General features: G+C 37.1%; 1 protein-coding gene, 1 long non-coding RNA gene and 1 other non-coding gene across 4 annotated transcripts; 1 reads left to right on the top strand and 2 right to left on the bottom strand.

Annotated features, from left to right (window-relative positions):
• Positions 1-15394: 15394 nt before the first annotated feature.
• LOC127552712 (U1 spliceosomal RNA) lies at positions 15395-15558 on the bottom strand. The gene has a single exon (XR_007951563.1). It is a non-coding gene; the product is annotated as a U1 spliceosomal RNA (small nuclear RNA).
• A 20200-nt stretch (positions 15559-35758) lies between these two features.
• On the top strand, positions 35759-41987 carry LOC127552265 (uncharacterized). Of its 2 annotated transcripts, none has more exons than XR_007951319.1 (3): positions 35759-36544; positions 37765-37814; positions 41876-41987. It is a non-coding gene; the product is annotated as an uncharacterized LOC127552265 (long non-coding RNA). The 2 variants fall into 2 exon arrangements; XR_007951318.1 differs by lacking the exon at positions 41876-41987 and adding an exon at positions 38993-39227.
• A 3906-nt stretch (positions 41988-45893) lies between these two features.
• LOC127547047 (uncharacterized) lies at positions 45894-51287 on the bottom strand. The gene is made up of 4 exons (XM_051973901.1): positions 47473-51287; positions 47137-47304; positions 46174-46800; positions 45894-45924 (listed from the first exon to the last, which is right to left on the bottom strand). Exons 1-4 carry the CDS (start codon positions 47739-47741, stop codon positions 45894-45896), a joined length of 1095 nt encoding a protein of 364 aa, XP_051829861.1. The 5' UTR covers positions 47742-51287.
• Positions 51288-72089: the final 20802 nt, after the last annotated feature.

The raw sequence follows: 72089 nt of genomic DNA, 5'->3' as shown, positions 1-72089 counted from the left end.
CATACCGAGTCTGTGTTTGTCTTTGCCTATTTCTGTCTATTTCTGGGTCTGTCTGTTTCTGTCTCTCACTTCCTATTCCACACTTCTTTAATCTCTTCCTTTCTCTATTAAAAAGCTGTCAAAATAATACTAGTATTAGTATTAATTGTAATTACTAATTACAATTAGTATTGTTGTCTTTTACTCAAGTTTCCTCTGAAGGCAATTTTTCTGGCCTATGTATATAGAAGATTAAATACAGGACCTATTCCTATCAAGCAAGGAATGCATGATAGAATCGAGAAGTTTGACATTTCTCAAATCCTAAAATCACTCATTGGTTCAGTAACAGTTTGAGCCTGATGTCCACTAGCCATGATATTAGAGGAAGAGAGATGACATTAGGCTCAGGACAGAATGGAAACAAAGTCACTGATTCTTTCTCAACTATTTAGATGGAATCTTAGCACTCTTACAAGGCCAACCTTAGGACAAAGACAACTAAGAGCAGAAAACTAATAAATACAATTTCTACTTTATTAATATTTTATTTCATTATGTAGTTGTGTATAAATATATAAGATAAATATTGACCTTTTAAATAACATGTTTATATAAAATGATACCACAGTCCCCAGATCTTTCTCATTAAACTTGGAAGGAAGAAAGGATCTCTCCTAATAAAATTGAATTCTCACTTTGGAGAATTATTTTTCTTTTTTTCTTTCAAAAAGATATGGAATTTCCTTCAATGTAAGGGAAACATCAGTCATTTGTCAGAAACAGCAACTTTTCTACTGCTCTGGAGGTACAAATTAAGAATTTGGGAGCTAATGTAGGAATTAATTGAATTGCTAGGGGTGTTAAAAGTTTTTTTTTTTTAAGTTACTTTGCTTTAAGTTAACTTTAACTTAATTTTAAGGATTTTGGAGACTAGAACTTTTTTTTAGAAGCAATGGCTGAGGAAGCAGGAGTGCAGCTCCAGACTCTTATTTCCTCATATTTCCTTAGGTTCCTCCCCTGGAAAATAATAGCAGATCAAGCTGGAAGCAGGGTCAATGGTCTAAGTTCACTCTAACTCCCAGCATTTCAGGCCACACACCAACAGACCAGATGCCAGCAAACCGGGAACAATCACGAGGAAGTGACTGAATCAGTAGCCACAGCAGATGCTTTCAGAGCTCTCAGGATACATAGAGTAAAGGGGTTAAACGACTAGTCAGAAGGAGATCCTGGCACTGGATGCTGGAATTTGTTGCTTTCCCCACATTTGGATCTGGGTTACAGTCCTGGTGACCAGTTCCAGGATCTGGCACAGCAGAGGTTATGACCACAATGAAGCAAAGGACCTTCTTCATGGTTCAAGGACAGAAAAAGGTTCTTGTGGTCACTTAGAGAGCAGAACCATTCTTGAGAGCTATCTGGAACCATTTCTCAAGGGCTATAAAACTATGCATCCCCTTTGTCTAGCAATACCACTACTAGATCTGTATCCCAGAAGAATTTTTTAAAAAGAAGAGAAAAAAGGCATATGTACAAAAAATTTATAGCAGTTCTTCTGGTGTCAAAGAAAATTGAGGGGATGCCCATCATTTGAGGAATGCTCAACAAGTTGTAGTATATGATTTTGATGGGATATTATTGTGCTATAAGATGTTGTCAGAAAAACCTGGAAAGATTTACATGGACTGATTTAAAGAGAAATGCGTAGAACCAGGAAGACATTGCACACAGAAACAACAATAACAGTAACAAGATGAACAACTATGAATGACTTATCTATTCTTAGCAATACAATAAGCCAAGACAACTCTGAAACAGTTATGATGAAAAATGCTATTTAACTACGTCCAAAGGACAAATTGATGGCATCTAAATATAGATCAAAAGCATACTTTTAATTTTTTTTCTTTATTTTTAAATTTAGTCTCTTGTTTTCTTTTATAACATGACTGATAAGGAAATATATTTTGTATAACTTTATATATACATATATATAACATATTAAATTATTTGCCTTCTTAATGAGAGAGGTAGAAAGAAAAGGAAAGAATTTAGAATTCAATTTAAAAAAAGAATGTTGAAATTTGTTTTTACGTGTAATTGGAGAAAATAAAATGTTACTTTCATAATTTAAATGGGGGGGTATGACTATAGAAATTATACTGACTATATTGACATTTATCAACAACTCTATTATCAGTTGTATAGAAAAAGTTGGAGTCTTTGCTCTATTCTACTAAAATTCACATTGTATGTTCTAAAATCTAAACAAACATCACTAAGTAATACAATATCAATTAAGAATATATATTTCTTATTATTACAAAGACCTCTATTATTGTAATAAGGCATACATCATTTATTCAAACACTACAGTAAATGCTGGATATACAAAGATAAAGTGTATAGTCCCTAATCTAAATGAGCTTTAAATTTATGAGAAGACACAACATCAATATAAGTAATTAAAAACAAAATAAATATGGGGAATGTGGGAGGGGTGAAAACACTAGAAGTTGGGGAATCAGAAGAGTCCTTACACAGATGGTGAATCAAGAAAGCTTTCAAGGAAATCAGGGACTCCTTGAAATAGATGATGAAAAACTATATTACAGACTTGAGTGTGCAAAGGCAAAGAATCCACATGAGGAGCCCTACTTGAGTGTTTGCAGGCAGGAGAAGCCACAAAATAGAAAGGATTCAAAATTTAAAGGGGTTAAGAAAGATGTGACAAAAGACAATTCTTCCTATTTGCCAATAAGATAACTTAGAAAGAATAGCTTCTGTTGACTAATAAGATCAAAACCAGAGCTTAACTAAGAAGAAAGTGAGAGGAGAGGAAGCAATGGTCCCTATTATTGAAAGATTTCTTAAAGAGTTTAGACATAAAAAGAAGGAAATTTATACAATGGCAAGAAATATTCATAAGCCACTAATTGGTTGTGTGAACAAGTCATTTATTTTCTCTATCTGTTGCTTGTATAAGACTAAAATACTCCATCCCTTTAATACTGATAATTTATCAGGCAAGAACAGATTTTGAGCCATTAAGTGTGAATTCCCAAATAACATCTACTTCATCCTTTGGATGGAAAAGAAATTTGAAACCTTTGGAGTCTTAGGAAGATTTATGATATTCTCTCTTCCATCAGCATCTTAATAGTGTCCACCCAATAGCTGATATAATGTTATATTAGTAACCAAGAAGAGACTGGTCACAGATTTAAAGCTCTACAAACAGCCTGAGATAAAATCAAATTACCTTAAAAATAAAAACAGATACTTAATATTAAAAAAAATACTTAATGTAAAAACAACAACAACAACAACAACAACAACAACAACAACAACAAACTTTGCACCTTGAGGATGCAAACAAAAGAACATCCAGGGATGATAAGTTATCTCTTTACCACATACACACTCTATGGTTGAGGCCACAGTGCCCAGGAATCTGAATAAAGTAACAGGAAAGTACAACACAAACTTCTGGTTATAAACCATTATTGCACTGTGCCATCTTGGCATATACCCCTTTCTAAATATTAATGAAGTCCAGCAAATATCAACTGATAATCATGGTGGGCAAAGGGAGAAAGTGAGCATATTGATGAGGACTCATGAATCACAACATTAGAAAAACAACCTTTCTAGCAGCAGCAGCAGCAGGAGTGGGCAAAGCCAAAGCCAGGCCACAGAATAGGAGATCTGACTCTCCCAAAGACTCAGCAACTTTCCATTGCAGGGGATGAGGCAGAGGAGGAGTGTGCTAGATTTGTTGACAATGACTATCTCTTAGTTGTGAATCAGCTCTAGCTTTCTTGGTGACAGGCTTGGCTGATATCTAAATGGAAGAATCTCTTCTTCCTGGGCCTGAAGAGAAGCTCCAAAGCATGGAGCTAAGTGTGAAAGCAGATGGATACCAAAAAAAAAATGTTATCAAGACAATACAGAGAAAATTATAGCATCACCCACCAAAAGTCTATTTATCCATAGAAAGAAAAGTGTTCAGATGGTAATCTCATTAGAATGCAACTTCAATGCCTGCCTGAGCTCAAACCTTTAGCCCAGGAGCCCTGGGCTACTTCATTAAACCAAATTGCACATCTGAAGATATTTATAATCCTTTTGAATGAGCTCTAAATCTCAGAGAAAAACAGAGAGAGTGTGCAAAGTAGCATTTCCCAACACTTAAGGGCTAATTCCAGAACCCGGAGGAAATATAATGGCCAGGTCCTGGGACAGTTCTAGTCAGTGTGAGTGGTGATTAAAAGTTACCCTAAAGTATTTCTTTCATTTGAATGAAGGGGCCCCAGCTTGAGCCAATATAATAAGTACAAGTGAGACCCGGTGATTGTTAAGGTTTTGAGGTATATAATTTCACATATAATATCTTCATTGTAGTCATCTAGAGGGCATTCTTCTAGTAGAGGGATAAGAATATCTAAAGCTATGTGATGTGACAAAAAGGAGACTAGGAAGAAGAATTCTAGAATTAAAGAACAAGCTAAACTGTTTCATACTAGGGAGATTCTCTCCTCTAAATATTATATCATCTACAAAAAGAGAGCAAGGAACATGGAATTAAATAAGTTGATGTATACAAAATATTTTGTAAACACAAAGGGCCATATGAACATAAGTGACTATGAAGCAGATAAAAAGGATCATGAATGGTTACTATTTTTAAAAGTTGGTCATCCTTACAATTTTGTTGTAATTATAGAAATTGTTCTCTTAGTTCTGCTCCTTTCATTCTTCATCTGTTAGGAAAAGTCTTCAAATATTTTGTAATATGAAAGTTATAGTATAACTTGTTCTAGTTCTTCATTGTTTCACTGTGTATTAGTTTGTATAAATTTTTTAACATTTTGAAATCATTTCTTAAAGCACCAATATAATATTATAACATAATATTAATAACACTATAGTAATAGCTCAAATCTCACTTCAAACACTTAATTTCTCTTTGATTTTGGAACAAACTCTCTAAACTCCTATTTTCTCCTCCATAATAAGAATATATCCAGCATCAGTTGTGTTTTCAGTATGATTAATTCCCTGTGTCAAGACAAATTGGAGCACTTAATAACTAAGTGCTAGAAGATTTCCCAAGTTACATAAAAACTCACTTCTATGACTTGGCCTGAATTACAAACTTAGTATGGGAATCTTTTTTATTCCTTCTCAGATAGACTTCTTGATTCATTATGATATAGTATCTTTATTTACTTATAAAATGAGTAAAATAATACCAATGCTCCATACCCTTATGGGGCCATGATGAGGAAAGGACTTTGTTAACTTTAAAATATCTTATAAATGTGAATTATTAGTACAATAGTTAACATGGATAGTGATATAAGATTTACACAATACTTCACACATATTATCTCATTTGATAGAAAGGACAAGGACTACATATGTGATCCCATTGGTAAAGAAAATTGACAGATAAAGGAACTCCCTCTACCAGTGCTCTCTATACCGTATAGTAATAGAAAGTTGTCTAGAACATTGAAATGTTGCCCTTAGTTAGCAGTGTTAGCTTATTTTTTCACACAAATTATTGCTCCAGAAAAAGAATTCAACTAATTAAATAAGGAAAAGGAAAAAGAGGAAGAAGGGAAAGGAAAAAAATGACAAATCAGAATTGGAATTGATCATCTTATTTAATCCGTTCATTTTGCAGATGAGACAACTGCAACTCAGAACATTTAAGGTACTTATATCATATAGGAAGTTAAGCAGCAGCATCTGTAATGAAAGATTCCTCAAACCTAATTATAATATTTTTACTAAATCAAATCATAAAATACTAACAGGAGATCCCTTATAAATATTTGATGTGAGTAATTTGTTATCTAAACCTAGGAAGAGAATTTTATTAATCTCTATGTAGTTCATTGCAAAAATTATCTTATATATAAAATCACCAGGCTATTTTGTCCTTACCAAGTGTCTTTCAGAGGACTCACTGACTGAAATTAGGTCATCTCCAACTCGTACTCTTTCTCCCTCTGAACACTGTTTGGAAGCAGGGTGGATGGTCCACCAACATGCTTCATCTACAATAATATTCCAATCAACTAAAAACATTTAGTGAAATAGACCTTGCCTATAAGAAAACAATAAGCTAATTGAGGATGACATATACTTGTGTAGATATTTTGCATCAGGTCCAAAATAGATACTGGATTATTTGTAGGAAAAAAAAGAGAAAAAAATCACTACCAGCTGCTGAAATCAGAAAAGTTCCATTTAGAATTTAGCAATTAAGATTAAACTAAAGAACTCTTAGAATTCTAAGAGGTAGAGAAGAGGAAAAATGAATTCTGATTATGAGCAACATCTAGGGTGATGTGGAGGAGAAAGGAAATGGGCTGCTATATATTTGGAATAGCAAAGAAGAACTATTTCCTATGTTCATAACAGAGTCATTAAAGTTCATAAATGGGAATAAAGCTACTGTAGCTTACTAATTATAGGGGAATGACACTGTCAGATCTTTTAAGGAAAATCAATGGTTGAAGGTGGGTGGGATAAGAGAGGAACTGAAGCAAGCAAAAAAAAAAAAAGAAGAAGACTATCATAGTAGTCTAGGTAAGGAGTGACAAAGGTCTGAAGTAAGGAGGGAGTCATTTGAGCCTAAAGAAAGGGATGATGTAAAAGATGTTGAAGAGATAAAAATGGTAAGATTTTGTAAATGCGTGGATATGTGGGATAAGGGTAAATGAAATGTCTTAGATGATATTAATATCACAAATCTGGGCAATCACAAGACTGGTGATACTACTCTTAAGAGAAATAGAAAAGGTCTAAAGAGAAACACTGAGAATTATCTCTTTTTAAGTCTTTGCAGATTTCATTAATATAAGACGTAAAATTTATTTATTTATTGTTTGCTGAGGCAACTGGGGTTAAGTGACTTGCCCAGGTTCTCATAGCTAGGAAATGCTAAATGTCTGAGGTCAAATTTGAACTGAGATCCTCTTGATTTCTGGGCTGGTGCTCTATCCACTGCACCATCTAGCTACCCCATATATAAATTTTCAAGATCAATCTGATAATGCTTTCTCACTAACATATATAAGAAAGTACAAAGTAACATTTCATGTAATAATAACATTTCGTTTAATCATCATAATTAAAATAATTTTGGCAAATGAGTTGTGGATTGGATGAAATGCTATTTTTCCCTTAAACTTTTTTTTATACAAGGTACAATATCCATTAAGTTTTACCTATTAAAATTCTCAGTCATTGACCCAAATGGCAATGAAATTTAAAAGTACAAGAAATATTGTTTTTGTTAGGATCAATTTTTGTTATATACATAGAGATAAATATAGTTCTTTATACTTCTTTAAGCAATTTGAGTTGGATAGCTGAAAATTTCTTTGTTTTAAATAATCTATGCAAGTCTCTCATCAGCTTTTATACTAATACATATAGTAAAGTGAAATAAGAATTTGGGGGAGGAAGGAAAGATAGAGATAAACCTGGGATTCAATAAAATAAATGAGAACTCTCATATTTTTTCCTTAAATCATCATAAATATTTGGATATTCTGGATACCTCAAAACTGAAGAATTTCAATATCTAGTTCTTTACATTATTTAATTAAATGAAATGATACAGCTTTCTCATTTTTCCAAAATATTTTTACATTAACTATTTAATCTATGTTCACATTTTATAATCTGTGGAAAATAAGCCAGAAATAAAACACAGGAATTTTCATTTTACAATCTTCATGCTTTTCTTTACCCAAGAGCCTGCTAAATTATGCAATTCAGAGAACTCTCCTATCAGAGATTAGTGTAGACCAGGATCACTAACTGTGAAGCCAACATTTATTTTTTAAAGAGTAATTTTAAAAAATATTATTAAAGACTGAACAGATAAAATATGATTGTTTTTACTCTTTGAACATTTACTATGTTGAAGATTTTCAGAGACCAAAAAGCAGGATGAATATTTTTTGTTTTGTTTTGGTCCAAACCTATAATTTCACTGGTGTAGGAATTTCAGATAAGCTTAGCAGTTGCCCTCAACTTATTATATTGGAGAATTTATTTTATGTGCTTTACTACATAAAGCATTCCATGCAAAGATTTGGCGTTATTTTCTAATCTGTAGAATTTAGAATTTGGCAAATTCTACTTCTTGAAAAAAATAAAGTGGCTTCTTAGTTAATAAACAACTCAGAGTCTATTAGGCACTTATTGAATGATCGTTGACTTGACTAGATTATTATTTTTTTTTAAGTATTCAACTCTTTAGAACAAATGCTTCCTCTTCCTCTTTAAAAAAAAAGTCTCCTATGTATCAAGAGCACTTAAGATTATTGTGCCACATTCTCTTTAATTGTCCTGCCTCAGTTTCCCTAATTGGTTCTGCCTCAGTTTCCCTAAACCGTTCTGCCTGTTTCCTTAACTGTTCTGCCTTAATCCCCTTAGTTGCAACCTCCCCCCTCCTCTGGTTCATTAGGAATAAGGGCCACTTGCTTTAAGGTTATAAATTATTAATGTAAGACTCAAGATAAGGGGGAGTTCAGACTTCCTGCCTCCTAACTCCTTCTGTCCTCAAGAATTTATGGCATCTAGAAAAAATAACAACAAAATTCATATGGAACAATAAAAAGTCGAGAATCTCAAGGGAATTAATGAAAAAAAAATCAAATGAAGGTGGCCTAGCTGTACCTGATCTAAAATTATATTATAAAGCAGCAGTCACCAAAACCATTTGGTATTGGCTAAGAAATAGATTAGTGGATCAATGGAAAAGGTTAGGTTCACAAGACAGAATAGTCAACTATAGCAATCTAGTGTTTGACAAACCCAAAGACCCTAACTTCTGGGATAAGAATTCATTATTTGATAAAAACTGCTGGGATAATTGGAAATTAGTATGGCAGAAATTAGGCATGGACCCACACTTAACACCATATACCAAGATAAGATCAAAACGGGTCCATGAGCTAGGCATAAAGAACGAGATTATAAATAAATTAGAGGAACATAGGATAGTTTATCTCTCAGACATGTGGAGGAGAAAGAAATTTGTGACCAAAGATGAACTAGAGGCCATTACTGATCACAAAATAGAAAATTTTGATTACATCAAATTAAAAAGCCTTTGTACAAATAAAACTAGTGCAAACAAGATTAGAAGGGAAGCAACAAACTGGGAAAACATCTTCACAGTTAAAGGTTCTGATAAAGGCCTCATTTCCAAAATATATAGAGAACTGACTCAAATTTATAAGAAATCAAGCCATTCTCCAATTGATAAATGGTCAAAGGATATGAACAGACAATTTTCAGAGGATGAAATTGAAACTATTACCATTCATATGAAAGAGTGTTCCAAATCATTATTGATCAGAGAAATGCAAATTAAGACAACTCTGAGATACCACTATACACCTGTCAGATTGGCTAAGATGACAGGAAAAAATAATGATGAATGTTGGAGGGGATGTGGGAAAACTGGGACACTGATACATTGTTGGAGGAGTTGTGAATGAATCTAACCATTCTGGAGAGCAATCTGGAATTATGCCCCAAAAGTTATCAAATTGTGCCTACCCTTTGATCCAGCAGTGTTACTACTGGGCTTATATCCCAAAGAAATACTAAAGAAGGGAAAGGGACCTGTATGTGCCAAAATGTTTGTAGCAGCCCTGTTTGTAGGCTAGAAACTGGAAAATGAATGGATGCCCATCAATTGGAGAATGGCTGGGTAAATTGTGGTATATGAATGTTATGGAATATTATTGTTCTGTAAGAAATGACCAGCAGGATGAATACAGAGAGGACTGGCGAGACTTACATGAACTGATGCTAAGTGAAATGAGCAGAACCAGGAGATCATTATACACTTCAACAACGATATTGTATGAGGACATATTCTGACAGAAGTGGATTTCTTTGACAAAGAGACCTATCTGAGTTTCAATTGGCAAATGACGGACAGAAGCAGCTACACCCAAAGAAAGAACACTGGGAAACGAATGTGAACTATCTGCATTTTTGTTTTTCTTCCCGGGTAATTTATATCTTCTGAATCCAATTCTCCCTGTGCAACAAGAGAACTGTTCGGTTCTGCAAACATATATTGTATCTAGGATATACTGCAACATATCCAACATATATAGGACTGCTTGCCATCCAGGGGAGGGGGTAGAGGGAGGGAGAGGAAAAATCGGAACAGAAACGAGTGCAAGGGATAATGTTGTAAAAAAATTATCCTGGCATGGATTCTGTCAATATAAAGTAATTATTAAATAAAAATTAAAAAAAAAAGAATTTATGGCACTACCCCCCTCTAAATATTCTAAAAGATAAGATTATCTGCGATATGTCATTGACATCTTTACTTCTGTTTATTCAGACATCCTGACTCTGGCTTCCCAGTTTCCCCCCCTTGTCAGAACCAGATTGATAGTCTGTTTCCACTCTCAGTGTTCTGACTCTGCCCCCTGCCTTGGTCTATCCCTGTAGCTAAGCTATGTGGGTATATATGTCATTGAGAACTCACATTCACCACTGGATACTTTGAGACGAGAGTCCTGTCCAATCAATCAAACTCTCCAATTAATAAAATATTAAAAACTCTCTAATCTCTATCTTGCCTCAGTTTCTCTGGCATTACAAGATTTCTTGAAAATGTTAACAACAAGAAATTACTCTCTTCAATGACACTCTGACAATTAACACCAGGCAAGCCATAATACAGCAAGATTTTTGTACTCGATAAAAATGCTCACTATTGTGACAAAGGAGATCCAGTACCTAGATCTAGATTGATAGTTCTAATAGATAGCAAGGTTTCCCCAGATGCTCCACTTTGCAGAGAATTGTGTTGATTTTTACTAAGCCTCCAAACTCTGAAAAGTCTGGAAAATTTCTGAAACCATTCAAAGAAGTTTGCTTTGTTCAAAATATTTTTGAACAAATGGATGAACAAATGAACAAATTTAAGAAAGACCAAATGGATGAAAAATGTCTATTTCCCAGATTTCTGCATGAAACTGAATGGATGCTCTATGGATTATGTCCAATAATCCATACAGTCAGAATAAATAATAGAAATGATAATACAAACAATACAATATGCTAGATCCAGAGTTTAAAAGGAGAATGGCTTGATTACTCTGGTGAAACTGTACATTACCTTTACTTAACCTAAGCATATCATAACTGCAAAAACACATCAGTTCAATATTTATTTATTGCTGCATGTTATTAAGACCTAGACCACTTTTGCCTCAACAAATTTAAAGATGAATATCACACAGATACTAGTGAAAAGATGAATTTAGAGTGTGAGTTCCTCCAACATATAACCAATGACAAACTCTAGAGATGAGTAAGATGTCATGAAATAATTTTATGGCAAGAGAAAAAAAAATGGGTTGATCATGTGTTAAGGTCAAGGGATGATAGGTGATGGCCAAAATGTTCCATCAGTACCTTTGTGACATGGAGAGAAATCAGGGAAGGCTGCCACATTGGTTGGACCCCCAGTGTGAGTCTTATGAGCGCTTAGACAAGAATCACATTCGATAGCACAGAGAAATTGCAATTTCTATTGCTGGAGAGAACTCTCAACTTGATATTTGAAATATTTTGATCTTACACAATATTTTATTTAGATATTTATTTGAGTGGAGAGGAAGCATAGTCTCATAGGGAGAAAGCTAGCTTCCATCTGCCAGATAGAGTCAAGAAGATGGAAATTTAAGTTATAAATGCTGGACATGATATCTAAGTTCTGTGATAGGGCCAACAAATTTTAACTACCGATAATGCATTCCATAAAGTTTGATTTCCATAAATTTTGTGACTATAGTTTTTCACTTTGTGTAGAAGGATATCATTTTGCTCTTAGATTTTTGTAACAGGGAATGTTACTCTCCCTCAACTAAGAGGAATGTACCTGAATTAATATTATATTATTTAGTAATACAGACAATTATATTATTTATCATAAAATATATGTATGTATAAGCACATTTATACAATTATAATGTAAGACTTTTATTCCTTTGTTAGGATTTTTGTATATCAGAAGGTTATTCCTACTTCCCACACTCAAGGAAAAAATATAAATTGGAATTTCATAAATGGAATATTCATAAATTCATAAATAAATAGAATACTAAGGAGGAAGAAGGGAGAGAGAAATATTTTTATAGGCTTTTGGCTCTTAAGAGACAAATCCCCGAGATCATTCTTACACATACCAGTTAATTTACCTTTATACTGTAGCTATTAAATGACCTTTGCTTGTTGCTTTTTTCCTTTTGCTCCTAAAATCAACAGAGAAAATTTTCACTATATAAACATAGCATCTTCATAGATAAAAGGTCCCAATTCTGTCTCTAGCCAACTATAGGTATGTTTACAAACACACACTCAATACATACATAGACCCATGTATGCATATATACACATGTACATAGAGAAGAATAGAGATGTAGATATATCCTTTGACTATCAAATCCATTTTGGACTTAAATCTTGATAGGTTTCTTTTTCCCCTTTCTAGTGAAGATGCAGTTTTACCACAAAAAAACACTGATTTGGAGAGGTATGTGTTGTAAAATACAGGAACAGAAATGAACAGGAAAAACTGATTAAAGTTCCTCATTTTACAATGCCTCAAAATTCAGGGAGCTCTCTAAGTCCTACTGTTAGTGACCCTAATAAAAATACTAAGAATCTCAGCCAATTATCTAAAGTTATAAGTTCCAGGAGAAGTTCTCCATCTGTATTGGTATGAATGACTCCTTATAAGTTCCCTACACATGACATCCGAAATATGGTCCAAAAAGTTGAGTGCCTGGGGTTTTGTTTTGTTTTGTTCCATATTGATCCATATTTTTCCCCTGGGTTGCTACTAATGTATCTTTAAAATATTCCTTTTTTTTGTTTACTTATAAAATTATTCCTTTATTTTCCTCAAATGTCCACATTTTAATAGTTCCCACAAAAGCAAACAGCAAAAAACAAAACCAAACTTGAATAACCAAAATAAATTAGAAGGAAAAAGCAATGAGGATAAAGGTTTCCCCTAAGAATGGAAAATAGTTGGAAATTTTTTAAAGTGAGAAACTTCCTTCAAGGATTCTTCTCTCTCTCTCTCTCTCTCTCTCTCTCTCCATACACACACACACACATATATCTTTTCTTTTGTGTTCCAAGCAGTTTTCTGTTTTAAGCAGTATTTAAAGAAAGAAATCCAGTCAACAACCATGTGAAAAAAAAGCTATGAATCATAGAGAAATGAAAATTAAAGCCACTTTGAGGTCCTACTTGATGCCTAATTGACAAATGCCACAACAGAGGAAAATAATGAATTGTCTGGGGAGAAAAATTATACACATGAATACTGTTAATAGAACTGTGAACTAGCCAATATTTCTAGTAAACAATTTGGAATTATACACACAAAGTTAACAAACAGTATATTCTCAGTATAACTTAAGTTATAACACTGCTAGGCCTTAGCCCTCCAAAGTAAAGTAAAAAGGCAAATCTTATCTGCATATACGTGTGTGAGTGTGTGTGTATATGTGTGTGTGTGTGTGTGTGTGTGTGTGTGTGTGTGTGTGTATACATATATTTATAGTAGTCTTTCCAGGTTCTTGCTCTTGGAGAATGAGTAAACAAATTATTGCTTATAAATGCAATGAAGCATTATTGAACCATTGTTGTTTTTTCTTCATTTTTGAAGAGGACCAATGACATCATGGTATATAATGTGTGGACTTGCATTTGAATTAGATTTAAGTGAGACAGATTTGCAACAATGTCATCAGTCTCTCTCTTGCAGAATCATAAAAATCTACTAGTAATGCAAAAGTCAAGACAACTGGTGGTGGCCCAGGATACAATGAATGACCTTGGTATCTGATGTATGACCCAGTTGTAAGAACTCCATAGCACCCACTTCAGCCCACTTTTGTGGTTATTGGAACAAATTGTTCTATTCTGCCCATTCCACTGTGGGAAGTTTTCATGTGCTTGGGGTAGACATCCCCTACCTCATTCAGTTACCCTCAACCTAATTTAGCCTTCCTTCTAAGATGTGGCTACTGGGCATGCTACACTCTCTTCAAACCACAAGTGAGAGTTGGCTGAATCAAGTGGACACCAAAAAAAAAAAAAAAAAATAGATAAGTAGCCCTGAAAAGGGCTCAGAAAACTCTTAAACCAGAGGTACCTGTCCTACATAAACACCTCATACACTCTTATTTTCCCTAAGAAATAATGAAATGGATAATTTTAAGCAGAGGAAAGTGAGCAGAAGTAGAATAATTTATATAATGATAACAACACAAAGAAAATAATAAAAATAAAACATGTCATTGATCTTCTGATAGAGAAATGATGAATTTAAAATACACAAAGAGATATTTATATTCAGACATGGCTAATGTGGAAATGTGTTGTGCTGAACTATGCAGTTATATATTGAAAGTTTTATTCATTTATCCATTTACATATGTATTTATTCATTTAATTATGTTGCTTGCTGTGTGGAGGAACACATTAATCTAAAAATGCCTGTAAATTAAAAAAAAATTAAATTAGAAAACAAAAAAATGATTTATTCTGAGAATCATTTGACCCCTCCAAAACTATATTAATAATTATAGTTTACTTTTTCCCTCTTAAAGGTTTTCAAAGTACTCTCTTCATGTCTCTGGGATGAAGTTTTTTTTTTTTTTTCTTTTTTTAGATTTTTGTGTCTGTTTTCTGGTGAGGCAATTTTTTTTTCTTTAAAGCTTTTTGTTTTCAAATCATATGCATGGATAATTTTTTAATATTGATCCTTGCAAAAGTTTTTATTGCAAATTGTCCTTCCCTCCATGGCAAGTATTTCAATATATGTTAAGCATGTTAAAAATACATGTTAAATCCAATATATGTATACACTTCATATAATTATCGTGCTGAGGCAACTTTTTTTTTTTCCTATGAGCAAAGCAGAACTGAAATAGTCCAAAGGAGATGCTAAATGCACAAAATTAGAGAAATTATCCCAAATATTCATAAGGACTATTTGTGTGTGACCTATGGCAGAACATTCTGAGCTTATATTAGTCTAATCAGCTACAGTTGGACACACTATAATTCTAATATAGTGAAGTCATTTTGGTCCTCTTCTAGAACAAAGGACAACAATCAAAGAAGTAGATAAGTAAAATGTTATCACATTCCCATTTTATAGCTGGGATAATAGAGGGAAAGAGACATGAAATGACTAACCCAGCTTCATTTATCTAAAAAAGTTGGAGGTGGCCCATTGGGTAAGAACTCTGAACTTGGAATTGGGAAGATCTGAATTGTGTAACCATGGGCATATGTTTTTTTTTTTTTCTTTGAATGTCAGAAACAGGGGAGAACGCAAACACAGTCCCCCACTATCACAAATTATGCAGTCAAGTTTCCTCCATTTGGGGAAATCGCAGGGGTCAGTCCATCTGGATTGTAATGGATAAGCCTCACCCTGGGGAAATCACCTTCGTTTTCTTGGAATCACCCCTGCCAGGTAAGTATGAACCATGGGCATATTACATAACCTCCCAAATTCCGTTTCTTCATCTGTAAAATGGGGATAATAATGGGAGCTGCATCTCAAGGTTGTTGTGATGATCCAAGAGATAATATATTTAAAGTGTTTTGTAAACTAGAGGCAGCAAAGTTGTCCTGATCCTGGAATCAGAGGTACGAGTTCAGATTCAGCATCAGATACTTATGGTATAGGACAAACCACTGAAACTCTGTGCCAGTTTTCTTTTATGTAAAATAGGAGTAATAATAATCTAAACCTTTCAAGATTATTATAAGGATCAAATAAAAATACTTAAAAAGTACTTTGCAAATCTTAAATTACTATATAAATGCTAGTTATCATCATCATCATCATTATTAAAATCAGCATCTGAAATCAGGACCAGTAACTTTTCTACTTTACACATTGCTACCAAAGGACTAAGAAAACCAGCAATCTTTTATAATGGTAATAAACTAAAAGAAACCATTGAAAAAATTTAAATTCAGCAAATTAACTAACATGTTAAGTGCCTGTTGCAACCAGCATATCGTGTTATGCCCTGCAGCAAATATTCATTTTAGATATTGTCAATGTAGATTATAACTTAGCAGGAGGATAAGTTATAAATCTCGATGATAATTATATAGAATAGATGCACTAGAGAAGTAGAAAGAAAACTGCTCTTTGAAACTTTGAAAATTGATAGGAAAGATACTGTCTGATAAGTGAGGGATAAAGGAAGTCACTGAAACCTTTATGTAAGAGATAACATTTGAGTTGGGTTTTAAAACGAAGCATAAATTCAACTGGAAAGGCAAAGGGAAGGAAGCATTCCAGGCAAAAGGAATACTATGAACAAGAGAAAGGATGTATTAAAGCACAGTATATACTTTAACACTGAGTACTAGTCTAGATTGTAGATTAGAGTTTGTGGAGGAAAATCATTTTAGATAGTTGGAAGGCAGAGCATTGTTGGCAAATTGAGGAGGGTAGTAAGCATCAGTAGGCACCTAACAGTTCATTTCTAAAATATTCCTCAGATATTATTTATTTTCCATTTTTCATACAAGCACAAAAGTATACATTATTTAACTTTTTGCTTTCACCTGAAGTTGCTGGAATTAGTGCTTTTATAATTTTATTTTATCCATATTTAACACATGCCACTTTATCAGTTACAAAATATTAATGAATAAGGATGGGTCTTTGTGAGAAAAAAATGAAGAATAATAACTTCTTAAATATAATGGCTTGACAGCTTCAAGCTCTAGTAAAAAATTATATGAAGAAGATAAATTCCCAATACTTTAAAAGGGGCTTTTTATCATAAATGAAATACACTCATCAGAAACTTTGGCATCTCATTTAGCACCCTTGATATTTGCTATAAAGTAAGACAATCCATCTTACTAGCTGGGCAGACATGCCCTTCAAATACTTGTGAAACCATTGCTGATAAACATTTGTCAATTTGAGATGCTTAAAATTTTACTATATACATTGGCTTTGTTCTTAGAACACTTGATGGAGGAAAGGGGGAGAGTGAGGAATGGAGGGAAAAAAATTGTCTGTCATGTCTTTTAATGATTCCTTTTTTGATCAAAACTTAACCCTGGCAGCAGTGAGACAGCTATGATGTGCATTGTTTTGATAGTCACTTCAAATTATGTTTGAGTGTTTCCATTAAAGAAAATAAAGGGGAAAAATCATAGTATTAGTGTGTCAACATTTCTATTTGCTCTTATAGTTCCAATCTGTGTGAATAACTGAAGCTTGATATCAAATCAAACCTCCAAAGCCATTAAATATAACATTCAAGAGGAAACAGCTGAAGAGTGGTAAGAAATAAGGGTCAGATTACCCAGGTTGGCTGCTACAGTTCCACTCTGATAACAAGGAAAGCATTTACATGAATTATGAAAAGGAGGTACTGGCCAGGTCATACACCTTCAACTATGAATCACTCATATACTATAGTCTGGGTGATAAATACTGAATAGCAAAAGGTCCAAAAAGCTTTTTGCAAATAAATCTTAACAAGATTCTGAAAGTAAGCAATAAAAACATTTTCATATGTAAAAAGATGATTCTATGGATAATTGATGGAGCCTGAAAGAACCAGCTTTTGCCTCTATTGGCCAATTAAGAGGCTGGTGTCATAGAGCAGAATTTATTGCAAAATATGTCATCATTTCAACAGTGTTTTCTTTTTTCAATCTTTTTTTCAATATACAAATGTATATAATGTATTTTATTCTGCTTAGGGACTTCATTGTTAAAGATAAATCAAAATTCTGGTACTTAAACTTTTTTAACTACTATTTTCTTCAAGAAAAATATTTTAGAAAATTAAGATGGAAAAGAAGTACATGAATCCAAAATAAACATTATTATAAAATATTAATAACATCAATGTACCTGTATTAACACAAAATCGATTTAGAAATATATTCTGCTTAGAATATATAATTAACCTTTTGGAGGGATAAAATAATTTAGAAAAAAAAAGGAAGAGGACACAGTTCATTGAATCTCATAGTTGGAAGGGATCATCAAGGTCCTCTAATCTAACCTGTATTTAATTAAAATTACCTTTTATGACATCCACCATTTATAGCAAGTTATTACATAGTCTAGCCTCTAAATGAATTCACTATCTACTTGTAGTGAAGATGAACTTATTATTTAAGGCTTATTTTTATTTCATTAAATATTTCTCAATTGCATGCAAAACAAATTTGTAATCCTCTTTTTAGGGGAAATTTTGAGTTCTAAGTTTTCTCTTTCCATCCTTCTTTACCCCATTTGAAAAGGTAAATAATTTTATATCAATTATACATATGAATGGAATGGCAAAACATACCAATATTTTGCCAAAAGAAAAAATTAAACAAAACCAAATCCATAGAAAATAGTGGCATGCTATGTTCCATAGAGTTGCAGTCAGACATGACTCAATGATTGAACAACACACATGTGAAATCATGCAAAATGTAGTCCAAATTAGCCATGCTGTGAAAGAAAACACAAACAAAATAAAACAATAAAAATAAAGTGAAAAAACTATACTTCACTCTGAATTTAGAGTTCATCACTTCTCTCTCTGGAGATGGATAGCACCTTTTATCATGGATCTGTTGGAATTGTCTTAGATTACTGTATTGATGAGAAGACCTGTCTTTTAGAACTTCGTTATCCTTACAATATTGTTGTTACTGTTGACTCTTATATCTGCTCATTTTAAATTGCATGAGTCCATCTAAGTCTTCACATGAAAAAAATTTTTAAAACACTATTGAATGTAGAAATTAAAAACAAATCAACTCTGGGATACCACCTCAAACTGTCAGATTGGCTGTTATGACAGATAAGGAAAATGACAAATGTTGGAGGTGATATGGAAAAACTGGGACATTAATACACATGAATTAACCAACCGTTTTGGAGGACAATTTGGAACTATGTCCAAATGTTGGAATCCTTACAAAGTATAAAGTCATTAGAGTTGATAGAGACAATAATTATCTAATTTAGCAGTGATTCAGTATGATTGATCTAATCTTACAGGGAGATGTTATGGGCTAGAACTTGAAACAAGGTACTAAGTAGAATTGAAACAATGCTTGTGTTCACACCTTTAGAGAGCTCATATAAGCAAGAAGCTCTTAGGGCCAGAGAGCACTCTGGGAGGAAACCCATAATCCCACTCTCAGATTCCACAATCCCACTCTCAGAGAAGGAGCATAACTAGAGCTTCAGTGAGCCAGTCAAGTTAATTCAGCTGAAAAGATTTAGAGGTGAGTGTCAAGTGAGTTCAGCCAGAAACCCTCTCTTGGAGGCAAGAGAGATTCATTCCATCTTCCACCTTGGTGCTGGCTGGAGGCTGAAGGATGAACCTTTGGATTTGGACACATTCGGAGAGAGCTCTTGGAACCAAGTAGAGAGATAAGCCTCTAAGAAAATTAACCAGGCTATTTTGGAGGAAACAATAAAAGATCTGAACTTTAAACACCTGGCTACATTTGGGATAATTATTGATCTGAACTGATACTAAGGCTGCCTCCAGAAAACCTCCCCAAGAAACCTACTCCCAGAGAGAACCATTATTATTTTAAAGAAGAAAAACACCACATCCAAAGGGCTGTGAAATCATGTGTACTACTACTACTAGGGATCAAAGAAAAAGCAAAAAGAACCTATTTGCATAAAAATATTTATAGCAGCATTTTTTGAGTGGTGGAAAAAAAGGAAATCAAGGGGATCAAATGGGGAATGGCTGAACAAATTGTGGCATATGATTATTATGGAATACTATTGTGCAATTAAAAAATGTGAGCAACTCCTCCATAAAGAGGAAGTGATTAGCAGAATGGATTAAAAGCCAGAATCCTACAATATGTTGTTTACAGGAAACACACCTGAAGCGGGGAGATACATGCAGGATAAAGGTAAAAGGTTGGAGCAAAATCTACTATGCTTCAGGTGAAGTCAAAAAAGCAGGGGTAGCCATCCTGATCTCAGATCAAGCTAAAGCAAAAATTGATCTAATCAAAAGACATAAGGAAGGGCACTATATCTTGCTAAAGGGTAGAATGAATAATGAAGCAGTATCTATATTAAACATATGCACCAAGTGGTGTAGCATCTAAATTCTTAAAAGAGAAATTAAGAGAGCTGCAAGAAGAAATAGACAGCAAAACTATAATAGTGGGAGATCTCAACCTTGCACTCTCAGAATTAGATAAATCAAACCACAAAATAAATAAGAAAGAAGTCAAAGAGATAAATAGAATACTAGAAAAATTAGATATGATAGATCTCTGGAGAAAATGTAATGGGGACAGAAAGGACTACACCTTCTTTTCAGCAGTTCATGGAACTTCTACAAAAATTGACCATATATTAGGACATAGAAACCTCAAACTCAAATGCAGTAAGACAGAAATAGTAAATGCATCCTTTTCAGACCAAGATGCATTGAAAATTACATTAAACAAAAATCCAGGGGAAAGTAGACCAAAAAATAATTGGAAACTAAATAATCTCATACTAAAGAATGATTGGGTGAAACAGCAAATTATAGACATAATTAATAACTTCACCCAAGAAAACGATAATAATGAGACATCATACCAAAATGTATGGGATGCAGCCAAACGGTAATAAGGGGAAATCTCATATCTCTAGAGGCCTATTTGTATAAAATAGAGAAAGAGAAGGTCAATGAATTGGGCTTGCAACTAAAAATGCTAGAAAAGGAACAAATTAAAAACCCCCAGTCAAACACTAAACTTGAAATTCTAAAAATAAAAGGAGAGATCAATAAAATTGAAAGTAAAAAAACTATTGAATTAATTAATAAAACTAAGAGTTGGTTCTATGAAAAAACCAACAAAATAGACAAACCCTTAGTAAATCTGATTAAAAAAAGGAAAGAGGAAAATCAAATTGTTAGTCTTAAAAATGAAAAGGGAGAACTCGCCACTAACGAAGAGGAAATTAGAGCAATAATTAGGAATTACTTTGCCCAACTTTACGCCAATAAATTCGACAACTTAAATGAAATAGAAGAATACCTCCAAAAATATAGCTTGCCTAAACTAACAGAGGAAGAAGTAAATATCCTAAACACTTCCATCTCGGAAAAAGAAATCGAACAAACTATCAATCAACTCCCTAAGAAAAAATCCCCAGGACCAGATGGATTTACATGTGAATTCTATCAAACATTTAAAGATCAATTAACTCCAATGCTAAATAAACTATTTGAAAAAATAGGGATTGATTATTGATCAGAGAAATGCAAATTAAGACAACTCTGAGATACCACTACACACCTGTCAGACTGGCTAAGATGACAGGAAAAAATAATGATGAATGTTGGAGGGGATGCAGGAAAACTGGGACACTAATGCATTGTTGGTGGAGTTGTGAACAAATCCAACCATTCTGGAGAGCAATCTGGAATTATGCCCAAAAAATTATCAAATTGTGCATACCCTTTGATCCAGCAGTGTTTCTATTGGCCTTATATCCCAAAGAAATACTAAAGAAGGGAAAGGGACCTGTATGTGCCAAAATGTTTGTAGCAGCCCTATTTGTAGTGGCTAGAAACTGGAAAATGAATGGATGCCCATCAATTGGAGAATGGCTGGGTAAATTGTGGTATATGAATGTTATGGAATATTATTGTTCTGTAAGAAATGACCAGCAGGATGAATACAGAGAGGATTGGCGAGACTTACATGAACTGATGCTAAGTGAAATGAGCAGAACCAGGAGATCATTATACACTTCGACAATAATATTGTATGAGGACATATTTTGATGGAAGTGGATTTCTTTGACAAAGAGACCTAACTGAGTTTCAAATGATAAATGACGGACAAAAGCAGCTACACCCAAAGAAAGAACACTGGGAAACAAATGTGAACTATCTGCATTTTTGTTTTTCTTCCCGGGTTATTTATACCTTCTGAATCCAATTCTCCCTATGCAACAAGAGAACTGTTCGGTTCTGCAAACATATATTGTATCTAGGATATACTGCAAGATATCCAACATATAAAGGACTGCTTGCCATCTAGGGGAGGGGGTGGAGGGAGGGAGGGAGGGGAAAAAAATTGGAACAGAAACAAGTGCAAAGGATAATGTTGTAAAAAAAAAATTACCTTGGCATGGATTCTGTCAATATAAAGTAATTATTAAATAAAAATTTAAAAAAAAATAGGGATTGAAGGAGTCCTACCAAACTCCTTTTATGACACAGACATGGTACTGATACCTAAACCAGGTAGGCTGAAAACAGAGAAAGAAAATTATACACCAATCTCCCTAATGAATATTGATGCTAAAATCTTAAATAAAATATTAGCAAAAAGATTACAGAAAATCATCCCCAGGATAATACACTATGACCAAGTAGGATTTATACCAGGAATGCAGGGCTGGTTCAATATTAGGAAAACTATTAGAATAATTGACTATATCAATAACCAAACAAACAAAAACCATATGATCATCTCAATAGATGTAGAAAAAGCATTTGATAAAATCCAACAGCCATTCCTAATAAAAACACTTGAGAGCATAGGAATAAATGGACTTTTCCTTAAAATAGTCAGGAGCATATATTTAAAACAATCAGTAAGCATCATATGCAATGGGGAAAAACTGGAACCTTTCCCAGTAAGATCTGGAGTGAAGCAAGGTTGCCCACTATCACCATTATTATTCAATATTGAATTAGAAACACTAGCCTCTGCAATAAGAGTCGAGAAAGAGATTAAAGGAATTAGAGTAGGCAAAGAGGAAATCAAACTATCACTCTTTGCAGATGATATGATGGTATACCTAGAGAACCCCAGAGATTCTACTAAAAAGCTATTAGAAATAATTCATAATTTTAGCAAAGTAGCAGGATACAAAATAAATCCCCATAGATCCTCAGTATTTTTATACACCACCAACAAAATCCAAGAGCAAGAGATACAAAGAGAAATTCCATTCAAAATAACTGTTGATAGCATAAAATATTTGGGAATCTACCTACCAAAGGAAAGTCAGGAATTATTTGGGCAAAATTACAAAAAAGTTTCCACACAAAGTCAGACTTAAATAATTGGAAAAATATTAAGTGCTCTTGGATAGGCCGAACGAATATAATAAAGATGACAATACTCCCTAAACTAATCTATTTATTTAGTGCTATACCAATCAGACTTCCAAGAAAATATTTTAATGATCTAGAAAAAATAACAACAAAATTCATATGGAACAATAAAAAGTCGAGAATCTCAAGGGAATTAATGAAAAAAAAATCAAATGAAGGTGGTCTAGCTGTACCTGATCTAAAATTATATTATAAAGCAGCAGTCACCAAAACCATTTGGTATTGGCTAAGAAATAGATTAGTTGATCAGTGGAAAAGGTTATGTTCACAAGACAGAATAGTCAACTATAGCAATCTAGTGTTTGACAAACCCAAAGATTCTAACTTTTGGGATAAGAATTCATTATTTGATAAAAACTGCTGGGATAACTGGAAATTAGTATGGCAGAAATTAGGCAAGGACCCACACTTAACACTATATACCAAGATAAGATCAAAATGGGTCCATGACCTAGGCATAAAGAATGAGATTATAAATAAATTAGAGGAACACAGGATAGTTTATCTCTCAGACTTGTGGAGGAGAAAGAAATTTGTGACCAAAGATGAACTAGAGACCATTACTGATCACAAAATAGAAAATTTTGATTATATCAAATTAAAAAGCCTTTGTACAAACAGAACTAATGCAAACAAGATTAGAAGGGAAGCAACAAACTGAGAAAACATCTTTATAGTTAAAGGTTCTGATAAAGGCCTCATTTCCAAAATATATAGAGAACTGACCCTAATTTATAAGAAACCAAGCCATTCTCCAATTGATAAATGGTCAAAGGATATGAACAGACAATTTTCAGATGATGAAATTGAAACTATTACCACTCATGTGAAAGAGTGTTCCAAATCACTATTGATCAGAGAAATGCAAATTAAGAAAACTCTGAGATACCACTACATACCTGTCAGACTGGCTAAGAGGACAGGAAAAAATAATGATGAATGTTGGAGGGGATGCGGGAAAACTGGGACACTGATGCATTGTTGGAGGAGTTGTGAACGAACCCAATCATTCTGGAGAACAATCTGGAATTATGCCCAAAAAGTTATCAAAATGTGCATACCCTTCGATCCAGCAGTGTTTCTATTGGGCTTATACCCCAAAGAGATACTAAAAAAGGAAAAGGGACCTGTATGTGCCAAAATGTTTGTAGCAGCCCTGTTTGTAGTAGCTAGAAACTGGAAAATGAATGGATGCCCAACAATTGGAGAATGGCTGGGTAAATTGTGGCATATGAATGTTATGGAATATTATTGCTCTGTAAGGAATGACCAGCAGGATGAATACAGAGAGGCTTGGAGAGACTTACATGAACTGATGCTAAGTGAAATGAGCAGAACCAGGAGATCATTATACACTTCAACAACGATATTGTATGAGGATGTATTCTGATGGAAGTAGATTTCTTTGACAAAGAGACCTAACTGAGTTTCAATGGATAAATGATGGACAGAAACAGCTACAGCCAAAGAAGGAACACTGGAAAACAAATGTGAACTATTTGCATTTTTGATTTTCTTCCCGAGTTATTTTTGCCTTCTGAATCCAATTCTTCCTATGCAACAGGAGAACTGTTCGGTTCTGCAAATATGTATTGTATCTAGGATATACTGCAACATATCTAACATATATAGGACTGCTTGCCATCTTGGGGGGGGTGGAGGGAGGGAGGGGAAAAATCGAAACATAATCGAGTGCAAGGGATAATGTTGTAAAAAAATTACACTGGCATGGATTCTGTCAATATAAAGTTATTATTAAATAAAATAAAATTTTTTTAAAAAGGTGGTGATTACAGGAAAAAAATGTAATAAAATTAAAACCTTAAAGCACTATAAAAAAATAAAAAAATGTGAGCAGAGTAGTTTCAGAAAAACTTGGGAAGACTGTATGAATTGATGCAAAGTAAAGAGATTTGACCCAGGAGATCACTACACACAGTAACATCAATTTTGTAAGGGTGATGAATTACATAAGCAAGTATTTTTAAAAGATGTTAAAGAAAATATTTCTTTTGTCTTTTGCCAAAAACAAAACTACCTACATGTTTCTACAAAGCTAAACATTCTTTAGATTGGGGAAACAGACTGATAGATGGACAACTAGATCAGTCAAGTGAGCATTCATCATTTGACTTATTTGATTTCTTGACACAGAAAAATCACCAAAAAATTCAGGTATATGAGACAAACAAAAAGGTTTCTAAGCTTATTAAATTTTTCTAATCAAGATAATTTTAGTTTACAAGCATCCTTTGTACTACATTTTTCAAACTTTATATCTATAAGAGCATGGAAGATTATCTTACAATAAAATAAGACCCCCTTCCAGGATCAAGTAGAAGGATTTTAGTAGGAATTGGAGGCCAGATTTGAACTCACAAAAAGGACTCTTTCTGACTCCAAGCTTGCTACTTTATCCATTGCACTAATTGCTTTTCACCTCCCAAAGGGCACATTTTTATTATAGAATTAAGATGCTAAATAAAAGGGGAAATCAGTCTTTTCTGTGTCAATTTGGAGGCTTAGTTATAGGCAATGAAAAAAATTCCCAAAAGTAAGAAATACTAGAAAGCAGATATTATTTATTGCACAATGTAGTGGCTCTCAAAGAATGTGTTTAAGTACAGTGGTGAATAACAAGTTTCTACACAAAATTTTGGATGTTAAATTATTATAGAAAAAGGGAAACTTTAACACATTTTATTTAATATGCATTTTACTTATGTAGGACAGGTTGCATAAATAATCATAAAACAAACAAAACTTGTCTGTTATATTTCCACACTAGCCCTAAAACAGGTAACACTTTGAATTCAAGAGAAATAAATAAAATTAGCTGCTTTTATTGAAAGGAAACTACATGGATGGATCTCTAGTTTCTCCTATGGTATTACCATCTTACATGTTCAGCATACTGTCATTCTTCATGGCAAAGACTACTATCTTAGGAGCAAAAAGTCTTGGAGAACCACTGACATCACATATAAATGAGATCTGAAAATACTTACATTTTATGTGTTTTTATATGAATATAGTGTGGAACCACATACACAATAGCCCAACTCAATAAATGTTGAAATGATAACAGACAAATAAGCTGATAGTTATGTGGTGATAATATTGTAACATTATTTCATTTTGCTTGTATTAGAATCACTTTTTGCCCGAATATTTAATATTAAAACTCCCCCTGTGTTACTTCCTCCACAGTAGTGTTGGGTTTAGGTAGGGACACATGTTATACAGTAGATTTCTATGTAACCATGATGTTATTTCCACAATCATCAAAAATGGTTAAGAATCTTTGATTTATAGGCTCAAGATAGAAATTATCTTTCCCTTCTATAATATCACAAATCCATAAACATTAGACATAAGGCTAAGAAACCACTGTTTCTTTTCTCCAACTCTTTATTTTTCCTTAATAACAAACTATGTGGAGTATTTTTAGAAGTATATCAATTACTTACAACAAAGTAATTCAAATTTAGTTTTTTTTTTTTTCAAAAAAATTTTTCTAGTTAGTAGAGAGGGGATCATGGGATGAAAAGAAGCACCAAATTTCATGGGGTTCCATAATACTTTTTACCTCCTAATTTAGCTACTATGACACAGGCCATCCCATCATGAACCTCTTAAAAACTATCCCAGATTTAAAGAATGCTTTGGGTCAGTAATCACTCAAGACAACACATAATAAACTTCTACTTTTGTATTTGTTAAGCAACTAAACAAAAGACACATTATTTCAAAGCAAGGAGGGAAGTCAGACAATGTACCTGCCTCTCAATGGAGAGATCAGAGAAAACAACTGCCTCCCAGTCTTCTTGTATCAGCATCATCCTCTCACATGCAGGGATCCATTCTGCCGGACTGAGTTGGATCCCCAGCAGCCGCTAGCAGGTGGCTCCCATATCACAACAGGGATAAAATTAAAATAAATCGAATCATTTTGTGTGCAGCACGTAACTTGTATCCATGAAGAAAGAAATGAAATTGCAGGCAATGAAATGGAAAGATTGAAAGTGGGGGTAATTTGTTAAGTATTGTGGACAGAGCATGCCCATTCACAGAGTATGAATTCTCATTTCAGCTGCTGGGATTTGGGTCAAGTCACTCAGCTATCCTGAATTCATGGCCTGAATCATGTACTCAACAAGAATAAAGGCACTTCCTGTGTTGTAGTAGTTTTATTGTAAATCTCCAATATAATTATGCATGAAACTCGTTGTAAATTAAATCATCTTTGAGATATGGGAGCTAATGGGATTTCAAAATGATTGGGTCTGCCCAATTTTTTTCTCTCTACCTGGAGAAATAGAAAATAACTGAGTTTATGTTATATTACTGAGGGAGGGGCACATAAACATATGTGTGTGTATCTATAGTGACAGTATTTGTTTTATTCTTTATTTGTTTATTTGTTTTTTCAGAAGGAAAGATCAGACTTGAAAAGAAGGAAAGCACTACAAAGCTAAGACTTTCTGCAGTAGAAATTCACCAACAAAGATTGATGAGTGATGATGGTCCCGGTGATTTCACTTGGAGATAAATCTGACTTAGACATAAAAGAAACTAAACTTGGGATAAGCATCATGACTGAAAATAATGTGGAAAAGCTTTGACAGAGAGAGCTAATCTTACTGCGCATCCAAAAAAAAAAAAAAATCCATACTGAAAAAAAAAAACTGATAAATGCAATCAACATGAAAAGATTTTTAGATCCAATGCAAAACATGAAGAACATAAGAAAATTCACAAGTGAGAGAAACCTTATGAGAAATGAGAAAGCACACTAGAAAAAACACTTATGAATGTAATCAATGTGGAAAGACTTTGACCCAGAAGAATGCTCTTGTTCAACATCACAGAATTCACACAGGACAGAAATCTTACTGATGGAATCAATGTTGAAAGAGTTTTAGAGAGAAGGGTGCTCTTACTGGACATCAGAGAATCCACAATGGAGAGAAACCTTAAGAATGGATGGGTCAAGTATCCAACAGATGCCAACAGGATTGCAATAGTCAAAAAAAGTCAGTCTCCATTGCTGATGTAGGGACAGGTTTAACCAGAGAGGAACTTCACCAGAGTGATTTCCTGGAAATAGAGACAACTTGAGAGTGTAGTGTAGATACAATCAGAGAGATCTTTTCAGAAGGGATATAGGGGAGAACCATATAAGAAGAACAGTCCTGGTGAAAGAGGCAATTCAACAGCCAAGATATGGAGAGTAGAGGGTGAATCTCAGACAGAGTAAGTGCACCTTACAAACATAATTCATGAAGATACAGAAATCTTACTACTCTGGGTGAAGAAAGGCATTGAAATGAACTACAATGCATCTTAGCAGAAGGGTCACTCTGGGTGCAGGCTACCTATGGACTCAATGTTAGAAGCTTTCTACCAGGAATCATCTCATCTTCCCCTCAGAAAATTTATAATGAATAGAAACCTTAGGAATGTAAACTTCCCAATTACCTAAATTCTTCCCACCTTAACCAACAGGCTCCCCTAGCTCTCTACCTGCTCTGTTCCCTTTCATGGTGCAAGACAAAATTTGCCCAGGAAAAATGCCTGAGTCAGCAGCTTTCAAGACCTATGGTTTCAAGCCCCAGCTGTGTGAGGAACTCCAGGCTATTGTCAAAGAGTGTCCCAGACTCAGGAATGATCTCATAGGCTTTGCTGAACTGTTTCAACTTATCCAGTATTGGATCGTTAGACAGAATGGGCATCCATATCTATGTCAACATGTGACTGCATTGGTCAGCAAAGGAGAGACAAAGAATTGGTGCCAACAGACTGCTTAAGAAGACTGGAGAGAAGCACTTAAGACAGAATGGGACTCAGAGGATCGAGGTAAGCAGCATTACTCCCTCACCCAAGTTGGGGGTGAACAGCTCTTTGACGCCACACCCCTTGCTTTCCCTAACCCGCTGATGTGGCAAAGGTCTGAGACTCCTAACAGACCCTGGGGAATCAGTCCACCAGTGTGATGGCAGACTCAACCAAGATCTTGATGCCAACTGTGGTCTCCAATGGGACAATGCAGTGGGACAAGTTCAGTGTCTTTCCTACTTAGCTAATAAGCTTCACATCCTCCTCCCCACCCCCCCATCTCTAAACAATGTCAGGTAACTTCGCCTGATTGGCAACACTAACATGGGCTTCCTCCTTAAGACTGCAGTTCAACTAGCAATTGGCAGAAGAGAAAGAAAACAGCAAGAAGGAATGTGGGGAAGCAACAAGAAAATTTTGTGCTTGCAAGCCCTCTGCAACTGCTGGAGCCCCTTCCTTCCTGTCCACAGCAGCCCAACCCAAATTGTTCCCCTCCTGCACCTTCAAAATCAATTAGGCCAAAAGATTGTTTTATTTGTGGAAAATTCAGCTTCTAGATAAAAGAATGTAAAAGGGGGAGAATGCTGAAAAGAAAAAAAGATAAAGCATCCAAGAAAACATTGAGGACACTCTCCATCCAATCCCTATCACTCACCAGGACTCAATTCTGGAGAGAGGAGACAAGGAGGAGGGGATTTAGACTAAGCCTATTATCAACATGACTCCTGTTGGAAATGTTTCCTTGCTCATACAGGGACATGAGGTGCTGCTAGGGTTGGGACTGGCTCCATAATTTTAAGTTTTAAATCCTGTGTTTCCCCTCCAGGTGTGGGCTTCAGATGCTACTGTCATCAGATCACTTATTAGTGTCCTCCCTACTATTGTACAATTGGGTTCATCTAAATCCCTAGTTAGCAATTGTTCATGATCTCCAAACAGTTAATGGAACTGTAATACCTGGAGCCTCTGTCACCCCAAACCCCCACATTCTGCTTACCCTGAACAGTGCCAGAGGTAAACATCCATACATGGAGGTGCACTTACTCTGTCTGGGATTCACCCTCTACTCTCCATATCTTGGCTGTTGAATTGCCTCTTTCACCAGGACTGCTCTTCTTATATGGTTCTCCCCTATATCACTGTCTTCCTCCCTTCTGAGAAGATCTCTCTGACTGTGTCTACACCACTCTCAAGTTGTCCCTATTTCCAGGAAATCACTCTGGTAAAGTTCCTCTCTGGTTAAACCTATCCCTCCATCAGCAATGGAGGCTGACTTTCTTGACTATGGCAACCCTGTTGGCATCTGTTGGATCCTTGACCCATATTGTAGCCACCTTTGGTTCACTGTACCCCTCTGTCAGAAGCATCTTGATAGAACCAGCCATGGGCCTGAAGCATATAAGGAAGCTTGTCACAAATGACCAAAAACAGGTTTATTCACTTGACCTCATGGTATTGCAAAACCAGAGAGTGCTGAAAACCCTAAAATTTGAGAGAGGGGAGTGCTGTATCATCATTGGGGAGAAATGTTGTTTCTTTGTCAACGGATATCTTCTAATAGAATAAAATCTTAGTACTTTACACAAGCAATCAGAAGATTTATGGAATAGGGGTCAATTTTCTAAAGAATGTTTTCCCCTTCTTTTCCTTTGATTTACTCTCCTGGTTGCCTGAAAACTTTGGCAATATTCTCCATTCTGCCCTCCCTGGTTTGATGTTTCTCTTCTTTATTTGCCTAACCATTTATCTTGGCATTCACTTCATAACTCACTTATTTTTAAATAAAATCCAAATCTTGTCTCAAATGAATGTTCCTCATTAATCTTCAGGATCATTCCAACCTTTTGGTCAGAAAGAAAAAAAAAGGAAATATTATTATGAGTTTCATAATTATCAAGAAGATCTGAGTAATGAATATACTAATAATTTATATTTATCAGAGCTGCCTCTTCTGGCCTTGGAGTCAGTCTTAAAATGCATCTTGAAATGATGCAGTTGAAATGAACAACATTCTCCTCCTATATATGATAAGTAAATCAAAGGTCATAGAAACTGTTGCATCACAAAACTCTGGTCTTGTCTCTCCACAAAATAAAGACCACTGGGAGTGGAAACAATTTATTTGACTTAAAAAACTATTCCCACCAAACTGGAAAACACCTATATGGTCCCAGATTCCTGGATTTGTCATGGGAAAGCACTCAGACCCTGAAATGAATTATATTGTCATCCACCTTCACTCTCCCTTCCCATTTATGGGTTGTGTATAAAATCTTTAATTTTCTGCCTTAGAATGAGGTCTCCTTCATGTTTGCAAATTGCATTCATTTCTCTGAAAGGCATTAATTAAGCTGCTACTTGATTTCTGAAATCTCGCTCTACTTCATGCTGTGCAACTACCACAGTTTGGTGATGAAGACAGCAAAATTCAATTAGCATCCCCTCCACCTGTGGTGTTTTTCTTCTTTTTTATAATATGATGGTTCTCTCTGGGAGCAGGTTTCTTGGGGAGGTTTTCTGGAGGCAGCCTTAGTTTCAGTTAAAAGTAATCATCACTCCAAAATGCAGCCAGCTGATAAAATGCAAACATTTATTTTCTCCTTCCAAAATAGCCCAGTTAGTTTTTCTTAGAGGCCTATCTTTCTGCTTGGTTGCAAGAGCTCTTGCAGTTGTCCTTTGCCTCTGCTTTCTTCAGCCTCCAGCCAGCACCAAGGTGAAAGCTGGAATAATCTGAATTCACCTCCAAGAGTGGGCTTGTGGGCTTCCTCCCAGAGTGCTCCTCTCCGACCCTTGACAATGTTCTGAAGTGAACTGATTTGAAGCTCTAAGAGCTTCTATATATATAATCTCCCAAAGGTTGACTCCTCCTCCGAGAGAGTGGGATTGTGGGTTTCTTCCCAGAGTGCTCTCTGGCCCTGAGAGCTTCTTGCTTATATGAGCTCTCTAAAGGTGTGAACACAAGCATTGTTTCTATCAGTTCCTCTAAGTACCTAGTTTCTTCTGGCCCATAGCATCTCCTTGTAAGATCACATCCATCATATTGAACATACTAAATTAGATAATTATTGTCTCTATCAACTCAAATGAGTTAACACTTTGTAAGGATTCCAGCATCCACCAAACTTGAAGCTCTTCAGAGCAGGAACTGTCCTTTGATATTCTTTGGGTCTCCACTGCTTAATTTGCTACCTGGAACATAGTAAGTTGTTTAAAAGATGCTTGTTTCCTGCCTCGTGTTAACTGGTCCTGGAGATGAGCACATTATTACACACATGAGATCTGACAAGGTCAGGTAGAGCACAGCAGAATCATCACCTCAGGCTTCAAAGAGTGAGCATCAGGAATTTCTTATTCCTGTTCTCCCCAAATTTGACTTGTTCGCACAATGACTATAGTGAGTGTGTGAAGATGGAACAAATCAGTGGCTCTGGAGGAGGGGACAGTGGGATTAGACCATATTTACCTACTTTTATTAATTTTCACAGAACAAAAATCTGAATGGTTATTGCTTTGTTCTTTCAAGGTAATTGCTTTAAAGGAAACAAGAAAGTTAATTAGGTGGAGAACATCTGCAGAAGATGCAATGGTACTGAAGGCTTCAACACTTAGCCTATTCTAGCTATAACCCTATAGAGAAGGGGCGGAAGGGTAAATAAAAGATGTCTAGGGATAGCAGACAGTTTCTTAGGCATTTTGGGTCCTTCTTTTTCATGTAGTCATCTATTTGGAAGACAGTATGCTGGAATGGAAAGAGCACCAAATTTGGATTCCAAGGACATAAGTTGAAATTTGAGTTTTGTAGCTCTGTGGCATTGGGAAAGTAACTTAATAAAGATGGCAGAGAGAAGGCAGAAAGGTGCCTGAGTTCTCCCCAGCTTCCTTTGGAAATCAGGGCTCTAACTGGATTCCAGAGTCACAGAACCCACAAGAAAGGCAGCCAGAAATAATTTCCCAGTTTAAAATAACAGAGAAGAGCTTCAGAAAAGCTCATTGGTTAAAATGGGAACCATCTCAGAGCAGTTGTGCCACAGGGCATTTGATGGGATCCTCTTAGCCACAGCACAAAACAATAGCAGGACCTCTCACTCCTGGCTCAGCAGGCCAGTGACTTAGTAGAGCACCTGTGAAATCTCCAACCTCAACCCACAAGGCAAAATGCAAATCCCCAAACCTGGGACAACAGAGTAGATCAGGCCCAGTGGCAAAGCTTTAGTTCCTCTGGTCCCAGTCAGAAGAGCCAGAGAGCAGGCCTCTGTCCCCTTGCACCAGGAGATTGAACCAGTGATCCCTGTGCCCTGGGAATAGAGTCCAACTTTGAAAATGAGCAAAAACACAAAAATAATCCTGGCCATGATACACTACGAAGGCAACAGGGAAGATCAGAACACAAACTCAGAAAAGGAGACCAGCGTCAAAATGCCTGCAACTGAAGCCTCAAAGGGCATATGAATTGGTCCCAAATTCAAAAGGTTCTCTTAGAATAGATAAAAATGGATTTTTAAAAGTAAATAAGGAAAAAATACAAAAATTAAAAAAGCAAGTAAAAGAGGAAGAAGAAAAATTAGGAAAACAAATGAGAGAGGTAAGGGAGAATTCCAAAGGAAAAAAAAAGTCAGCAGCTTAGAAAGGAAGCACAAAAATTGAAGAAAAAAACTTGAAAATAGATTTAGTGAGATGGGCAAAATTATATTAAAGAAAACAACTCTTAAAAATAGATTTGGACTACTGATTAAAGAAATGCAAATTAAAACATCTCTGAGCTACTACTACCTCATACATACTAGACTGGCACTTCTGACTCAGCCCAGGTTTCCATTCATTGTACTACCAGCTCCCCTTAACTTCTAGGTAATGGAAACCTTGGGATGAGTCCATCCTTTTATGAAGAAGGTACCCCAAAATAAAGGTCCCTATTGGTCAGGTTTGAAGCTTCTCTGGCACAATATCACTCTTTTGTACAAATGTTGGGTTGGGTGTTCCTTCCAGAATGGAGTCTAACAGGATATGAGGCAGGAATTGGGAAAAGGGATTTGGTTTTGTCTCAGAACAAGTTGTGTGGAGGAGAACCTCACACAAGGCAACAACAAGATTATAGGATGATCAAATCTGACGGTTATGGCTCTTTTCAGCAATGAAGTGATTCAGACCAGTTCCAATAGACTTGGTATGGAGAGAGCCATCTGCACCAGAGAGAGGGCTATGGGGACAGAAAGTGGATCACAACATAGTGTTTTTTTTTTTTAATTGTCTGCCTGCTTTATTTTCCTTTTTGATCTTATCTTGGAACAAGATAAATGTGGGAATATACATAGAAGAATTTCATATGTTTAACATATATTGGAGTTCTTGCTCCCCTAGGAGAGGGTAGGGGAAAGGAAGGAAGAATAATTTGAAACTTCAGGTTTCACCTGAAGGGTGAATGGTGAAAATGATGCTTGTTCATATTTAGAAAACAAAAGGCTATTATTTTTTAAATAATTGTACAATAGAATAATGTAGCATATTCTACTTTAAATTAAACAAGCATTAATAGGGATTATAGAGACTCATATGTGTGAACATAATTGAGTGAAACTCAAAATGGAGTAGCGCTGGATCCTCCCCTCTTTCCCTGAAGAGAACTAAATTACAAGTTTCTCTCCCTCTTCATCTCTAACTGATTTCCCTTCCAAGGGGTTCTAGTTACCAGAGAAGTATGATTTCTTATTTTGGGAAGTATCATGGATGCTGGACCAAGAAGTGCTGAGGAGCTGCTCTCCAGGTGAGGGAGAAGAAACTTGTGATTAAGGGACCATTCTAGAAGTTACCAAGAAGTGAGTGATAGACTTGGGGAAGAACCGACTACAACTTCTTTTTCAAATATTTCTTTACAATGCTGTCCTAGGCTGGTCAATGTATCTAAGTTTCTCCCTCTGTAAAATGAGGAGATTGAACTCTATGGCCTAGTAAATCCTTTCCAGGGATCATCTATAATCCTATAAGATGTCTCTGTTTGGGATTTAGGGGCATGAAATTCTCCTGAAAGAGTCCAAAGGGTTAAAGTGATCCAAGATGAATTTATTTCTTCAAGTCAGCAAACATTTAAATGCCAAGTACATGCCAGGCTCTGGGCTAATCACCAGGAGCAAAAGGAGGTGCAAGGGACATCCCCTGCTCTCTTGGAAGTCACAGTCTGGTGGGGCAACACCAAGAACATACCAATAATGAGATAGAAACCCACTGTGGTCCCCACTGTGGACTGGATAAAGGAACTAAATGGAGTGATTTACTGACTCACTAATTAGGAAAGATGATAATGGTTGAAGGAGAGTAAAATTTGGGGAGATGATAGCCAAAATCTGATAAAATAATAGCTAGAGGAGGGAGTAGAACGAAAATAATAATAGAAAATAATATAGAGTAGGACAAAATAATTCTGATGCAATGTCCTTTAATTCTTCCTTGTTTTTATCCCTCATTACCTTGTTTTAATACTGAATTTTCAGAGTATTTTGCCTTGATCCTTGTAGAGAGTCAAAGATTACACTGACAAAGGGAGAATTCAATACAATTCAATACAATCCAGCTTGGATTTACAGTTACTAATGCTGTACAGCACCCGGATTTTCCCAAGAGCCTTTTGCTTCTCGTGGTTCAGAGCATGGGCTCCCTTACTGTGGGTTAGTCTGGTGAGGCAGTTTCAGCAGGGCAGTAATTCTGCTCAGAAGGAGGTGGGGGTGAGTATGGAAGGAGGAGCTTTCAGAGAGGACCAGCCTGGAGGCGGGACGGGTGGGAGGACTTTGGAGTTCTGGGAGGAGTTTAGAGCAGGAGATTTTTTTTTGTGATGGGGGAGTAGAACTAAGGTGGGAAAGGCACTGGGAACCCTGAAGTACAGGCCCTAAGTGTGATTGGAGGAAAGGGATCAACCATCCTGAGAGAGAGACAAGGCGGGGCTCTTGGGACCAAGAAGACCCTCCCAGACTGGGCTGTCCCAGAAACAGGAAGTCTGAGCTGCGATCACTCTTTATTCCTTCCCCTTTTGCCTTCCCTGCTGTGGAAATTGCTCTGCATTTTCTGGGAGCTTTGGTTTGTCCCCGTTTCTTCCCTGAGAGCTCCTCCAGGTCTCTCCCCCTTTTTCCCTGGGAGCTCCTCTGGTCTCTCCCCGTTTTTCCCTGGGAGCTCCTACGGTCTTTCCCCGTTTTTCACTGGAAGTTCCTCTGGTCTTTCCCTTTCCCCGCTGAGAGCTCAGATCCCTTCCCTTTTTTCTCAGGAGAGCTCAGATCTCTTTACCCTTTTCTCCCCTGGGTGATAAAATCTCTCCCCTTTCCCCCTGGTAGCTCAGGTCTCTCCCTTCCGCTACCCCTCCCCCACGTCCTCTCAAGAGTTCAGATCTCTTCCCTTTTCCTCTTGGGGAGCTCAGGGTTCTCCTCTTTTTCCCCCCCCTTGGAGTTGAGATCACTCAGCATTCCTGCACCCAGGCCTGTGCTTGCAACTCCCAGGTAGGTCTGAGACAGTATGCCCCATATAACTCCCACTGGCTGCCCTTGCCTTTGGGTCTCCTCTTCTGATCTTGGGGTATATGACCTCCCATTCTGCCAGGAACACACCTTTCTACCAAGGCTGCATTTTGGATGATCCCCCCACCCCTTAATCTTTTCCAGACTCCCAATCACTTCCAAAACTTGCCTAGATTTCGCATGGGGTCCCACTTCCCCAAACTTCAGACTTTTTCCATAATTTCAGCTTTGTGATTGGGACCCAGCTGTCCCATCTCCCCCTCCCATCTCTTCGTTATAGATTCAGCTGTGCTGCCTTCAGACTCCAAGCTTAAACTCCACCAGAAAGTCCCAGCATTCCTCCCTAGCTCCTAGATAGACCTGAGGGTTATTCTTGCTACTTTCCTAGGCTCAGCTGCCCACCACTTCTCACCCCATGGCCCTGACTTCCATGACTTCCATTGGTCTGTCTTTCCTCCCAGACCCCAACCTGCTTCCCGGGCCTCTCTTCTGTCTGGGCTCTCAGAGTTGAATGCAGACTGGATTTTGTCTCCAGGCTTAGGCTTGCCCTGGCATTTCCTGGGAATTCCATTTTAGAGCCTATCCCCTTCCTCCACTTGCCCACTTTTGCTCCCCTTTACTCAGTGCAGTCAGTCTTTTGTCCAGAATAATAACGTGTGTGTGTGGCTTGGGTAGAAGGGAGGTAGGGAGGCAGAGGACCAGTTGCCAGGGGAGAACTCTGAATCAGAAGCCATGGAGGCTGACTGCTCTCCTCTCTGGGATCCCAAAGCCCCTTGTATCTCTAAGGTCTTAGTAGAAGGATGTAGAGAAGAGGGAGAAGAAGAGTAAAAGACCATCTACCTTTCCAATCCTGACCCTCCCTGCATTGTTCATTCTGTGGGGTATAGAACACCCAGAAATTACAAGAGTTTTACTGTCAGGGCCCCAAACAGCATTCTCCAAAGGCTATGAAATCAAAGGCAGTCAGCCTGGGACTAGGATGAGGGGAAGCTGAGCTTTTCTATGCAGAGGGAAAGAAGGGAGAGACTCTCCTGGGGGTCCTGACTTTCTCTGGGTTTTCAGAGAGACAAAATTACCTCCCCCCATGGTTACTTTGTGGGCCCCTTGAGGGTGGGAGCAGCAGGACCCTGAGATAAAGATCAGGGACCAAAGAAAGGAACTTAAGAAAAAGTAATCACTCTGAGTGTTTGCAACCTCCACAGGGAGCCTGGAGCCAGAGGGAATGGGCCCTAGGATCCTCGGACCTCCTCAGGTGAGTACAGTCCATCCACAGACCTGACCAACATCAGCAGTCACAGCCATTTCTCTAGACATAGAGGACGGGCTGTGGAGCTGGCAGGGCCTGATGTATGGGTCATTTATGTACAGAAACAGGGATCAGGGGAACCCAGTGGTAACACTGCTCTGCCCAATTGATTCCTTGGACTGTTGGCATCTTGGGCTCTGACACACACACACACACACACACCCCTCTCCCACTTCACAATTTGTTTCTTAGTTCCTCCTCATTACAAGAGACTGATGAGGTCCATCACATCATCATGAATCTCCATTACAGAGGGAGCAGGTCTTTGGGCCTGCCCCGTACCCCTCCCCACCAAAAGTCTCTCCCCTCTCCTCTTTGTTTTCTGTACCAATCTCCCCTGAAGCTCCTAGAAAACCCTTCACCCAGAGTTTGTCCTGGACAGGCCGGGAGCCGAGACTGGAAAACTTCTTAGCTCTTGTCCTCGTTATCAGAGCAGAAACTGTCCTCCTCAGCTGCTCCTGTCCTTCCTCGAGTCCACCAAGCCTTCCCAGGTCTCCCTGAATCCGTCCCCTTGACCATTCCCTGGCTCCAATCAATAAGCACTGAGAAAGGCTCTGGGTCCAAGGGCAGGAGTTCTAGTACACAGAGCTTGGGCCATCCTGCTGCTCTGGTGCTTCTAAGATCCGCCATGGTACAGGGACCACTCTTTCCTGTCTAAAAGAGGCTGCTGGGATTCTCATCCTCACCTCTTTAGTTCCTGGGCCCCAAGTACTTTACCAACTGTTTTTGTTGTTGTTTTGTTTTGTTTTTGTTTTTTGCTGTTTTAACTTAGGCTCCCCCATGCAGAGTGCTAGGTACTGGCAGAGATCATGAGAACAACTGGGAGAAAAGGAAGGATTAAGAGTCACATTAGTGTGTCATGGCACTCCAGGTTCTCAGATATTATGACTGTTGTAGATTGCAGCAGGTCCTGGGTTGACCTGGAAGAATATAATGGATAGAATTTACTCCAGTCAATTCACTGGGGATTAAACTGCATTTCTCCCTTTATCTGCAGATGTCCTGGGCATTCTTCCTGCCTTTGATTAAATGAGGCTCAGATGTCCCCCCCTCTTTGTTTATAGAGATGTTACAGAAATGTTTATAGAGACAACATTTCCTAGCCCTTCTTTCTCTCTCTCCAGTCTCTCCTTAAGATCTTCCAGACATAACAGAACCCCACCCAGTTTTATTCTACTTTGATTTTCTCTGTGAGCCCAAATAGGAATCAGAAGGAACACATGTCATTCACTATGATTGTAAGTACCTAGTTCTTCCTTTTATTTTGAGTCCCTGAGGCTAGTTCATTCTGGATTCTTTTTTGTATTTCTCTTCATTTGCATCTGAACTTTGTGTTTTCTACATTTGTGATCTTTTCCTTAGGAATGCTTAGAAGGACTTTCATTAAAGATCCTTTTCCCCTAAAAACATTCCATTTGTTTTTGCTTCATAATTTTCTCTTGACCATAAGATCTAGTCCTTTTGTCTTCTGTCGTATCCTATTCCAAGTTCTCTTTTCTTTAATGAAAGTTGCTGTTAAATTGCGTCAGGTCCTAATGGTGGCTCCTTAGTACTTAAATTGTACTAAACTTTCTGGAGGCTAGCAGGATTTTTCTCATCGACTTGGCAGCTCTGCATTTTGGCAATCATTTCCTGGGAATTTTCCTTTGGACATATCTTTCAAAAAGTTGGTGTTGTTTGAGGTAGATGCAGAAAGAAATCTGAGACTTTTTCTCTTGGGCACCAGGAGCTCTATCCACATGAATGCATACAAGCTAGTCATGAGAGAGGCAAGCAGGGCTACCAAAAGAGGTTGCCCATTTCACCTTTGCCATTTGCTATTTCAGTGAATAGATTTTATGCTGTCTTCTTTTTGATCATATTAGTAAAGATTTTCTCCACTTTTTGAATCATTTCCAAGAAGCCATTTTTGTTTTTGTCATTTTTTTATATCCAATTTTTGTAATCATCTATTTCCCTTCTAATTTTAATATCTCATTTTTTAAATTTATATTGAGTTTTTATTTATTTTTTCTAGTTTTTTTTAATAATGCATATTCAATTAAACAGTTCTTATTCTTTATTCACAGTGTGTGATGATAAGGCTACAAATGATGCAGGTATTTTGGGATATTGTTTAATCATATTCATTTTCCTTTACAAAGTTATCATTTCTAAGATTTGTCCTCTGACTCAGTCATTATGTAATAAGTCACAGGTAAATCTCCTTTTAGGTTTGTATTTTTTGTTAGTGACCTTTGAACCAATTTTCATTTTTATTTCTTTAGGAAATGAAAGACTATATTGATTATATTTGACTTTTTTCATCTGTGTGGAGGATCTCTGTATCCCAATGGTTAATTTTTGTAAACGTTCCATGTGTTGAAAAGAAATATGCATATTCCTCTTTTTCTCCCATTTAGAAGATGCCATAAGTCTTTTACTTCAAGTTTCCCTAGATATTTGTTCATCTCTTCTACTTTATCTCATTCTGTATTTCTTCCTCCCCCTTTTCCTCTTAGTTCTCTTGTAGATTCCCCTCTCTCTCTTGACCTTCAACTATTCCTGTTCATCAGTTTTCTGATTTCATCCATTTTCTTCCTATTTCTAACAAGGATTTCTCTCCCTCTCCTCACTGTCCACCTTCCTTTGCTGTTTTGCCTAGATTCTCATTCTCTGTTGCACAGCCCCTCTCCTCACCATGGCTTTTTCCTTGACACTTCATGCAGTCAAAGGCTCCAAGGTCCCCATTCTGAGGCTGTGCTGTAGGAGCTTTCTGCCACTGCTCGTAGACCAATGTTCCTTTCAGAACCCTGTATCAGGGCAGGTGTCAGCAGCAAGAGTGACAACGCCCCCAACTCCCAAGACAAGGGGACTTTTCAGGCACTAAAGCGCCAGCCTCAGGGTGAGGTTCCTTCTCTCCTATAAGAATATCCATCCATGGAACCACCTCCAAAGGTGTTTGGGCACCAAATATAATGTCCGGGCTAGCTCTCTGGAGGGCCTCAGAATCAGTCAGAGTCAGGATAAATTAAAGTTCTTGGTCTTTAGAGTGAGAAGTGAAGGAGGCAAGCAAGCTGCCATGCCAAAGGTTGCCAAAGATGTATCCTGGATTCTGGACTCAGGATTCTCCAGCCTCTCTCCTCCTTGTCCTGTAGCCAAATGAGACTGACTTCTTTCTCTTAGCCCTCCAATCCTTGCCTACGATTACCTTACCATCGAACATTCAGCAAGCGCCAATCGTGAGGAGAGCCATCACATTACCATATCATCTAAATATATGTAGATAGAGCCATTATCTCACATTGAATAGTTAATTAGCCTTAAGTGCTCTGCTGTCTAATTCAAGCACACCTTTTTAGAGTTTCAATCCTCTACACAAAGGCAGGCCTCCTGCCTTGCTCCACCATTTCCAAGTTTCTGCCCTCCTCCCTGACTCCCCATATGGTCTTCTCCTTGGCAATTACAAAAAGCATAAAAAAGCAAAGAAATCCTCAGTGGATCAGAAGTGAAATAATAGAATAAAGGAAATAAACTGAAATGTGCCTTACATATAGATCAGGATGAGATCAGGGAAGCAATTCCTGGCTCAACTTATATGTGTAAAATTCACAGTTGCCTTTCTCTTTGGCCAAAGGTGATTTATTTAGGAGAAGAGGTCATAGATAAAAGGAAGAGTTAAGATAGGCACAAAGAGTGGGAAATAGGAAATGGGATTGGGAGAGTAATAGGATTACCAAGGGAAAAGATTGTGGAAGAATTCATTAGTGAACATGCCTAGTGGCCCTAGCATGCTGTTCTTTATTCGTTCCATATTAAGTCACTTCTCAGCTTTATTTCAACAGATCCTAAATTCAATCAGTCTCTTAATGACCACAGTTTAAAAGTTGACTCTGATTCTCAGAAAGCCTATGGCCTGTGGGAAATCCCTGCTCTCTGTTTCTGTTTCCTCCTATAAATTGGAAGGGATTGGACTCTACTTCTAGAGAGTCCTTCAGCTCCATGTCTTGTAACTATTGATGCTTCAGGAGGTTGTGACATTCAAGGACGTGGCTGTGGACTTCACCCAGGAGGAGTGGGGGCTCTTGGACCTCTCTCAGAAGGAGCTGTACAAGAAGGTCATGATGGAGAATGCCTGGAACCTGCTCTCCCTGGGTAAGAGCACTTCCCCTGATAATTACAAGTCTACAAGAAAAGGGAATACCTTCATTGCCCAGTGTGAAGGACTTGGGGTGGAAGAAGAGAAGGGAAAGGGCTGGTCTTGTATTGTATGAAAGGACCTGGGGATTTCTTTTGTTGTTCCTGAAGCTCTCTCTTACCCATTCCCCAGTCAAAGATTAAATCAGAGGAAGCATCTCAAACATGGAACTAATCTTAGGGGTTAGCCTCTACCTGGACACGAATTTTGTCCACTAAAGCTAACAAAACCTGCTCAGGAAGCTTTTCCTTTCAACTTGTTCCTTTTTCAGAGAGGTTTGAACATTTGGAATATTATTCTTTTTAAAAGTCATCAATTTGTGGACAAACACCTGGTTGTCCCTCATATGGGAAGTTTATCCTTAATCTACCTTTGGATTGTCCTCATATTCCAGAAGGGAGCCTCACAAGATAGGAGATAGGAGGAAGGGCCTTTGCTCTCTCTCAGAGGAAACTGTACAAATAGTAGACACATCCTGCCCTGTCACACCTAAGGCAGGTGATTTGCTTTTCAAGCCCCAGTGGGTGAGTATTGACTGATAAGTCTGAACATCAGGGGCTAAATTTCAGGATGGAGCAGTGCTGGATCCTTACCTTTTCTCTAAGGAAAAATAACTGTCGAACTTCTCTCCATCTTTATCTCTAACTGATTTCCATGCCCAGGGCTTCCAGTTTCCAGAGAAGAGATAACCTCTTATTTTGAGCAAAGGGAAGCACTGTGGATGCTGGACCAAGAAGGCCTCAGGAGCTGCTCTCCAGGTGAGTGAGGTGAAAGCCAGAATATGAGAGCTGTGGTTATAAGAGGTGTCCAAGATTTACCCTGAAGTAAATGCTCAGTTGGAATGAGAAAGGCCAGATTTGGATTTCTTTGTTAGATATTTCTTGGCAACAGTGTCCAGGGCTCCTCTGTGAGCCTCAGTTTCTGTTGGAATCTTTACAAACTATTAAGTCATTAGAGTTGATAGAGACAATAATTATCTAATTTAGCATGGTTTTGTATCATTGATCTGATCTTACAAGGAGATGTTTTGGGCCAGAACCTGAAACAAGGTACTAAGTACAACTAATTGATACAATACTTATGTTCACACCTTTAATCATTGGAGTTCACATGTTTGGGAGATTTCAGGGTTTAGTATGAGATATCCGAATTCATATCTCCCTTGAAACTCTTAGGGCCAGAGAGCATGCTGGGAGACATCCCACAATCCCACTCTCTCATATATAAAAAACAGACAGAGGCTCTCGGAGCGAGTTCAGCTGAATTAGATTGAGAGGGGAGCGTCAAGTGAGTTCAGCCAGAAGCCCTTTGTCGGAAGAGAGTTACTTCGGAACATTGACTAGGATCGGAGAGGAGCACTCTGGGAAGAAGCCCACAAGCCCTCTCTCAGAGGCAAGACAAATTTCCCTTTGTGCTGGCTGAAGGCTTAAGGACAAACCTTTGGATTTGGAGATATTCGGAGGGAGCTCTTAGAACCAAGCAGAGAAATAGGCCTCTAAGTTAACAGGGTTATATTGGAGACAATAAAAGATCTGAACTTTTATCACGTAGCTGCATTTGTGGTAATTATTGATCTGAACTGATACTAAGGCTGCCTCCAGAAAACCTCCCCGAGAAACCAGTTCTCTCCCAGAGAGAACAATTATTATTTTAAAGAAGAAAAACCCACAGGTTTCCCATCTACAAAATGAGTGTATTGCCCTCCATGGCCCTGTAGGTCCCTTCTAGTGCTCCTCTGCGATCTTATAAGAAGTCATTGTTTGGGATCTGGGGCAATGGAACTCTCCTGAAAGTGCCAAAAGGGTTAGGGTTGGGACGTGGACCATTTTGCCATTTCTTAGAACATCTTCTAGTCAATAAACAATTAAAGGCTTGCTACATGGCAGCCCTGGGCTAAACATCAGGAACACAGAGATGTGAGGGACATCCTCTGCTCTTATGGAGGTCACAGAGTGGCGGAGGAGACAATATACTGGCGACTCTGGAGAGACCCACTGTACACCAGTTAAACTGAATAATTTAGTGCCTCATTGCATCATTAATTGATGAAGATCATGATGGTTTAAGAAGGAGAGCAGAACTGGAAGGAAAGAGCCAAAGTAAAATAAAATAGCTAGCATTTATACAGCCCTGTGTGCCATGCTTCACAATGTCTTATTTTGTCCTCATGAGAATCCAAAGTCTTGGCTGATATTATTATGCCCATTTTACAGATAAAGAAACTGAACCCAACACAAGTTCTATAATTTGACTTGCAAGGTTCTGAGGTGGGATTAAAATCCTGGGCTTCCTGATTCAAGGCCCTACCTTGAATTCTATCCATTGTAACTGTATTTTGATTTTGAAACAAATATGATGAACATGCTCATAATGTTTGAGGTGGAAAGCAGGTGAATTGGACAAGCTCCTGTGGAGACATGAAAATTCATTTTTTAACTCTAGCCAGTCAAAAGCCATTGGTAATTACTGTTAAAAAAAGATTTACATTTCTATCGACTCATGCACTAATGTACTAAATGACAAATATACTCAAGGGGCAATTGCATATATTGCTTTAGGTTGTTTTTAAGTAATATTTATATACTCACAACCTTTGAAAGGATAGCAATTGAAACCCTACTGAATGACCAACCCATGTAGCCAACCAATTCCTTTGTGAATCTTCCAGATAGAAGAAGCGTAACGTAATCAGAGGATACGTTCAAATTAGAAAATAAGCTTACACATGTCAATGACCAGCACTTTAAAGTCTGTTTTGGTAGAAAGGTTGTGGCTTTCCTTGATGATTTCATGATGGCCTGCCTCCTGACCATGGTATTCATGTGGCATACCAGCACTGCTGCAAGAATGTAGACCCAAGTCACATCTTGGTCAGGTGATTAGAGATTGGATGAGATGGGATTGATCAGTAACTCAGGAGGGAGAGAACTACTCTGGTCCAGGGAAAGACAGCCCCTGAGGGTCTTAACAAAGCTGTGGCCATTTGAACATGAATGTCAGACTTTCCTGGAATACTGGGAACATTCGGTTGTCATGTTGAGAAACCAGAAAAATATGTTGCACTTAGAAGCAGGCAGAGTTTGATGGACTCAATTGCACAGTCCACCACACAGCGTATTGCTGATCATAATAAAATGAAATCATGGCAGAAAGACTTGTAAAGTGGAAATGTGCACATTTTGTTGTTCCAGAGGACAGCTACCTATATAACTAAATCAGACATTTAGTCACCATTTAAGGTGCCACTAAGACATTTTTGGGTCAGATCCCTTGGATCTTTATCTCAGTCATTCAAGGGCTTGATGAGCTTCTAAAATGAAAAGATTGCAATAGTGCAGCCTGCACTACCCTTCCATATCTCAGAATGGTGAACTCAGTTTTCTGTTTGAGACATTTTGAAATGTGGATAATTTCATGCATTTTAAACAAATTGTATATCTTAGGGTATGGAGGGGGCACATAATGATAATTTTTTTTAAAAGAAATAAGTAATAACTATCTCAAAAAAAGTAATGGGTCAGAATAAAATGAGTTCTACTGCAGGTAAATACAAAAACAACTGTGTTAGCCTGATGAATATGATCTCAGATAATGTAATAGAAAAAAATAGAATTGAAAGTGATCAGCATGGAAATTTGTCACAGGCAAGACAGATCACGAAATAATTTGAGTATTTCCTATATATGCACTCAATGTCATGTCTATGAAAATGATGAAAGCACAGATAATGAAAGGAAAAGGGAAAAATTTAGAATGGAGATAATTGTCACATACTATAGGCAGAGCGTGGCCATTCACAGGGTGAAAATTCTAGTCTCACCTACTGGGATTTGGGCTGAGTCACTCAGCTATTCTGAGCTGATGACCTGAGTTGTGCACCTAAGAGAAATGAAGGCACACTCTGTGTTTATCACAGGTTTATTGTGAGGTTCTGCTGTAATTGTGCATGAAGCTTCTTAGAAATTAGCTTACATTTGGGATGTGAACTAATGGGATGTAAAATGATTGGTTCTGCCCACTTAAGATTTTTCTCTTTACTTTGGAAAAGAGAAAATAACTGAGTTTCTCTTCTGCTGATGGAGGGAAGGGAATATAAATATGTTTGTGTGTGTGTGTGTGTGTCCTTGCCTTATGGCTATATTTGTTTTCTTATTTGCTGTTTTATCTCTTTGTTTTTGGAAGAAGAGATCAGACTGGAAATGAAGGAAACTACTGCAGTGCTGAACCATTCTGTTGTAGAAATTCCTAAGCAACGATTCACAGGTGATGGATCTTGTGACTTCACTTGGAGAGAAAACTGTGCAACACATGAAAGAACCCAGCTTAGAGAGAGACATTGTGGATGTAACAAATGTGGAAAAGGTTTTATAAAAAAGAAAACTCTCATTGTACATCAGAGAATCCACTCTGGAGAGAAACCTTATGAATGTAATCAGTGTGGAAAGGCTTTTACACAAAAGGGAGCACTTATGGATCATCAGAGAATCCACACTGGGGAGAAACCTTATGAATGTAACCAATGTGGAAAGGCTTTTAGAAGCAAGAAAGGTTTTACTGGACATCAGATAATACACACTGGAGAGAAACCTTATGAATGTAACCAATGTGGAAAGGCTTTTATAGAAAGGAAAGCTCTTACTGTACATCAGAGAATCCACACTGGGGAGAAACCTTATGAATGTAACCAGTGTGGAAAGGCTTTTATAGAAAAGAAAGCTCTTACTGTACATCAGAGAATCCACACTGGGGAGAAACCTTATGAATGTAACCAATGTGGAAAGGCTTTTATAGAAAAGAAAGCTCTTACGGTACATCAGAGAATCCACACTGGGGAGAAACCTTATGAATGTAACCAATGTGGAGAGACTTTTAGAGACAAGAGAGTTCTTATTGTACATCAGAGAATCCATACTGGAGAGAAACCTTGTGAATGTCACCAGTGTGGAAAGGTTTTTAGATATAAGCATAATCTTATTATACATCAGAGAATCCACACTGGAGAGAAACCTTATGAATGTCACCAGTGCGGAAAAGCTTTTAGAAGGAAGGGAAGTCTTATTGGACATGAGAGAATCCATACTGGTGAGAAACCTTATGAATGTAACCAATGTGGAAAGGCTTTTATAGAAAGGAAAACTCTTACTGTACATCAGAGAATCCACACTGGGGAGAAGCCTTATGAATGTAACCAGTGTGGAAAGGCTTTTATAGAAAGAAAAGCTCTTACTGTACATCAGAGAATCCACACTGGGGAGAAACCTTATGAATGTAACCAATGCGGAAAGGCTTTTAGAAGCAAGGGAGCTCTTAATGGACATCATAAAATCCACACTGGAGAGAAACCTTATGAATGTAACCAATGTGGAAAGGCTTTTAGAAGCAAGGGAGCTCTTAATGGACATCAAAAAATCCACACTGGAGAGAAACCTTATGAATGTAACCAATGTGGAAAGGCTTTTAGAAGCAAGGGAGCTCTTAATGGACATCAGAAAATCCACACTGGAGAGAAACCTTATGAATGTCACCAGTGTGGAAAAGTTTTTAGACATAAGCATAGTCTTATTGTACATCAGAAAATCCACACTGGAGAGAAACCTTATGAATGTCAACAGTGTGGAAAGGTTTTTCGACATAAGCATAGTCTTACTGGACATCAGAAAATCCACAGTGGAGAGAAATCTTATGAATGTAACCATTGTGGAAAGGCTTTTACAAGCAAGGGAGCTCCTAAAGGATATCAGAAAATCTACACTGGAGGGAAGTTTTATGAATGTCAGCAATGTGGACAAGATTTTAGAAAAAAAGTGAACTCGTATTGTACATGAAAGAATTTACACTGGAGAGAAACCTTATGTATGTAACTAATGAGGAAAAACTTTTAAAAAAGGATCTTCTTATTCTTCATCAGAAAATCCAAACTGGAGAAAAACTTTATTAATGTAACCAGTGTGTAAAGACTTTTAGATAGAAGAGACATCAGAGAATCCACACCGGAGAGGAAACTTTTGTGAAAAGGCTTTGAAAAATAGAGGAACTCTTAGTATATATCAGAGAATCTACAATGGAGAGAAAGCTTATGAAGGTAACCAGTGTGGAAAGGCTTTCAGACATAAGGAATGTCTTACTGTACATCAGACAATCCACACTGGAGAGAAGCCTTATGAATGTAAGCAATGTGGGAAATGTTTTTTGGATTGTTGTTTTTTTTTTAATAGCTTTTTATTTACAAGATATATGCATGGGTAATTTTTCAGCATTGACAATTGCAAAACCTTTTGTTCCCATTTTTCCCTTCTTTTCCCCTACCCCCTCCCCGAGATGGCAGGTAGACCAATACATGTTAAAAATGTTAAAGTATATGTTAAATACAATACATATATACATGTCCATACAATTATTTTGCTGCACAAGAATCAGACTTTGAAATAATGTACAATTAACCTGTGAAGGAAATCAAAAATGCAGGCGGACAAAAATAGAGGGATTGAGAATTCTACGTAGTGGTTCACACTCATTTCCCAGAGTTCTTTTGCTGGGTGTAGCTGGTTCAATTCATTACTGCTCTATTGGAACTGATTTGGTTCATCTCATTGTTGAAGAGGGCCACGTCCATCACAATTGATCATCATATAATATTGTTGTTGAAGTATATAATAATCTCCCGGTCCTGCTCATTTCACTCAGCATCAGTTCATATAAGTCTCTCCAGGCCTTTCTGAAATCATCCTGCTGGTCATTTCTTACAGAACAATAATATTCCATAATATTCATATACCACAATTTATTCAGCCATTCTCCAATTGATGGGCATCCATTCAGTTTCCAGTTTCTGGACACTACAAAAAGGGCTGCCACAAACATTCTTGCACATACAGGTCCCTTTCTGTTCTTTAATATCTCTTTGGAATATAAGCCCAGTAGTAACACTGCTAGATCAAAGGGTATGGAGAGTTTGATAATTTTGAGCATAGTTCCAAATCACTCTCCAGAATGGGCTGGATGTATTCCCAATTTCACCAACAATATATCAGTGTCCCAGTTTTCCTTCATCCCTTCCAACGTTCCGCATTATCTTTCCCTGTTATTCTAGCCAATCTGACAGGTATATAGTATTATCTCAGAGTTGTCTTAATTTGCATTTCTCTGATTAATAATGACTTGGAACATCTTTTCATATGGCTAGAAATAGTTTCAATTTCTTTGTCTGAGAATTGTTCATATCCTTTGACCATTTATCAATTGGAGAATGGCTTGATTTCTTACAAATTAGAGTCAATTCTCTATATATTTTGGAAATGAGGCTTTTATCAGAACCTTTGACTATAAAAATGTTTTCTGTGGGAAGTGTTTTTTTTTTTTTTAAAGGAAGTTTTTGAGTGGATGCCTATCAGTTGGAGAATGGTTGAATAAATTGTGGTATATGGATGTTATAGAATATTATTTTTCTATAAGGAATGGTCAAAGGATCATTTCAGAAAAACTGATGCTATGTGAAATTGGATGATTTGCCATCTAGGGAAAGGGGTTTGGGGGCAAAGGAGGGAAAAAAATTTGGATGTAAGATTTTAAAAGGATGAATATTGAAAATGAATCATGCACAGAAAATTGTGAAAATAATTTTGAAAAAATTTTGAAAATAAAAAGTTTTAGTAAAAAAAAAAAAAAAGAAAGTAAAAAAAAGTAAAGTTTTTACTCATCATGAGAAAATCCACACAAGAGAGAAGCCTTATGAATGTAACCATTATAGAATAACTTAGAAAAATTAGTGTTCTTACTGGACATCAGAAAATCCTCAGAGGAGAAACTTTAGGAATGTAACCATGTACAAACAAAACTTTTAAACATAAGGAAGTTCTTGCCAAGGCAAAGCCAAGGTCTATATGAATACACCTACAAAACACGTTCCACAAAACTAAAGTCAGATCTAACCAACTGGAAAAATATCAAGTGCTCATGTGTGGGCCAAGCTATTATAATAAAAATGACAATACTACCTAAATTAATCTACTTATTCAGTGCAGTACCAATCAAACTCCCAAGAAATTATTTTACATATATAGACAAAATAATAATAAACTTCATCTGGAAGAAGAAAATATCAAGAATTATAAGGGAATTAATGGGGAAAAAATGCCAGTGAAGGTGGCCTATCTACACCAGAACTAAAATTATTATAAAGCAACAGTCATCAAAACCAATTAGTAGTAGCCAAACAAAGAGCTCTCAATCAGTAGAATAGGTGAGATTTATGGGATAAAAAGGTCAATGACTCTAGTAATCTACTGTTTGACAAAGCTGAAGACCTCAGTTTTTGACAAAAACTCTTGGGGAAAATTGGAATCTTGTGTGGCAGAAATTAGGCATTGGCCCACATCTGACAGCATATACCAAGATACCATAATTTAGACCAAAAGAGTGATATTATGAGCAAATTTAAAAAATAAAAAAAATATATAGGATAGTTTACCTCTCAGATTGATGGAGAAGGAAAGAATTTGTGACCAAAGTAGAGCTGGAGCTCATTACTGAGTACAAAATACAGAATTGTGATTATATTAAGATAAAAAGATTTTTTGTATAAATGCAACTAATGCAGACCAGATTAGAAGGGAAGCAATAAATTGGAAAAACATTTTTACAATTAACAATTCTGATAAAAGCCTACTTTATAAAATCTATAGAGAATTCATTCAAATTTTTAAGAATTTGAGTGGGTCTTTTCAACAATGATGTGATTCAGCCCAATCCTAATGATCTTGTGAAGAAAAGAGCCAGCTACATCAGAGAGAGGACTGTGGGAACTGAGTGTGGATCACAGTATAACATTTTCACTGTTTTTGTTGTTATTTGCTTGCATTTTGTTTTCTCTCTAATTTTTTTCCACTTTTGATCTGATTTTTCTTGTACAGCAAGATAATTGCATAAATATATATGCATATATTAGATTTAAGATATATTTTTACCATGTTTTATATTGGATTATTTACCATCTAACTGAGGGGGTGGGGAGATGGAGAGGCTGAAATTGATACATAAAGTTTTGCAAATGTCAGTGTTGAAAATTTCATGCATATGTTTTGAAAATCAGAAGCTATAAAAAACTAAATTAAAAAAAAAAGTTCCTTCCAGACACTAGATAATTCACACTGGAGATTCTGGACTCTAGAATCGAGAAGAGATCTTTGGCAAAACTCCTGGCAGTTTGCCTGTTTTTTTTTTTTTTTTTTTTTTTTGTTTGTTTTTTTGTTTTTTTTTTTTTAACTTCTCCCCCTAAAGACCAAGGACTTTTACTTATCCTGACTCTGGCTGTTCTTGAGGCCTTCAATTAGATTGGACTTAACACTTCACTATCTCTCAACAAGATACTTTATTCCATTTCATACAGACAGTGATCTAGCAAAATTGTACTTATTCTTCCTTACACATATTCTAATGTTTGATAAATCAAAAGTCTCCAGCTTCTGGGATAACAACTCTACTTGACAGAAACTGCTAGGAAAACTGGGAAATATTATTTCTAGTTTTTGCCTAGACATTGGCCAACTCAGATTTGGACTAAACCAAGATAAGGTCAAAAGATGTTCATGATTCAGAGATAAAGAATGACACTGTATGCAAATAAGGAGAACAAAGAGTAATCTACTCTCAGATCTGTAGAGAAGAAAGGAATTTATGGCCAAAGAAGAACTGGATTACAGTATGAAATGCAAATTGGATTATTTTGATTATATTAAATTAAAAATCTTTTGCTCAAATAAAACCAATGCAGATAAGATTAAAATGGAAATAAAAACTGTCAAAACTGCAGAACCAGGAGTACATTGTACACAGTCATAGTCAAAATGTGAGATGATCAACTCTGAAAGACTTGGTCTTTCTCAGAGATTCAGGGATCCAAAGCAATAGACTTTGGACAGAAAATGCCATCTGCATCCACACAAAGAATCAAGGAGACTGAATGTAAATCAACACATGCTATGTTCACTACTTTTTTTTTTTCAATCTCTTAAATGGTTTTACACTTTGGCTCTGATTTTTCTCTACTAAGAACATTCACCAAAAAAACCGCGTATAAAGAATAAATAAATTTACTAGGAAAAAAAAAGAAAAAATCATTCCATTATGTAGGGTTCTTAAAGAAATACATAATAATAGATGTACCCATTTTACAAGAGCTTCATTACCTAAGCTGCTTTCTTGCTGGTCAATCACTCTGCACCAACATTGTGCCTTTTACTCCCAGTCATCAGGATAGAAAAGAGTTAATGGGATTAACTTAAAACCTCCCTTATTAAATTCTGGGAAGAGCAAGATAGGAAGAAGCTAGGTCTTTATGAGATAATATCAGGACCCCTGATATCATTGTATCTATGGGTGGGAAGCATAACAACTTAATGCTCCCTCCCACAGAAATCTATTATGATAATATATACAGACAATATCAGAGACTTACCAACTTGACTCTCAGTCTCATTCTTTAGGAATCAGAACTGAGGCTCAGCTCTTAATCCACTCTGGTGATTGGGTCTGCTGGAATCTCTGAAAGCCTTTCTTGGAGCCATGGTGGAAAGGTCCCTTTGAAGTCCTTGCTCACCACTCCCACTTCAGCCAGACTCAAGGTTGTATACTTGTGGTTCTACCTGTCACATCCTAAAAGATCACTACCACCCACTAGATGGCGGAACCTACAGGACATCATTGGATTGTCAAGGTCACGTCACCCAGAGGTTCTGCAATCCAGGTAGGTGGTCCTGTTCCAAAACTCCTGAACCTCTCCAGATTGAGAAGCCACCTGCCCTGGTCTGCTTCATAGAGCAGTAGCTGATATAAAGGAAGCAGCCAATGCCCCCTATCATTACTTCTATCCCCCTTCTCCTCATACTACGAAAGTAATCCTTAGTAGAAAAAGTACTTATGTGAAAAAGGTACACAGTAACCTAGAACTAATGGTTTTAGTAGCAGGTTTTGTGGTCCCTAGCATTGCAGACCCTTACCTGGAGGGTCCATTACTCTTAAGGGTCTCTCTAGAAATTCAAGTATCACTCTGTATCCAGGGCATAATCAACATGTGCCCTCACCTTGGATCAGTAAATCTCATGCAGTGTAATTTCATATATATTATAGTTCTATATGGATTGTTTTCCTAAATGCCTCAGTCAATTCTTATGACCAGCTCATGTGGTCACAGATGTCCTGAATAGAACTCTATAGTGCTGCAAAAGTCCCCTTAAATATGGGCCATGCAGGAGCCTGTCCCAACAAATCAGATATCAAATCTCTAAACTTTGTACACAATAAAGGCGATTTCAAAGACATCTATTAGATATCTGAGTTGATGTGGGAATCCCCAAAAGGCTTCTTGTTCCATAGCAGTGTCAGAGGCAAACACCTGGATATACTACACACTGTGAGTTGCATTTACTCTGTCTGCATTTACCACACCCTCTACTCTCCATATCTTGTCTATTGAATTGCCTCCTTCACCAGGACTGTCCTTATGTGGTTCTACTCTATATCACTGCCTTCCTCCTTTCCTCCTAGATCTCTCTGATTTTGTCTACAACACTCTCAAGTTGTCCCTGTTTCCAGGAAATCACTCTGCCGAAGTCCCTTTCTAGTTAAAGCAGCCTTCCATCAGCAACGGAGGCTGACTTACCTGACTATTGCAACCCTGTTGGCATCGGTTGGAACCCATACTGTAGCCACCTTTTGTGCACTGTATCCCTCTTGTCAGAAAAACTTGATAGAATTAGCCAGAACTAGCCAGAAGCATACAGCAAGCTTGTCACAAACCACCAAACAGGTTTATTCACTTGCTCTCATGATATTGTAAAACCATAGAGTACTGGGCTCCCTAACAATATAGAGTGGGTGATGCTGTATCATCATTGGTGAGAAATGTTGTTTCTTTTGTCAACTGATACCCTCAAATAGAATAAGAGCTCAGTGCTCTAAACAAGCAAGCAGAAGATTCATGGAACAGGGGGCAAGAATTTTCCGAAGAATGTGTCTCCCTTACCTTCCTTTCATTTACTTTCCCAGTTGCCTGAAAACATTGGCCATATTCTCCATTCTGCCCTCTCTGGTTTGATGTTTCTCTTCTTTATTTGGCTTGCCATTTTCCCTGGCATTCACTTTATAACTCACTTATTTTTACATAAGATCCAAGTCATGTCTCAAATAAATGTTCCTCATCGATCTTCAAGATCATTCCAACCTTTTGATCAGAAAGAGAAAATAAGGAAATATTATTATGATTTTCTTTTTTTATATATTTTATTAAAGCTTTTTATTCACAAAAGCTATCCATGGGTAATTTTTCAATACTGACCCTTGCAAAGCCTTCTGTTCCAAATTATCCCCTCCTTTCCCCCTCCACATCCCATAGATAGCAGGTAGTACACAGTATGTTAAATATGTTAAAATATATATTAAATCCAATAAATGCATATATATACAGATACCTTGCTGCACAAGAAAAATCAGATCAAGACAGAAAAAAAAACCTGGGACAGAAAACAAAATGCAAACAAACAGCAACAGAAACAGTGAGAATGCTATATTGTGGTCTACACTTAATTCCAATAGTTTTATTTCTGGTTGTAGATGGCTCTCTTCATTACTGAACAGTTGGAACTGGTCTGAATCATCTCATCGTCCATCAGAATTGATCATCATATAGTTTTGTTATTGCCATGTACAATGATCTCCTGGTTCTGCTCATTTCATTTAGCATCAGTTCATGTAAATCTCTCCAGTCCTCTGAAATCATCCTCCTGGTTGTTTCTCACAGAACAATAGTATTCCATAACATTCATATACCACAGTTTATTCAGCCATTACTCAGCTGATGGGCATCCATTCAGTTTCCATTCTTGCCACAAAAAAATGGCTGCCACAAACATTTTTGCATATGTGAGCCCTTTTCCTTCCTTTAGGATTTCTTTGGGATATAAGCTCAATAGTAACACTGCTGGGTCAAAGGGTATGCATAATTTGATAACATTTTGAATATAGTTCTAAATCACTCTCCAGAATGGTTGGATCCATTCATAGCTCCCCAAACAATGTATCAGTGTCCCAGTTTTCTCACATCCCCTCCAGATGGGGAAAAAATATAGTAAAGAAAACAACTCCTTAAAAAACAGATTTGGACCACTGCTTAGTGAAATGAAAATTAAGACAACTCTGAGCAATTTCTACTACCTCATTCATATTAGATTGACTATGATGACCAAAAATAATAATAATAATAATAATAATAATAATGTGAGAGGGAATTTAACTTATATTGCATTACTTGCTGTCTAGAGGAAGAGAGTGGGGGAAGGGAGGGAAAAAATTTGGAACAAAAGATTTTGCAAGGTTGAATGTTGAAAACTGTCTTTGCATGCATTTTAAAAATTAAAAAAAAGATATTTTAAAATAGACTCTATTTAAAAGGAGAAAAAAAATCTACTGAAGAAAACATCTTTATAAATAAAGTTGGCCAAATGAAAAAGGAGGTTAAAAAGCTACCTGAAAAAATAATTCATTAAAAAATTAAAATTAGACTAGTGGAAGCTAATGACTCAATGAGACAAGAAGAATCAACACACACACACACACACACACACACACACACACACACACACACACCACTCATTGGAGAAAAAAAGCAATATGGAAAATAAATCCAAGTGAGATAATTTGAGAATTATTACAGTACCAGAAAACCATGTTCCAAAAAAGAATTTGGACAACACCCTTGAAAAAATCATAGAGAAAAACATCCCTGGTATCCTTGAAAAGGTTTGGTGTTCCCATCAGTTAAATGCAAAAGTTCGGTTTTCCTGTCAGCCATTTTCCATTGAAGAAAAACTCTAATGCTAGTTAGAGTGCATAGCTCTCATTAAATGCTTTAATTCAAAAGGAATTATCATATTAATACCAAGTGCCAATTCCTTCATGGTACGGAATTTTATTATCTTCTCTACTTTTGACTACCCTGATTCAATTCTAGAACCTCTCGTGTAATTCCTGCCAGCCAGGTTGGTCCCATTCCTGGAAATATCATCTCTAGGTGGTTCTGTACAAGTAAAGATTTGTTATCTCTCAAAAATTATTTCTTCATGATCCAGGTAGAAAACATCAACATATTCAAGAGGGAAAAAAGGGTCATAACCCAGTCACATTTCAAACTTGCAATTGTATCACCCTGCCCCTTGATGATCTCAGTCCCTTAACCATTTGTATTGTTTCCTCACTTCTGGTAATGGTTCTAGCCTCCCCTTGGGAGGTAGAGGGCTGCCTTCCATCTTCCAGGTCTTTGAGTTCAATGTCAAAGTCATTGACCCTCTTTATTAGTAAAGTCATGCTTAATTAATAGGCCATAGCATGTCAAGCCCTTCTGGCCTCCACTAGCTGTCAAAATCTGTCCAAGGCTATGTTCCTGGTTGCCTTGACACTATCCATCGCACCCTCGGCCTTCACAATTTATGTGGCTCAAACATTTCAATTTCAGTGTTTGACCCTCCAGAGAATGGTCTGAATTAATTTCTTTAATTATTGAGTGATTTCACCTTTTCTGCTGTCCAAAGGACTTCCTCCAGCACCACAATTGAAGTGCTGTTTTTGTGGCCCACCAGCTTTCCTTGTTCTGCAACTCTCACAGTCAGACTCATAGAAGTCCCAAAGCTTTGACTTGTGTTGGCAAGGTAACATCTCTACTTTTTTATATGCTGTCCAGAGTTGCCATAGTTTCCCTTCAAAGCAGCAAGCATCTTTTCATTTCATGGTAGCATGGTAGCATCTGCCATGTGCAATGATCTTTTAGAGCAAGACTATAAAATATTCAACTGCTTTTCATTTCTTCTCCCTCTGTTTGACAGTTACAAGATTTTAGTGGGTTTTTTTTAATTTAATTTTATCCTTTATTTTTTTAATTATGGAATAAAATAAGCATTTTCATAACAGTAAAAAAGATGACTGCACATGCAACTATAAATTGAATATACACAACTTGCTATTCCTTTCAAATGTGCAACAAAAAAATCATGTAATTCTGTTTTCTTTTTCTTCCCTCAAAGACCCTAGACCTGGCTACCATTAGATATAAATAAGTATATATCTGAAAATTATTCTATATACATTTCTATTCATCAATTCTTTCTCCTAATATATGTATAGTGTCTGCCTTCATATGCCCTCTCTGCTTAATTTGGATATTTATAGTAGATACAGTAACTTACTCAAAGTTATTCTTCAACCAAGAGATCATTATAGACTTCAACAACGATACTGTATGAGGATGTATTCTGATGGAAGTGGATCTCTTCGATAAAGAGAGCTAATTCAGTTTCAGTTGATCAAAGATGGGCAGAAGCAGCTACACCCAAAGAAAGAACACTGGGAAATGAATATAAACTGCTTGTATTTTTGTTTTTCCTCCCGGATTATTTATACCTTCTGAATTCAATTCTCCCTGTGCAACAAGAAAACTGTTCGGTTCTGCATACATATATTGTATCCAGGATATACTGTAACTTATTCAACATGTAAAGGATTGCTTGCCATCTTGGGGAGGGGGTGGAGGGAGGGAGGGGAAAAATAGGAACAGAAGTGAATGCAAGGGATAATGCTATAAAAAAATTACCCTGGCATGAGTTCTATCAATAAAAAGTTATTTAAAAAAAAGTTATTCTTCAAACAATATTGCTATTATGGCATACAATGTTGTCTTATATCTGCTCATCTCACCAGTCTGTATTTTGTACTAGTATTTCCATGTTTTTCTAAAATCTGGAGCTCATCACTTCTTATAGCACAGTAGTATTCCATCATAATCATGTACCACAACTTATGTGATTATTTTCAGGTGATAGGCATCTCTGCAATTTCTAGTTCTTAGCCACCACAAAGAGCGCATCTATAAACAGTTTTGACCATGTTTTTCCACACATAATGTTTAGAATGGATCCAGTCTTGGTATGCCCAAAGGGCTCTGCAAAAAAAAAAAAAAAAAATTGTTTCATTTTACAATTCCCACCAACAATTAATTGTGTCTCAATTTTTCCACAAGCTCTTCAATGTTTGTCACTTTCTTCTTCTGTGAAGATCCCTATCGAAGTTCTCTCACCTTCTCCTCTTGAATGTAGCTCTGGAGGCTTTACCATGAGCATCCATCAGGTTCATATCTAAAAACTGTGTTCCTCTACATTCATTTATCTAGCTTGGAAGAATTGAAAGATCTTTCCCTGCTGATTGAAAACATTAAACTGCTCCCCCACAAGTGAGGCATCCACTTATATCATTCACATTTTTATCACACACCACAAGGATTTTTTATCCTAACCTTATTTGTTTGAAAGCTGTATACACACATGTATATATATATACATATACATAGATACAAACATGCATACACACATATGTAACATTTTAAAACAAAGCTCTTCTGTTTTTCTTTAGCTATACATCATCATTTTACCAGGCAAAACATCTCACAACATTTTGTAATTGACATCAGTATTCTCCTTTACACAGAAATGTTTTCTGCCCTTTTTATCACCAGACTGCAGTGCATCTTCCACTGTGAATGAGTTTCTAAATATCACATGAAACCACCTCATTTAAACATTGCTCTATACTCACAGAAGGAAAACCTAGAAAATGAAATAAGCCTTATCACTCACACTTTGGCAGCCCAAGCCTCCCTGCTGTTCATGGTTTAGGGCAAAGAATTTTAATTCCAAGAACTTGTTTTTAATGAATTGTTTTTGGAAATCACTGAACTCCATGAAGGATCAGCTCAAGAATCACCTACATAGTCTTTCTTCATTTTCCCTAGGGATCAGCGGTCCTCTCTTCTCTTCATTTCAGATTCTAGAAAGTTTGCAGACTCATTAGCTCAGTCTGGGAAAACCATGAGACTCCCGGGAAGAAACCAAAGTAAGCCAGCTTTGCTGAGGCTTCCTCGGGCACTCAGTAATATGACTATATTCCTCACACAACACAAGATGCATTGCTTTATTTTCTTCTCTAGACTATGAGTACTTACCTGAGACTGCCTGGAAAGGAGCTGAACCTCCACAGAAGGCTGCAAACTCTCTGTCACTCTAGACCCCCAGGTTTCAGCCCCTAAACTGCCACAAAAGCAACAAGAACCAAGGGATAATTGGGCACCGTGGTGGTGGGGGGGGGGGGGGGTTGGACCTGCTCATCTTCAGTGACTCCTCCTCCAAGGTCTCTTACTGACAACACCTGCAGCTTGCTAATAAGAGCCAGAAGCACCCATCCCTTCATTGCATTAACCAGTCACAAGTAGTGAAATCCTAAATGTAATGTAGCTGATTACTAGACAAGGGCCTGTAGAAAATGGGATTCAGCTGACCTGTTGGGGTGGGGGGGAGGGCACTATTACCTTTGACTGGTCCGACCTCGGTGTGTCACTCTCATGTTACTGGCTTGACCAGTGAGGGGGTAGCATGTACTTTGCATGTAACTAGCTGCTGCTACCTTCCCTGGCAGGATGTCCACATGGAGCAGACAGGTTACTGTCCCTGAAGAGCTGGCCTAGTGGGAAGCTGACATATAATCAATCAGCAGGAAGCCTGACAGGCAGCTGTTAGTGCCCAGCGCCTGGGTAATGGGGCTCCTATTGGCCATGCCAGCAAGGTGCCAGGATGTTTGGTGTTGGCTCCCTGGCCTTGGCATATGAGTATTAGCATGAAGTGGGAGTGTTGCTGGGCAGGAGGAGACAATGGCAGCCTGAGCTTGATGTGTAATTAGCATGTATTTGACTTGGGCTTCGCTGTACCAGAAAAGTGGTAGTGTGCAGGTGCTGTGCACATGTCCTTGAAGTTTAAAGTGTTGGGGCACAGGTGGCAAGTGTTTGCTGTGTTTATGAATAGGTAGAGTCATAGTTTTTCATTTGGCTTTAATAAATACTTCTGACAGGGTTAGTTGGTTCTCTATATCAAATATAAATTTTTTGTTTTATTGGTTTAATTGGGTTTTTTTTGGTTTAATTGAATTTGTCAGCCTAAAATGTAAATTCTCTGGTCCAGTGATGTTTGTGTTAGTGCTGTTAAGCTTTCAGCTGGCTCTCACTAGCTGACCTGGTTATTGTAATAGCAGACTAGGATTGTATTAATATTTATTTTGGTATAAATTTTAACAGAAGGAGATCTCTGCAAATGACCTGTACTGGAGAAACACATTCACTAGAAGCTGCTCTTCAGCCCCACTCACTTCAGAATACCTAAGACAAGAGATCTCCAGAGGCCTAGAGGGCTGCACTCATCACCCTCTCTTTGAGGACTTGTCACATTTAGTCTAACTGTGGCCTCTGGGCTGGGGGACAAGTATGACGATTTGATACTCCCATCTCTTTGAAGATTTGCCATATCTAGTCAACGAAGCAGAAGTAGAGTTTTTCCTTTTTCTTTCTTTTTTTTTTTTTGTACCTCTCATGTTTTCTCCATAATCCAAAGAAGTTCCCAATTTGGTCCTCCCTTATGTAATGCTCTTGCTCTGCGGCTAGGAGCTGTTTGTGAATATAGAATGCTTGGCCTGGAGTCCAAAAGACTCATCCTAAGTTTCAATTTGGTCTCAGATCTAACTAGCTTGGTGATCCATGGTAAGTATAATTTTCTTGGCCTCAGTTTCCTTGTCTGCAAAATGAACTGGAGAAGGAAATGGTATGCCTGACAAACAATGGCAGCAGCATTTACTGCCCAGAGGGTCTTCCTACCAGAATTTCTATGGCTTCTAAGATTTTCTCAGGATTGTTTATTTTTCTGGGGAATGGGTGGAGATGGGCAACAGTCCAAGCTTCATCTCTGTTCCCTCCTTCCTACTGAAGGTCATTATTATCTAGTCCCAACAACAGACAAATTTCATCTCAACTCTCCCTGATTTCCTCAACTTCTCTATTCCACAGTCCATCCACCTAATACCAGAGATTTCAAATTGAAAGATTGCGAAATTTTGTTCAAGCATCAGCTTTAGGTAACTTTGGTCCCCAACACCAGTACCCCTCCCTCCAAAGTCTCTTGCCACACAATCCCCACTTTTTTCCTCTTCAATCTTTCCTCAGAACCCCTGAAGACAGCTGCCTCCAATCTGCCACCAAGCTAAATAAAAATAATAATAAAGTCAACAAAGATTTATTCAGGTGACAAAAAGGAGAAGCTGGTTCCGAGAGCTGATAGATTGTCCTTCAGCCCCGCAGGTTTCATAGAATTGAGGTTCGGCAAATAGGAGACCAACTTTTCCAACCCAAACCTGAAGCCAGAATCCTTTCTTCAACAATTATTTACTGAACAACTGAAAATTAGTTAATCGGTTTTGATGTGAAGATCCCCAGGATCACAGGAATGCAGCCCATTGCATGTTGGGGCATCTCCAATAGTTATAATTGTACAGAAATGATGCTGCTTTCATCTAAGTCCTCCATTGTAATGGGCTGAGGCTTGAGTTGATGCACTGAGGTCCCAAGCACATGAGGCTAAATAGTAATTGGACCATGCTCTATTAATAGATAAGCTTGGAGAGAGAATGGCCCCCACCCACTCTTTGTGCAAGTCCTGATGTGTTGTATAGGAAATGACGATTTTGGTGGGTGGAGGCAGGGGAGTGGAGAAGGAAGGGGAGGAGAGACCTTTGGGACGGCCATTGCCACAGTTGCCGACACAGTTGCCTCCATGGTTGCCTCGGCTCGCGTCGCTCTCTCTTAGCTGGCTTCCTGTCGCAACTGCCTATATTTGCTATCGCAATCTTTATTCACCTCTTCGCTTCAATAAATATTGAAGATTTTCCCCTTAACCTGAATTCCTGACTCCGGCTGACTTTAAATACGCAGTCATTACATTGATGTAATGGGCTGAGGCTTGAGTTGATGCACTGAGGTCCCAAGCACATGAGGCTAAATAGTAATTGGACCATACTCTATTAATAGATAAGCTTGGAGAGAGAATGGCCCCCACCCACTCTTTGTGCAAGTCCTGATGTGTTGTATAGGAAATGACGATTTTGGTGGGTGGAGGCAGGGGAGTGGAGAAGGAAGGGGAGGAGAGACTTTTGGGACGGCCATTGCCACGGTTGCCTCCACTTACTTTTTCTGTTTGTTAAGTGTCTGAGGCTGGATTTGAACTCAGGTCCTCTTGACTTCAAGGCTAGTGCTCTATCCACTGAGCCATCTCCTCCCCTTCCTGATTTCTCACCATTTCAGCCAAAAAGTTACTGCTTTAGTCTTTAAGAAAATAAGTTCCCTGTTTGTCTTATACTCACCTAAGTTCCTGGTCACTGGAGACTTCTTCAGTGAAAGTAGGGTCCTTGGTTCCCACGCTTGGGCGCCAAATGTAATGACCGCGTATTTAAAGTCAGCCGGAGTCAGGAATTCAGGTTAAGGGGAAAATCTTCAATATTTATTGAAGCGAAGAGGTGAATAAAGATTGCGATAGCAAATATAGGCAGTTGCGACAGGAAGCCAGCTAAGAGAGAGCGACGCGAGCCGAGGCAACCATGGAGGCAACTGTGTCGGCAACTGTGGCAATGGCCGTCCCAAAGGTCTCTCCTCCCCTTCCTTCTCCACTCCCCTGCCTCCACCCACCAAAATCGTCATTTCCTATACAACACATCAGGACTTGCACAAAGAGTGGGTGGGGGCCATTCTCTCTCCAAGCTTATCTATTAATAGAGTATGGTCCAATTACTATTTAGCCTCATGTGCTTGGGACCTCAGTGCATCAACTCAAGCCTCAGCCCATTACACTCCATGTTATTTCCAGTTCTGGGTAGTCACCAACAGTGTACATATGCCCTTCTTTATGCATTCAAAGCCTCACAAACTCCTTTATTTCTCATAGTAGCCAAGACCAAAAATCAGGAAGTTTGTAAGTTCGAAACTGTTTCATAATAATATTAAAATATTTGATTATTAAAATACCCTTCTGTCTTCCAACTACTTAGAATATGACATCAATATCTATATATGCATTGTATACTTCAAATATACAATGAATTAATAAATAAATATTTAAAATTATTCCATTTTAAGAGCTAATAAGGTATATATTTGTATATGTAACCAGGGGTATGCTTATAAATGTTTAACAATTGGTTTTCTGCAAAGACATGTAGTTTGAATTTTTATTTTAATTATGAACTTTTTTCCCATCTCTTTCTTGAATTTAAATAACCAACAAGAACTTTTTTTTTGCATTAGCTTATTTTTAAAGTTTATATGCTCATGTTTCAAATTTAACAAATAGCCCTTCCATGGGAGTGCAAATAAGCTCCAATATACTCTTCCGTTTTGAAGACCATAGTCCTATTTATTTGAATTCATTTAAATGTTTAGCCCAAAGAAAAACAATGTTTAAATAATAAGGTAATAATAGGTTTAAAAAATCAGAATACTTGTTAATCAGAGTGAAATTTTTTTCTACATCCCTACTAGATTGGAAGTTCCCTAAAGGAAGAGACTTTTTTTTTTTTGACTCATTAGTTAACATCCCCAACAGAACAAAGTAGGAGCTTAATAAACATTTGTTAAGCTCATGATGATATAAGAGGCATTATGGTGAATTTCATATCGAGCTGATCTTGGAAGCAAGAATCCTAAATTAAAGTCTAGCCTCTGACATGTATGTGCTGGACAAGTCAGTCCTGAGAAGGATGCTGTTGGTGGTTCCTTCAAACCAGAGATAATACAAGCTTGCAATGGTAAGGGTTTCTTCACCTGGGCAATATCTAAGTTAGGGCAATCACAAGTCTAGTCCTCATCCCTAATGGTGATATAAAAAGAAGGAAATGATATTATTAGATCTAAAATTTGGGTTATAAGTAGGAAATTTTATTTAAATTTATTAATACTGATCTTATTACTGCATGAAAATAATAACTATTTGTTATAAGCAATAGTAGTAGTTATAGTCGTAGCAGTAGTAGTAGTAGTAATTAATAGTGGCATAGAGAGTGCTAGTCACAGGACCAGGAAGACCTGAGTTCTTCAGATACTTTGTATTCAGATACAGATTCTGAGCTTCAGATACTTTGTAGCTATTTGACTCTGGGCAAGTCACTTCTCATCTGAAGCCCTCAGTTTATTTGGCTGTAAAATGAATACAATAATAACACCTAATTCCCTGGATTTCTGTGAGGGTCCTGGCCTATCTGGCACATAGAAAGCACATAATAAAAGCATGTCCCTATCCTCATCGATAACCTCTTAGAATTTGTAGAATTGCCAATTCTTTTTGAGTTCCTTTGCTTCTTGTAATAATAGTTCAAGCAGGTATTTAGTGTATTATGACTGAAGTTCTGTTTAAATTTTTTTTTCATTCTCTTTTGCTAGGAATATAGGCAAAATCACCTATTTTGTCACTTGAACACACTAAAAATATCCAAATGAATTCCTAAAATAGTTAGGTATACTACTATGAAATTTGAAATCCTTGGGGCATTATGCCATACAATCCATAGAAAAAGCATATAATAATAATTATTGACAAATTACAGTATTTTACATTTATCTGCACCCCACAAAAACCCTAAGATGCAGCCAGAGCAAGAATCATTATTCATATTTTGAAGGGGAGAAAACTAAATGTCAGAATGACTGAATTTAATAAGTGGCAATAATTCATATTCTTATAAGATAATATTAAAACAAGAATGCTTTCTGTTATGGGCCAGAACTCTGAACTTGAAACAAAGTATTCTTACAAGGTACTGTTATGCCACAGTTGTCTTTAACTGTCCTGACTCAGTTTCCCTGCACTAGTTTCCCTTGTCTCAGTTTCTTTAACTGTTCTGTATCAATCCCCTAAGCTGTAAATCTCCCTCTGGTCCATTAAGACTGAGGACCAATTACTCTAAGGTTATAAATTGTTAGCCCAAGCAAGATAAACAAGAGAGTAGACCTCCTGACTCTTTTCTGTCCTCAAGAATTTACAATATCCTTCTAAAATATTCCACGTTACCTCACTGACATCTTTATCTCTGTGTATTCAGACATCCTGTTTCTGGATTTTGGGGGGTTTATGGCCTCCCCGATCCTAACAGAAGTTTTCCCTCACTTCTTACCCCTTCCTTTGTTTAGAGAAAAGGTATTTAAGAAGTTGGGGTTCCTCCATTCATTGCTGGAGGCAGGAGGCTGGAGGCTGGAGGCTGGATTCTTTGGGATGACAGTCTCCTCCAGCCCTGGGACCAATGTGGATTCCTTGGTCCCAGTATATCTTTATCTCTGTCTGACTGGATAATTTGAGACAAGAGTCCTGTCCAGTCAATTTTACTCTCTCATTAGTAAAATATTAAAAACTCTCTAATCTCTCTCCTGCCTCAGTTTCTCTGGCATTACAGTACTAAGCCAGTGGAATTGATAGTGACAATAGTTATCTAATTTATCATGGTTCAGTATGATTGATTTAATCCTACAAGGAGATGTTATGGGCCAGAACTTGAAACAAGGTACTAAGTGGAATTGAGGAGACAGTGGTTAAATCTAGTTTAGGATTGATTTAATTATACAACAAATAATGGTTTCCTAGTGATATAATGATTGGTGTGTACTCAATGTGGAGCATATAAGCTAGAAGCTCTCAGGGCCAGAAAAGACAAGCCCACTAAAAGATCTTGAAGGCAGAGACATTCATTCCATGGTCCACCTTTGTGGTGGCTGGAGACTGAAGCACAAATCTTTGTATTTGAAGAGATTCAGAGGGCAGAGAAGGAGGCAGGAGCTCAAGCTCTAGGCCTCTAAGAAAACTAACCAGGCCCCAAGAAAGGAAACAAGACTTGGAAAGAGACAATAAAGGATTTGGACTTTAATCCCTGTTTGCACTTATGGTGATCACTGAACTGAAAAGAAAGCTGCCTCCAGAGACCCCAAGAAAACCTCAACAGAGAACATTACCTTTTAGTGAGAACATTACAGTTTTCAGTGATAGAAAGAACCAGTTTTTCTATTTGTTTGTTTGTTTTTGTTTTTATGAAGAAACAGAGGAACAGAAAAGTAATATTGAAAGAGACGTTCAGTAAAGAAGATAATCCCCATGTCCCGATGCAACTCATTCCAGCTTGGGAGAATTCTAATGGTCAGAAAGGTCTCCTTCCCACTGATCCTGGCGCTTCCCTCTAGGGACAAGCAGAATAAGTCAAACTCCCTTTGCCCAAGACAGCCTTTCAAATAGTTGCAGACAGCCTCCCCTGCCAGGTCTTGCCATCTTCAAGCTAAACATTGCAAGCTGCTTCAATCAATTCTCAAAAAGAATAAACCAAAGACCCTTGAGTACCCTGGAAGCTCTTGTGTGGAGAATATAAAGCTTAGCAATTTACTGCTCCAGTGTGATGCTTAGAACTGAACCCAATATTCTAAGCATATTCTGACCAGAGGAGAATACAGTGACCAGAGTCCCTCCCTAACTTTTGTGAGGGATGTAGAAGACCCTTACATTACAAAATGATTACTCAGAGATCACTCAGTAGAAGGCAGAAAAGTTTATTGAAAACCTCCGGAGGATGAGCCGTTCCATTGGAAGATAAGAAAGAGAAAGAGCAGAAGGGCTAAAGAAGTAGTAAAGATACATAGCTTTTATACAAGAAATTACATTACAAGTAAGAGAGCATTGAGAAGGGGAGAGGGAGGCATCTAATTGGTTGTTGCTATTTGGGGAGATTGGAATGTAAGGTTTCTGTTTCCCTAAAATTTCCTGATTTCTAGGAAACAGAAAACCAAGCCTTCAGGCTAAATCAAGCAGATAGTGATTCAGCTAATAGACTAAATATCGATAAATGTCAAATACCAATAAATGTTATCAGCTCAGGTTAAGTAAATATATTTCTAGCTGGCCAAGGCTCAAGTAGATATGAGCCTGTACATATTATACAGGTCATAGGGGAAACACAGAAATAATAAAATACAGAAAAAGAATTCATACATTCCTGTAAGTTCTTCACCTTATCTTTCTTGAAATTCAATCATTTATTTTTAGGTTTTTCAAGTTCAGGTGGTCCTTCCGGGTCCCCAGAATAAAAATGGACCCAATATGCAAATTCCTCTTAAGGGGGAGTGCTGTCAGATAAGTGAATCTGTACTTGATTGTTTCACCTCAGAATGGAAATTACAAGGAGAAATTATTTCTCCTTACTGTCCTACCAAAACATGCAACTTGGAAGGCTTTGACTAATATAAAATTATCCATTGATGTAAACATTTTCAGAAAAAACAATTATCACCATATTGATTATTTGAGAGAAAAACCACAATATCCCCAACATAGACTTCCTAATCCCTTTTCACTGTTTTACAAAACATGGAGGGCCTTCATCTGGAAAATAAAGAAAATAAATAAATTATCCATGATTTTGGATTTAGACCTGGCAAGGATTTTAGAAAGCTCAGATTTATAAAGGATCAATACCCATGAGACCCAGACAGGCTGTGACATACTCCAAATGACACAGCTAATAAGTGATAAATAAAGCAGAGAAATCCCCTGCTTTCAAGGAACTCAGAGTGCAATGAGGGAGCTAACAGGCAAATAACTATGTACAAAGAAGCATATAGACATATATATGTGTGTATATATATATATATATATATATTATATATATATATATATATATATATATATATATATATACCTCCATCTACACATATATGCATGGATGTATATACATCCATCCATAGACATGTGTGTGTATGTGTGTTTGTGTGTGTATGTGCGTGCGCGCAATAAGCAACAGAGCAAAGTCAGTAGCCATGAAGTTTTTCTTGCAAATGGGATTTCAGCTGAGACTTGTGAAAAGCCAGATGAGGAACTGACCCAACTTAGACAGCCAGACTGACTTCATGGTGCCATGAATTTGAAAGTTCTTCTCCATTTGTTCACTAAACACTGAGTGAGTACTTACTTACTCCAGGAAAGGCATTCAGGTAGAGGTTAAGAGGAAGTTTTTAGTTCCCAGACAATCACTGTGACCTCATGGAATAAAGTCCTAGGATGCAAATTCTCTTCATCATTGTAGATCAGCAACTCTTCTGTACCTTAAAAGTCTCAGAGAGCTGCCAGAGCCTCAGAGAAGTCATCTGTCCAGGTTCACACAACCAGAATATTTCTTAATGGGTAACTTGAGCACAGATTTTTCTTATTCATCTGCTCACTACCCTATGCTGCCTCTCATCTATGGATAACAAGGTCCCAGAGGCAGCTAAGAGGTATCAATAAAGATCTTGACTTGGAGTCAGGAAGAGATGAGTTTCAGGAAGATGTAAGATTCATCTCACATACTTGCCTGATATGTAACTGTGGGCAAAGCACTTAATCTCTGTCTTCCTCTGTTTCTTCATAAAAAAAAAAAAAAAAAAAAAAAAAAAGAATAACAGCACCTCTTACCAAAGACAGAAGGTATGAGAGAAGTCAGAAACTTGCTTAACTTCTTCCTAGCTCATGTCAGAAAGAACACTAAATAAATGTTCAAAACAGATTCTAGAAAGGCAGAACCCACAAAAAAATTATTACTGAAGAAATTTTCCAGCTTAAGATAACTTCAGAAGGACTTCAAGAAAAGTCAAGAATTTGGAAAATAGAAGTACAAAAACACATAGAAGGAAACATTCCTTAATTTTTTTTTGGTACAATAGAAATTATATATAATAATAAAAAAAAAAACTCACTAAAAATAGCAGTTGGGCCAAATGGAAAAGAAGACAAAAAAGAGAACTGAAGAATATACTTCATTAAAAATTAGAATTGGTCTGATGGACGTGGCCTTCTTCAACAATGAGGTAAACCAAATCAGTTCCAATAGAGCAGTAATGAACTGAACTGCTACACCCAGTGAAAGAGCTCTGGGAGATGACTATGAACCACTACATAGAATTCCCAATCCCTCTATTTTTCTCCACCTGAATTTTGAATTTCCTTCACAGGCTAATTGTACACTATTTCAAAGTTCGATTCTTTTGACTGTTTGGACATGTATACATACATTGTATTTTACTTATACTTTAACATATTTAACATGTATTGGTCAACCTGCCATCTGGGGGAAGGAGGGGAAAAGTTGGAACAAAACGTTTTGCAATTGTCAATGCTGAAAAATTACCCATGCATATATCTTGTAAATAAAAAGCTATAAAAAAAAATTAGAATCGGATGAGTAAAAGCTAGTAAGTTATTGTAAAATCAAGAATCAGTCATACAAAATGTTTTAAAATGCAAAAGATAGATGACAAATATAAAATATCTAATTGGAACAAACAACTGACATTGAAAAGAGGTCTGGGAGAGATAATATAAGAATTATTAGACTAACTGAAAGCCATAGTAAAAAGAAAAAAGAGTCTGGACAACATCTTTCAAAAAATCATCAAAGAAAGCAGCCTCAATACTCCAGAACCAGAGGTAAAGTAGTCATTGAAAGAATCTAACCATCACTGCCTGAAAGAGACCCCCAAAAGAAAAACTCCAAAACATATTGTACCTAAATTCCTAAATTATCAGGTCAAAAAGCAAATACCACAAGTAACTCGAAAGACACCATAAAAATAGAAAGGAAGCACAATCAGGATTGCCCAGGACTTTGCAGCTTCCACATTAAATGACTGGAAGACCTGGAATATGATATTCTAGAAGACAAAGGAGTTTGGACTACAACAAAGAATCAACTATCCAGCAAAAGTGACCATAAATTTTCAGGGGACAAGAAGGACAGTCAATGTAGGGGATTTTCAATCATTGCTTATGAAAAGCACAAAACTGAACTGAAGATTCAATCTTTAAACACAAGGCTCAAGAAAAGCATAAAAAGGTAAACAAGAAAGAAAGAAAGAAAACTGTTTAAAGGTTAAACTCTCTATATCCTTACATTGGATACATGTAACTCTTGAGAATGGTAAGAGTATTATCGAGACAGAGCAAGTGGGTATTAGTTGATTTTGATGTGATGATAAAAGAAGTTAAATGATGGAAAAAGGATTGAACAGGGAAAAGAGCAAAAGAGAGGTTAAATGGGTAAAATTACATCACAAGAAGAAGCACAAAAGACCTATTACAAGAGAGAGGGAAATAACTAATTCAAAAGGATTGTAGACAATATAAAATATTTGAGAGTCTACCTGCCAAGACATACCCAGGAACTATATGAACACAATTATAAAATACTTCTCACAACAATAGAGTCAGATCTAAAACTGGGGGAAAAAAATAGCTATTGCTCATGAGCAGGATGAGATAATATAATAAAAATGATAATTCCACCTAAATTAATCTGCTTAGGATCATACCAATCAAATATATGTAGATATCATAGAGCTAGAACAAATAACAACAAAATTCATCTGGAAGAACAAACGATCAAGGATATCAAAGGAATTAATTTGTTTAAAATGCAAATGAAGGTAGTTTCACATATCAGATGGAAAGTCAGGTTATATTATGAAAGAGCAATCAATAAAACCATTTGGTACTGGGTGAGAAATAGAGTAGTGGATCAGTGGAATAGTTTGGGTACACAAGACCCAATAGTGAATAACTATTGTGAGCTATTGTTTGATAAACTCAACAAATTTCAGCTTCTGAGATAAAAAAAAATTCATTAAAAAAAAATTTCTGGGGAAATTGAAAAATAATAGTCAGAAACTAGATATACACACACTTCTCACACTTTATGCTGAGATCAAAATGGATTCATGATTTTGACATAAAGGGCGATGTTATAACAAATTATAAGAACAAGGAGAGCAATTTGGAACTATGCCCAAAGGGCTGTTGAATTGTATACCTGGAGGGAGGAGAAAGCAGAGCCAAGATAGTGGAGTATAGACAGAACTTTGCCTGAGCTCTTCCTGGTTTCCCTCAGAATCAACACTACATCAAGCTTCCAAATGGATTTGGCTGTGACAAAAGCCATATATTAAGAGTGTAATAAATTTCTATAAGGAAGTAACTTGGAAGGATTTCAGAAAAAGTGTGTCTCAATCGGACAGGACAATCTAGTGGGATGCTACTAGCCAAAATACAGTAGCCTTGGCTAATCTGTTCTTATTCAGAAGTGTTGGATTCTTACAAGGTGCTAAGTCAGTTATCTAATTTAGCATGGTACTTAATAGTTCTCTAGTTCACTAATATATTTAGTACTTATTGGAGTCCTACAAGATTCACATCTGTAAGAGAGCATATATAAGCTAGGAGCCTCAACCAGGATTGAGTCTGGGACATTCAGAAATCAGACAGGACAAGCCCACTCTCAAAGGCAGAGATAGATTCATTCCGTGTTCCACCCCTGTGCTGGCTGGAGACTTTCAGAGGGAACTAGAGACAGAAGTTGGAAGAGACAAAGAACTAGTGGCAAGAGCTCTCAGAACCAAGGAAAGAGAGATAGGCCTCTAAAAAAGCTAACCGGGTCCCAGGAAAAGAGACAAGACTACAAAAGAAACAATAAAGGATCTGGACTTTAAGTCCTGGCTGCATTTGGGGTGACTATTTTGAACTGAAACTAAGGCTGCCTCCAGAAGCCCCCCCCAAGAAACCTGCTCCCAAAGAACATTTTAGAGAAGAATATTACATTTGGGTGCCCAACATAGGGCCAAAATATTTTAGAGAAGAATATTAAACAGAAGAACAATGGATCAGCAAAGTAGTTTGAGACCTCCAACACAATTATAAAAAGCAAATAATGAACAATGAATCCCAGCATAACAGGTATGACTTGGCCAGGCCCACCCAGCTGTGGGAGGAAGCCAGCAGCACTAGTCCCAGCACAGTATGAAGCCCCCATCTCTCTATAGATTAAGCTGGAGATAATCTCCCCTGTGTCCGGAGAGGACACCTCAATCTTTAAAAATGAACAACAACAACAACAAAAAAAAAAAAAGGCAAAAAGAGTTCTGACCATAAATAGCTACTATGGAGACAGGGGAAAATAGACTTCAAACCTTGGGCACAATAAGGGCAAAATCATTCAGATGAAGTCACAAAATGGAATATGAACTGATCTCCAACTCAAATGGGTCTCTTGGAAGAATTCAAAAAGGATCTTAAAAGAAAGTTGAAAGA

Source organism: Antechinus flavipes, chromosome 2 (assembly GCF_016432865.1).
Source record: "Antechinus flavipes isolate AdamAnt ecotype Samford, QLD, Australia chromosome 2, AdamAnt_v2, whole genome shotgun sequence".
NCBI classification, from domain to species: Eukaryota; Metazoa; Chordata; class Mammalia; order Dasyuromorphia; family Dasyuridae; genus Antechinus; species Antechinus flavipes.
Note: the sequence above shows the minus strand (reverse complement) of the source record. Positions and strands in the feature narration are given on the sequence as shown.

Excerpts from the sequence above, each read along its gene's own strand:
- LOC127547047 (XM_051973901.1), bottom strand. The coding sequence starts at position 47,741 with ATGGTTACATTCATAAGATTTCTCTCCACTGTGGATTTTCTGATGTCC. Across the intron at positions 47,305-47,472 it reads ACATTGGTTACATTCATAAG|GTTTCTCCCCAGTGTGGATT; the intron begins GTTTCTCTCCAG and ends TACATTCATAAG. Across the intron at positions 45,925-46,173 it reads AAAACAAATATAGCCATAAG|GTGCACAACTCAGGTCATCA; the intron begins GCAAGGACACAC and ends CATTTCTCTTAG.